The 64,965-nt window shown below is 35.4% G+C and overlaps 1 protein-coding gene and 1 pseudogene across 6 annotated transcripts; one reads left to right on the forward strand and one right to left on the reverse strand.

Moving 5' to 3' along the window:
- Window positions 1–9,931: 9,931 nt before the first annotated feature.
- LOC145819175 (NADH dehydrogenase [ubiquinone] iron-sulfur protein 1, mitochondrial pseudogene) lies at window positions 9,932–11,257 on the reverse strand (annotated as a pseudogene).
- A 3,526-nt stretch (window positions 11,258–14,783) lies between these two features.
- LOC114319652 (putative disease resistance protein RGA3) lies at window positions 14,784–52,438 on the forward strand. 6 transcript variants are annotated; one of them, XR_014361868.1, is made up of 6 exons: window positions 14,784–19,415; window positions 20,024–20,225; window positions 20,330–20,497; window positions 20,609–21,006; window positions 21,446–22,070; window positions 22,269–22,745. XR_014361868.1 is itself a non-coding variant. In XM_082915856.1 (3 exons), exons 1-2 carry the CDS (start codon window positions 15,093–15,095, stop codon window positions 37,377–37,379), a joined length of 4,314 nt encoding a protein of 1,437 aa, XP_082771982.1. In that variant the 5' UTR covers window positions 14,784–15,092; the 3' UTR covers window positions 37,380–37,394; window positions 51,871–52,438. The 6 variants fall into 6 exon arrangements, 1 of the variants encoding a protein (XP_082771982.1); XR_014361867.1 differs by having other exon boundaries at window positions 21,446–22,745; XR_014361869.1 differs by having other exon boundaries at window positions 20,609–20,970; window positions 21,446–22,745.
- The last annotated feature ends 12,527 nt before the right edge of the window (window positions 52,439–64,965 follow it).

The raw sequence follows: 64,965 nt of genomic DNA on the forward strand, positions 1-64,965 counted from the left end.
TTATTGGAGACAGTGTGGAGGAGATTAATATAATTTGCAACAGCTTGAATCCTTTATGGTGTTCTTGGAAGAGAAGAGAAGCAAACTGTTGGGTTAATGCTTTATCATTTGAGGCTGACAACATAGTGGATGAATCTTTTGGATGGACTCTGCCTGCTAAACTTCCTATCCTTCTAGAACATTCCTATTATTAGCTGTCTCTGTTTTATCCAAATAAAAAAAGAAGTAACTCATGCAAGGGGTCCAACACCATCCAACTTGCTCACACTTCAGCAGTTAACATCCCATGCACTGTTGGCATTCACAGTTTTATTACAATTTCTTGGGCACTCCAAGTTACGGAATGTAATCAGATAGTTGATTTTCTCTAATGGAAACCATGATGCTTCTACTGTATTTTATTGCTTACTGCCTTAATAAACAATTGGAGTTGTAGCTATTTGATCGTATTATAGCCAAATCAGCCCAATTTCTGTTTTATCCAATTCTCTAGTCCATTAGACGTCTCACCAATCAATTATTTCAGCTATTAACTTGTACATTAAGGGCAAATTAGTGCTGTTTTTTTTGGCAGTGTAGCAGTTTCGTTAATGAAACAACATGAATACATATGAAAGAAGAAGTCCTGAGCCTTGTTTTAATTCCCTGGATACACATCTTCATTTATAGGTGGTTACGTTGTTGATTTATTAGAATTTAACTTTCTTCTACTCAGGCCCGGTCCTGAGATTTTCGGGGCCCAAAGTCGATAATCAGCTAATAAATTTTTGGGCCCTTTACATTTTTTTTTTCATTGAATGAAAAAAAAATGAAAGTAAAGGACGAAGGATTTGTGTCAAAATCACAAAAATACTTAGAATTACATTACAATAACTAATAAGCCTCTGTTTGGCAAGTTAGTTTTCAGGCTTTTTTGGCTATTTTAGCCACAAAAAACAAAATAGGCTATTTTAGCCATAACAAACAAAACATCACATCCAACCTATAATCATTACATTCTTCTCTCACAAAAAAAGTCAAAAAAGCCAAAAAGCCAAAAAGCTCTTCCCAAACCAAGCTTTTTAGCCCAGGCTAAAATAGCCAAAAAAGCCAAAAAGTCAAAAAGCCAACCTACTTCCCAAACCAAGCCTAAGTATCGCTTGATTTTCACTATTCTTATATTTTTAGAAGCAAATAAATCAATTATACTTGCATAATCTAATTTTTTTGCAAAATTATTTTCAATAAATAACAATGCTAATTATTTTAAATGGGCCTTTTAATTTTTTAATGGATTAATTTATTTTAAGTTAATTTGGGTCTTCCTTAATTTTTTTTGGACTTAAAATATACTTAACATATTAGACTAAACTATAATAAGAGAGACTCCCTTTTCTGGGTCTATTTTCCAATGGATAACAATGCTAATTTTTTTTAATGGACTTTCAATTTTTTAATGGGTTAATTTATTTTAAGTTAGTTTGGACCTTTTTAAATTTTTTTAGACTTAAAACATACTTAATATATTATTATAAATTATAATAAGAGAGGGCCCCCTTTTTTGAGTCTATTTTGAGGGGCTCTAGGCCATGGCCTTCTGGCCTATGCCCCAGGGCCGGCCCTGCTTCTACTCTGTGCCACATGGCCTAATTGGGTGTTCACATGGTATTCACTTTTCAAGAGCATTCTTGAGAGAGAGTATGTTTTGTTATGTGATCGTATAAATGATGTAGAAGCACAATTACTTGAACAAAGTTCAGATTCTGTATTCAGTTTGGTAGATGTTCCTAGGGCAAAATGCTAGTTTGGACCTTGGAACATAATACCTGCCAAAATAAAAATTAAAAAAAAAAAAAAAAAAAACTATGGAGTCAAGTATAAAATTGTCAAGGGAAAAAGACATAAATACATATATGTGGACATAAATAATATATCTGCACCATATATATATATATACAAAGCTGTCATCTTATTCTGGACTTACTTGTGGAATGATTCTTCTGAAACATGGAGATTGATATAACACTGAAGGGCATCCTGCTCATTATGGTTATATGGTGAGTTAAAGCACTCTCAAGCTGAAGTTAGAGCAGTTTGTTCAACTCTCTAAGAACAGACTCAGTCTTAAATTTTAGGACTTATTTCTCAACACTTGAGAACATGTTACTATTCAAATTTGCAAAAGTTTGAAGAATCTGCTTGATATTCCCAGGTCTCATCCAATAATTAAAGAATTTGAAAAGTTTTCGCAATTCAATTTCAGGCATCAAAGTAACAACAGGAGTACAATGATCTGAACCTATAGGAGCCAAGAACTCATCTTCTACTTCTTTGAGAGTATCTTCATCCCGGGGGAGATGCAAAACAAGACTTCATATTATTATCCAGAAATTCAACTCTGAGAGTAGTAATTGTTTAGAGGTTTGCAACTTTGAAACTTTTAAGTTGTGTTTGGATAACAGATTTAAGGGGGTATTTGTGGAGGGAAAGGGGGGGAAAAAAAAAAAAAAACAAAACTGCGTAAGATTATCTTCAACTCTCCAAATTCTCCCAATGGTATTTTCATTAGCATTATGAAATACATTGTAATGGTTAGAGGCTAACAATTCTGAGCATTATTGATGCTGTTTCCGAACCGTATTTTGTTCTCCACTAATTTTAGTAGGGTCATTTTATTCTCATTTATGAATTTCCTAACATCTCTAAGTTTATTGTTTTCAAATCAGGTAGGGGTATTATTGACAGGTCTTTTAGTTGTAATCTTGGTTCATTAATTAGCATCAGGTAATTATACTACTTCCTAAGCACTTCTCTAATGTGTTCTCAATTTGGAAAGCATTTATTAGTATGCATCATTCCCCTTCTAATCTGCCTTCAAGCTGCTTATTTCTTCACACTATTTATCATTGACCAATAGGTCCTAAGAAATGTCATCAATGTAACAAAAATGAAAGGCCTACCCAATAGCACCTGTATTTGACAATCCATTTTCTTTGAAATTTCTTCGAAAACAGTGTCTGAGTTTTCCCCAATGTCTGTCTTTTCCTCGATCTCAAATTTTTTTTGTCCATCTTAATTTTCTAAGTAATAACGACCCACTCTTCCTTTTTAGGATTGTCATTTGTTGATTTCATTTTCCACTGCTTTTCATTATATTTCCCACAAAGCATTTCACTTCATTATGCCCAAACAATCCAATGGGTTTCCAAGGATATTTGATTGGTTTAATCCAACTATCAACACTAGAGAACTGCAACTTTATTTTCTCTGGAAACATAAAATAAAAGCCCACCTCAATTGTAGATTCTTAGAAAGATAAATCTTTTGCAAGATTTGGTACGTCAGCCAGAACACAAAGGGTTGCAAGTGGCACTAGCAATGTCACTAGTCCTTTCTCAGTCCAAAATTCTAAGCAGATATTACAAAACCGTGCCTGTACTGGCACCTTCTTCAAAATTTTCTTTTAACAAATACATATTAGGCTTCCATTTTCTTGCAAAATGCCGAGTACCACTATCCAAGACTTGGTCTAATATCTCCTTCCTAATTGAATTGAATCTGAAAGAAGAAAAATCCATTTCATTTGACAAAATATTTTAACAATCCAAATCTACCCCCAATTTTTCATGGAAATATTCTTTACAAGTAACATGGAATGGCAGTCCTTCAATTTCTCATCTTTGATTATATAACTGCTGATGCTTTTCTTCATTGAATATATCATTTTAGGACATACATTTGTTGTTAGGATTGTTTGAAAACTTTTTTTCTGTATTAGGACATAGATGTCGTCATAGAAGTAAGAAGTATGAAATTAGTATGGTTCATTATCTTTGTGCTCTTTTTAGTTGAGTTGCAGCTGCAAAGGTTCACTGTTGATTTATAAAATAAATCCCATATGTAATGTGGCTATTAGCCATTGGACATCTAGAGCTCATTAGAAGAGGAAGCTCAAAGACAATGAACCACACCCGTGCCTAAAAACACTCCCAACAAAACAGAATTTTGAACTATCCAATGTCTCCATGTGATGTTATCATTAGAATACCAACCAAGTCTAAAATAGAGGCAACAACTTGAGACAAAGCCTCAAGATACCTAGAATCACGACAACAAATTAAGCTATTAGAGAGAAAAAATTTAGAGACGAATTATTTTAGTTGCCAAAAGTGTCATTGTTGTATTTTTATTGACGAAATTGAAAATTTAGAAATGAATTACTATCTTTGGAACCAAAATTTTCGTCACAAAACTAAACTTGTTGGTACAAAATTGTTTTTGTCCCTAAATATACTTTTATAAAGGACATTTTCAAAATTTTATCGCTAAATGTTTTTTTTTTTTTTTTTGGTTGAACTTTTCAAGAGAGTGTTTTCAAAAAATTTATGATCATATATACCATTACAGTTTGACCAGCAAAGTTCACCACTTCCACGAGAGATCTCTGTAAATACTATTACTACTCATTTGAAATTAATGCATTCAATTGCTAAAGTCAAGTGTGAAGAAGGAGACACTTTGTTTGGCTTTGCATGTCATTGAATGCTAAATGAAGCTAAAAAATGTATATGTTGTTGCCGCCCCAAAGGCTGCAGCAGAGTATTTTTGTAAAGTTGGTTTGCATAGCTTTCGTACTGAAAAAAGTTGACAATTTCAGATGTATTTCTTGAAACCAAATGGCAAAACTGTTAATTAAATTTTTAATAAGCCAATAGGTGAGGTGACTAATAAATTATTGGAACAGAACACAAGGACCACACAGCTCGAATCTAGGGAAGTTGCTAACTTAAAAATTCTTTGCATACAATCAGTTTGAGTGTAAAACCAGTTAATAAAACCACCTAACAAATGAAATGACACCCAAAATGTACACTACTACCTGCCAAAATTAACTATTGCTTGTGTTTGAAGAATTAATAAGCAAAGATCAAGGATTGGTTTAGCGTATGAAGTGTGAAAAATTTAAAAATCCCCGAGATTGTGATTTGTGATTATGATTCAATTTTAAACAATGAATAGCAATCCCAATCAAACAATCAACAACAAATCATCACAACAATTTATCGTGGAAAAAATCACAATTGGACTCCTTCAATTGTGATAAAAAACCACAGGCCAAAGACACAAAACAATCCACTAAGAAGACAAAAAGGAATTACACTTGAGAACCTTCAATTATCTAGTGAATCCACGCCCGAATTGGACCGAACCTGATGTGCCTCTTTTACCACCATTTTCACCTCGGAATTGCTTTGCCCAACGTTAAATCCACAATGCCGATGTCGAATCCATGATGATAGCAACTTCAGAATCCACCAAAGTTTCAGGCCCAAGTTCCTCGGAACCCACCAATGAACACCTCTCTCTTTTGTGAATGAAAGAACAAAAACAACCCTTGATATTTGTCAATATGTAGTTCGTTGATCAATTGATCACCTTCTATACATCAAGGAAACTCATATATAACCACTGTCCAATATAGAACACTTTGTTTTTTTACTTCTCTTTGAGAATCTAGACGGGATGAACCCTAAAACGAGCAAACGAGCAAATGATGCACTTTATACGAAAAAGGGAAGCTAAGGCCGCTCGAGCGGTGTGACTAAAGGCGGTGCTCACGTACAGGCCAACCGCTTGAGCGTAACATCTACCACTTGAGCAGTAAAACATGCTTCCCAGAAGTTCAGAATGCAGGCTGAGACACTGAATGAATTAAGTTCAGAATGCGGGCTGAGATACTGAATGAATTACTGAGCGGTAAAATATGCTTCCCAGCACTCAATCCCCATACTTAGTCAGAGAAGAAGCAAACAAGGACTGCTCAAGTCAAGATACGGAACGTCAATACAAACTCCTTTACTCAAGCACAACACGTGTTGAATTCGCATCTAAACTCGCACAACCTCATAGAACAAAAATACGAAAACAATTACAATTGAATGGTGTTTTTGTCAAACGGATTGCCAATTACCAAAACCTAACAAAGCGCTTTCTTGTCAGATATGATACTTTGGTACAAGTCTTACTGTTGTGCTATGCAAATTGCCAGGTTCCTCTTCTCTATTCCCTTCTTATAAAATAAAAATAAAAAAGAAAAAGAAAACTAGCATTTCTTCATGAGTAAGTAGTTGAAGGGTAATTCCTTATTAGAATAAATTGCATAGTATAGAATATGAGGCAGAAATCACAAAGGAGTCCAAATCAGCCCAACCTCTTGATACCACAAAATACTTGTATATATATAAACACTATTATAAGAGACTCGTGGCACACGCAATGCATGCTGCAAGTGTATATTGATATAGTTTTGAAGAAAATATATTATAATTGTCAATACATGACATTGGAGTTGTTTCAGTAACTAACTGAAAGATTAACAACCTCAAAACCGAAGCAATTCTACACACATGTAGTGTGAGGTTTTTTCCTTTTTTGCCCTTCCAATTAATGAAGTTAAAATTATCGCACTTGTTAAAATGTGTTTTTTTTCACCCCCTCTTTCTTATACAATTTTGGTTTTTAAAATTGCGTTACATATAGCTCCTTTTGTGTTCACACCAAAATGAGATGTTTGCTTAATATAATAATAATATAAAAATATAAGTTGTTTTAAAACTTTTTTCCCACAAAACAGTTTGGTTATGGTTGACATCCCATTTTCCCCCAATTTTAATAAGGGTGGTGAGGATTTTATTTTAATATCTTTATTTTTTATTATTTTATTCTATTTATTTTAATACTCACAAAAATATTCAGAATTTGTAGAAACAAAGCTCATCATTGAATCCGGAATGACCAAAGACCTTGCGAAAAATGTTCCCGTCGAATTTAATCACTTATAGAATGCGATTTTGGCTATGAAACATTTCAACCAATCACAGAGTGCCACATGGCCAAAGCATATGGAACATCCAACCAAAAGACGCCACGCAACAGGTGTATGGTACAGGTGCACATGATTGGAATGCCTATTAGCCTATGCAGCAGCAAAGCAGTGCATTGACTGATAGCGAATCACCATGGACAGGAGGTGGTCATGGTGGCTGATTGGGAAGGGGAAGAAGGAGCTCTGGTTGTTTATTTATTTTTGTATTTTTTCCACCAAGACAGCATCGTTTAATTTTTAATGAGTAGCGAAGGATCTGAAACACTACAGAATGAAACACTACAGAGGATCTGAACTCCTCAAAAATTCTCTAACGGCTCTTTTTATTTTTAATTAATTTTCATTAGTCCTGCAAGTTGTCATTGAAGTACACATATGAGTAAAAAATGAGTAGCAAACCTGATTGGAAAATGAGCCACTGAAGATGAGATGAGATGCCATTATTGACTTCTCTAACAGCTCTTTTAGTTTTATTTTTTCCATTGAAGTACAGATACAGATATGAGTAAAAAAGTAGCAAAACCTGGTTGGAAAATGGACCACCGAGTAAAATGAGATGCCACTATTGACTTCTTTCACTATAATTATGCTGATACCCTTATTTCATGGTTTTGATTTTGATTTTGATTTTTGATTTTGATTTTTATTTTTAAAAAAAGAGTCAAGTCCCACGACACACATCTTCATTTGCAGCTAGGTAGGTGGCTGATTTATTGGAATTTACTTTTCAAGAGCATTCTTTAGAGAGAGTATGTTTTGTTACTTGATCATATAAATGATGTAGAAGTGCAATTACTTGAACAAAGTTCCCATCCATTTTTCAGATAAGTTGATGTTCTGAGGCATAGTGCTAGTTAGGCCCTTCGACATAATACCTTCCAAAATAAAAAAACTATGGAGTCAAGTCTAAAATGTTCTTTTAGACAAGGGATTTTCAAAAGGAAAAAGACGGAAATACATATATGTGGACATACATAATATATCCATACCATAGATATATCCAAAGCCTTAATCTCATTTATCTCTTCTAATTTCTTCCCACTATTGTGTGCAGTGATCCGAACTTGTGGCCTTTGTTTGCACATCTAATTGTGGCACTAAAGCCATTGCAGCGTCTGAAGATACCTTTACAGTTTGACTAGAATTGAGATCTCAGTGAATACTACTACTCCTTGAATTGAAATTAATGCATCAGTGTGAATAAGGAGACATTTTGTTTCGGTAGGGTGAGTGTGTTGTATTAGAGGGTATTGAAAAACACTGCACCTGCTCATTTTTGTAAAGTTGGTTTGCATAGTTTTGGTACTGAAAAAGATTGACAATTTGAGATGTATATACGTGTGAATATGTACCTTTCTTGAAACAAAATGGTAAAACTGTTAATTAAGTTTTTAATAAGCTACTAGGTGAGGTGACTAACAAATTATTGGATCAAAAGTTGCTAACTTTTAAATGTCTAATTTTTCAGAAATTTGATTATTATAGAGGCACTTGTGATGGAATATAAATGGTTAGTGAACCTATGCTTTATCATACTCTTACATTTGTACCTAATCCATAAAAGAACTAGAAAATGATTTTTAAAATTAAAAAAAAAAAAAAAGGCTAGAAACCAAGAAGTCCAACAAGAATGAAAATTCAGCAATATTAAACATTATTCATAAAAGGCCGGCCTCTCTGTATTCACATCTCTTCCTGATCACATCCACCAATTATACAGAGAAATTAATAAAAAAGTAGGTAGCAAACAAACTGGAAAAATGGCCAATGAGATGACACTCCATTATTGTTGACTTCTAATTTCTTCATACCCCTTCTTTCACCACTTCCTCATTTGCTTTTGGTCACTGTTAGTGTATATTAGTATAATAGTGTTAGCTTTATGTTAGTGCTTTAGGCTCTTTCCATCATGAGCCATCATTCCGTTGTCTGAATTGTCCAAATCCTCTCCTATATAAGGAACCTGTAACCATTGTAATTCAACGGTATGAATAATATACAATTTATTTCTCTCTTTCTCTATACATTGAATTCAACATGATATCAGAGTTAGGTTAAGAACTTAGTAATTCCGCTTCACCGGCGGGCGGCAGCCTCGCCTTGGCCGCCTGCCGGACAAACCCAATTTTCCTAATTTCTTCTTCCATGACCCAAATACTCACCCAAAGCCCTCAGGCTAGAAAGCACGGATACGGATACGAGATACGGATACGATACAATACGGATATGGCGATACGACAAAACTTAAAAAAGTAGGATACGGGTACGACTAGGATACGTTTGTAAAAAAATAAAAAGTAAATAAATTATTAGCAATGAGTTACACATAAGCTCAAGAATGTTAAGAAACCACAGTAACTTTATAATGCAAAATACTAATATTTAAGAATTAGATATTAATTTAATCCAGTAGCTAGTTTAGGTTTTAAATTTTCAATAGGTCTTGCAAATATTTCATTTCATTATCAAGTCTAATATGTTGATATTATAATATCAAAACAATCCAAAACTTGACCCTATGCTTTTTCCTTTTGCACTAGTCAAAAATATTCTATGCAAGTTTATTTGCTTATTTATTTATTGATATTTAATTTTACTATTGTTATATTATCTTGTTAATCCTTATTTCTATGTAGTTATAGGAGACATGCATGATACAATGAAGATATGTCAATTTGATGAATTCTATTACTTTAGCTTACTATGTTATTTTTATAAAAAAAAAGAAGCAAATTATTGTAAAAATATTCTATTTATCCTTGTAATTATATTATATTATGATGTTATGCAAGAAATGATACAATTCTAATTTCGTAAAAGGAGTAATTCGTGACTTGGAGCATTTGATACTTCAAAATTGATTAAGAAGTATCCGATAATATGTGACTTGGAGTATCCGATACTTCAAAACTAAGTATCCAATACTTCAAAATTAATGAAAAATTAATTAAGAAGTATCTGATACTTTTAATAAATATCTGATACATACCCGTAAGTATCCAAGGAGTATCAGTATCCGATACAGATACGATACGGATACGTCTTTCTATTTGAAGTATCCGTGCTTCATAGCCAACACTGAAAAAAAGTAGCTGGTTGTCTCTCATCTATCTGCAAGAGATTGGGTGCCACATTCCTTATCCGAGACCGGATAGCGCCAAGACTATCATAAGGCAGGCGAACTCCTGCCACCTCAGACAAAGCTCTAATTATTTTCCAATCATCCCTCGCATCCCCAACAGTGGGAACTGCAGGTAGAGTTTGTTGAGCACACCCTTCTGTATTTTCATATATCCCCTCCTCTGTGAATGCCGATGCTGGGAAAATGACATTAGCATGATACACACCCCGGTCACCGTGGTGGCACTGATAAACCACAAATGCATCTTTAGGAAGTTTCTCCAAGCTCGCATCATCAGCACCCATCAAATACAAGAACTTTGCAGTTTCAATGCTATTTTCAGATTCTGGCACGAGTCCAAGGTCAAGTGCAGCTGCCTGCACGGCATTTAGAAGCAATACGTTGAGACCATTCCAGTCCGGTCTGATGATATTACCGTGTTTTGCTATAGTTTCAACAGCAGAAAAAATTGCATCTTTGTCCTCCCTCTCAAAGATCCCAGCACCAACAATAGCCACATCAAGTACATCAAGCACTGCCCATTTTGTTGAAGTGGGAGACAAATATATTTGTTTAAAACTCCTCCACCACGGCCCATTTTGTTGAAGTGAGAGACAGATATATTTGTTTAAAACTCCTCCACAACACACACAACGCATCACGCAGAGATCTCTCAGCTTCATCAAGCACGTGGTTGCTTGCACCTCTCAATACTATTGTGCAAGCCTGACCCATTTCAACGCCAGAAAAGTGGATCAGCACATGGGAAGTGGATCGCGTCCCACTCCCTCCTTTATTTTATTTTATATACTCCCTCCGTTTCAAAATATTAGTCCCTTATTCTATTTTTTATTGTCCCAAAATATTAGTCCCTCTTCAGAAATCAAGTACAAAAATAATATAAATTTCCTATTTTGCCCTTCTTTTAAATTAATAAACAATATAAAAAGTACAATTATGACATTGATATTCCCAAAAAATGTACTATCAAAAGGATAATTTTAGAAAATCAACTTTTTTCAAATGTAATAATTGTACTACCAAAAAAAATTAAATTCCCCAAAAAGGACCATTATTTTGGGACGGAGGGAGTATATATATTCTCTCCTCACTCTCCTCCCTCAGGCTCTATCCACCCACAAAACATTATCATCATCATTCCACCTCCCTCTTTTTCTAAACAATTTTTTGAACAAACAAACCAACAAACCATGTGCTGGTTTTACCCACATCAATGGGCCAACTGTCACCCACGTTGCTCCACTTCCCATGTCAGTAACTCATCATCAATAGTTCAACTTTCAATTAAAAAAAAAAAAAAACGCATTCACCATTCACAATCAACTAGTTTTATTCATGACAAGATTCAACCCCGATCAACATACCTCTTTCTTTTCAAAAAAAAAAAAACCACAAACCAACACCACACAAAACCACCCTGGCGGCGAAGATTACACCCCAACTTCATTTGCCACCAGCTTCGTTCCTCGCCTTCGCAGCTCTTGACGACTCTGCCTGGGTCTTGGCCGCACTTCCAAATGTAATTACTCCCCGCTGGCCGTCAAATGCGGAGTATGAGGGCACTCCGAATCGGGCCTTGGAGGTGACTTGCCGTTTCAGCTCTTTATTCTCCTTCTTCAATGAGCTGATCTCTCATCGAGCATCTTTATACATACATTGCAGCAGGGAGAGTTATGCTAACAGTTGATAAACTTCAACCGTCCTGTTCTGTAGTCGATGGGACAAGTTCGTGACCGCAGTCATGGTCTCCACACATGACTTTAGTGTATATGAGTTAGCCTCGATGTCTGATTGTGTTGCCATTATTTGCTCCACTGACATTTCTGGATAGCTGAGCACAAGGGACAATAGAAAGTCGCTTGGTTGAGGTTCAAGGACAACAGTACCGGTTATCTCTCTTGTGGACTCGTTGAGATCTGGAAAGAGGGTGAGCGAACCAAGGGAAGAGGCCATGTTAGCGGATGCAGAGGATGCAAGCGAAAGGGGTTGCAGAGTGGTTTGTAATCTTTGTGCTCTGTCTCTCTCAACAGTCTCGGTTTGAAAAGAAAATGAAGAGAAAAAGACGACAGAGAGAGAGCGAAAACCGAGGCAGACACGACGCTCTGTTGGTCACGTGAATCGCCGTGTGTCCGGCGCGACGTTTGATGGCTCGCCGCGTGTCAAGGCACGACTTTTGACAGCGAGGCACTCCTTTTTAAGGCGAGACTGACATATATATATATACATATTTGTATATATATAGACACGACCACACAATGTCTTTTACAACGGTACAACACGACCACACAGTATCTTCTACAACAGTTCGACACGATCATACAGTGTTTTCTCCAACGGTCCGACACGACCACATAGTGTCTTCTACAGCGGTTCGACACAACCTCACAGTGTCTTCTACACCGGTCCGACACGAGCCATACAGTGTCTTCTACACCAGTTTGCCACAACCATACAATGTCTTCTATAGTGGTTCGACACGACTACGCAGTGTCTTCTCCATCTGTCCGACACGACCACATAGTGTCTTCTACAACGGTCTACCACAACCATACAGTGTCTTCAACCTTGCTCTGACACGACCATACAATGTCCTCTACACTGGTCTGACACGACCATACAGTGTCTCCTATCCTATTTTATTTCTTAGTTTATTTTTACGTTTTGTTACTCTCTTCAAACTGAAGTTGGTTGGTTCCTATCCTCCTTGAGTTTGAGGGGGGCTGTTAGTGTATATTAGTATAATAGTGTTAGCTTTATGTTAGTGCTTTAGGCTCTTTCCATCATGAGCCATCATTCCGTTGTCTGAATTGTTCAAAATCCTCTCCTATATAAGGAACCTGTAACCATTGTAATTCAACAATATGAATAATACACAATTTATTTCTCTCTTTCTCTATACATTGAATTTAATAGTCACAACTTACACTCTTCAGCTACTACACATTTGCAGAGCTTCTTTGAACTGGTTGTTTCTTTTATCTCTGTATTGCTTTGCTTTTGAGGAGTTTATGACTTTTCATATCCTTTACAATTCCAAAGTTGTTTGAAGTTTGCAGAGTTTCAGTCAGTTTTTATTCATAAATGAGAGGGATGTGCTTGACGTGATGAGACTTTTCAAATTGTTGGAACGACTCACCATCATCAGTGGGTATGGCAGTACAAAATTTTCAACTGGGTTGGAGATGTTTCGTTCTCCAAAGTGGTGTTCATGCAATTAATCCTAGTAGGGTCATTTTATACTCATTTATGAATTTCCAAACATCTCCATGTTTGTTATTTTCAAATCAGGTATGGATATTATTGACAGGTCTTTTAGTTGTAAGCTTGGTTCATTAATTAGCATCGGGTAATTATACTACTTCCTAAGCACTTCTCTAATGTTTTCTCAATTTGGAAGGAATTTATTAATATGCATCATTCCCCTTCTAATCTGCCTTAAAGCTGATTATTTTCTTCACATTATTTATCATTAACCAACAGGTCCTAAGAAATATCATCATTGTGACAAAATGAAAGGCCTACCAAATAGCACCTTGTATTTGACAATCCCTTTTCTTTGAAATTTCTTCGAAAACAGTGTCTGAGTTTTCCCCAATGTCCATCTTTTCCTCGATTTCAATTTTTTATTTTTTATTTTAATTTTCTAAGTAATAATGACCCACAAAATTATGTCCGAACAATTTGCAATTTTAGTGTATCCTAGGCTTCCAAGGATATTTGATTGATTTGACCCAAGTATCAACACTGGAGAACTGCCACTTTATTTTCTTTGGAAACATAAAATAAAACCCACCTCAATTGCAGATTCTCGAAAGATAAATCTTTCACAAGGTTTGGTACATCAGCCAGCATACAAAAGTTTGCAAATGGCAATAGCAATGTTACTGAGTCTTTTTTTAATCCAAAATTTTAAGCATATATTACAAAACAGTGCCTGTACTGGCACCTTCTTCAAATTTTCTTTTAACAATTCTGTATTACGCTTCCATTTTCTTGCAAAATGCTGAGTACCGTATCCAAGACTTGGTCTAATAGCTCCTTCCTTGTTGAATTGAATTGAATATGAAAGAAGAAAAAATCCATTTTCATTTGACAAAATATTTTAACAATCCAAATCTACCCCTAGTTTTTTGTGGAAATATTATTTACAAGTAACATGGAATGGAAGCCTTTTGTTCAAGTGTGAAAAAGGAGACAATTTGTTTGGCTGGGCGAGCAATCGAATACTAAATGAAAAAAGTTGACAATTTCATACGTATTTCTTGAAACAAAATGGTAAAACTGTTAATTAAATTTTACTAAACCACTTGGTGAAGTGACTAATAAATTATTGGAACAGAACACTAGGATCATATAGCTCAAATTTAGAGAAGTTGCTAACTTTTAAATGTTTAATTTTTCAGAAATATGATTATTATAGAGGCATTTATGATGGAATATATATAATTAGTGAGCCTATGCTTCATCATACTCTTACATTTGTACCTAATCCATAAAAGAACTAGAAAAATGATTTACAAAAAAAAAAAAAAAACAAAAAAAACAAAAAAAAAAAGACTAGAAACCAAGAAGTCCAAGGAGAATGAAATTCAGCAATATTAAACATTATTCATAAAAAAAAAAAAAAAGGCTGGCCCCTCTCTCTCGCTCTCTCTCTCTCTCTCTATCTCTCTCTATTTTCCTAATCACATCTACCAGTCAAAATGTGGTGTTGACCATCTAGCACGACTAAACAAAATTGAGAAAAGTAGGAAGCAATGAGATGAGACTCCATTATTATTATTGACTTATTTTTTCTTCATATCCCTTCTTTCACCAATTCCTCATTTGCTTTTGATCACAACTTACAACCTTCAACTACTACTCATTTGCAGAGCTTCTTCAAACTGTTTGTTTTTGATGAGTTTCTGACTTTTCAGATCCTTTACAATTCCAAAGTTGTTTGAAGTTTGCAGAGTTTGATTCTGTTTTTGATCTCTGTATTGCTTCGTTTCTTACCTTTCAAGTTTGTAGAGGTTCTTCAGTCTGTTCTTGATATCTGTGTTGCTTGGTTTCATTACCTTTCCTTCTTTCAAAACAAACACCATGGATGTATTTGGGATCTTTATCTCCCCATTCGTACAAGCTATGGTTGATAAATTGTCCTCTTATTTTAGCAACTTAGTGAGCACAGCCGACGTTGGCACTGGCATCCAGAATCTGAAGAAGGCATTAGAGGATTTAGAGACTTTGTTGGCTGATGCAGAGAACAAACAAATGTACGACAAGGATATCAAAAAGTGGCTAGAAGAGGTTCAACCTTTGGCTTATGATGCAGATGACTTATTGGATGATTTTGCCACTGAAGCTCTCGAAAGGAAGCTAATGGCGGAGGAGACGACGATGGGAAGAAGACCAGCTAAGTTTCCACGTCTCTCTTCTATAGTTCCATTCAATTTAAAAACTGGGTCAAAGCTAAATGAGATTACTAGTCAATTACAAGAAGTTGCTACAAAAGGAAAAGATCTTGGTTTAGATAAAAGACTTGTTGGGAGGATGTCTACAGATTTACGGCAGAGATCACAAACTACATGTTTGAGGGAGCCTCACATTCATGGCAGAGATGAAGCCATCAAGCAAATTATGGAATTGCTACTTGGGGATGCACCTACTGGAAATTTTTTTGATGTAATTCCTATTGTAGGAATGGGTGGGATCGGCAAGACTACACTAGCTCAGCACATTTACAATGACGACAGAGTGGAAAAACATTTCAATCTAAAAGCATGGGCATGTGTATCTGATGACTTCGAAGTTATGAGAATAACAAAGGCAATTCTCGAGTCGTTCACTCACGGTTCATGTAATTTCAGTACCTTAAATGAGGTGCAAGTTCAACTTAGCAAAAAGTTGGCAGGGAAAAAGTTTTTGCTTGTCCTAGATGATGTGTGGGACTATGGACGTGACGGGTGGAATTTGTTACGATCCCCATTTGGAGCTGGAGCACCTGGAAGTAAAGTCATTGTGACAACACGAGACAGAGGTGTTGCAAAGCAGATGGGAATGGATAAATATCACAATTTGCACAACTTATCACATGACGATTGTTGGTTAATCTTTGCCCAACATGCATTTGAGAATAGAAATATCATGGAATGCCCAAAATTGGTATCGATTGGTAAGAAAATTGTTAAGACCAGGTGCAGAGGCTTACCCTTGGCAGCGAGGGCCCTTGGCAGCTTATTATGCTGTAAACAAGAACATGAATGGAAAGAGATACTAAACAGCAATATATGGAATGAGGAAAGTGGCGTTCTCACAGCATTGAAATTGAGCTACCTTCATCTCCCTGTCCATTTGAAGAGGTGCTTTTCCTACTGTGCAATTATCCCAAAGGACTACGAATTCATGGAGGAGGAATTAGTCTTGCTATGGATGGCTGAAGGTTTAATTGAGCAACCAAACGGTGGAGACCAAATGGAAGATTTAGGCCTCAAGTATTTTCACGAATTGGTGTCAAGATCATTTTTTCAACCGTCAAGTGGTAACCAATCGCAGTTCATAATGCATGACCTCATCAATGATTTGGCTCAAGATGTTGCAGGGAACAAATGTTTTAGATTGGAAAATAATTTAGGGGGTGGCCGGCAGAACAAGATTTCGGACAAAGCACGCCATGCATCTTATGTTGCTAGCTATTATGATGGAATCAAAAAATTTAAAGCTTTCGATGATGCCAAATGCTTACGAACATTCTTAGAATTTTTGCCAAAACATTTTCACTTTGTAACGAAGTACTTGATGCATGATTTGTTGCCAAAGTTAAAATGCTTGCATGAGTTGCGTTTGTGTAGTACTGGGATAAATGAGCTACCAGATTCCATTGGAGATCTAAAGCATTTGCGGTACCTTAATTTATCCAATTCTGGGATTAAAAGGTTACCTGACACAGTGGTAACTCTCTACAATTTACAAGTCTTGCTTTTGAAATATTGTCGTAAACTTGAGAAGTTGCCTCTAAATGTGGAGAGGCTGGTGAACTTGCGCCATTTTGACATGACTGGCGTGCATATTCCATCATCAGAAGAGATGCCACTACATATAGGTAAATTAACTAATCTCCAAACATTGTCAAATTTTATAGTGGGTAAAGATTGTGGGCGTAAAATAGGAGAGTTGAAAAACCTATCACACATTCGAGGGGCAATACATATATCAAGACTAGAGAATGTCAATGGTGTTAGGGATGCAAGGGATGCCAATTTAACGTCTAAGGAGTTAAAAGAGTTATCACTAGAATGGGATGAATCTTGTAGTTCACAGAATGGCATAGTTGAGAGGGATGTGCTTGATGTGATGAGACCTTTCATATTTTTGGAACAACTCACCATCTGTGGGTATGGCAGTACAAAATTTCCAAACTGGGTTGGAGATGTTTCGTTCTCCAAAATGGTGTTCATGCGATTAAAAGGTAGCAAATATTGCACATCTTTGCCACCACTTGGACAACTACCCTTGCTTAAAGACCTTTACATTGAAGAAATGAGTGCAATAAAGCACTTGGGTTGTGAGTTCTTTGGGCAGCAGTGTGGTGCCAAACCTTTCCCCTCTCTAGAGAGACTACGCTTTGAGTTTATGCCAGAATGGGAGGATTGGTCTGCTTTTGAAACAGAGGGAGTTCAGTCGTTTGGTCATCTCAGTGAGCTTTCCATCATAAATTGTCCCAAACTTGTTGGAAGATTACCAAATGATCTTCCTTGTCTCAATTCTCTCAAAATTGATGGTTGTCCGCAGTTGTTGATTGATGTTTCGACCCTCGTTCAGCCATCACTTGCATCCTTGTCGATGAATAATGTTATGCTCCCAAGCCTTCCAGCACTCTTAGGGACGAAGAACACGATTGAACTTGGTTCCCTCACCTTGGATATTAGCCATGTTACAGCTCTTGACTCCCTCTGCAATCCAAGCACAACTGATGAAAAGTTACTGGCTAATGAAATGTCTAAGCATCTGACTTCAATAACTGCTTTGAGCATTTCTCATGTTGAAAAACTGGCGTTCCTACCAACATGGTTTACTCAAGATTTGATGGGACTCGAGAAATTGAACATTAGTAACTGCCAAGAACTCATAACATTGTGGCGGAATAAGGTGAGAATGCAAGTATGTCTCCCTTCCCTCTGCCATTTGAAGATTTCTAATTGCCCCAAACTGGTTTGCTTGTTTGAAGAAGAGCAAGAAAAAGAAGGAGAAGGTTCGACAAAGCAGCAACATGAGGGGCTGCCTTGCATGATGATACTCGAGTATTTAACAATTGAAAAGTGTGGAATGCTGAAGAAATTGCCACAAGATCTGCACACATACACATCTCTTGGGGTGCTTAGAATCGACGGTTGTGCAAGTCTGATCTCTTTTCCAATGAAAGGTTTGCCATCTATGCTGAGAGAACTGAGCGTTTCAACGTGTAATGCTTTGGAGTCCCTACCCGAGTTGACGACACTCAATAATCTGCTACATTTGCAGGTTTCTTGCTGTAAATCACTCACATATTTATTGTCAATAGGTGGGCTACCATCCACACTAAAACAACTTTGGATTCATTCGTGTGCAAAGCTGGAGTCATTTTTTGCAGAGGAAGGGATCAAAATTGATTGTCCATCTCTTGAAACTATTCATATCGATTTTTGTGGGAGACTCAAATCTTTACCTGAAGCCAATAATCTCAGGAATCTCAGTGAATTACGGATGATAGGTTGTCCTAATCTGGAGCCCCGGTCACTTGGTGGTCGTGATGAGAACAACAACATCAACCAACTCACTTCGCTTCAAAAGCTGTGTTTAGTTGATTGCAGAGCAGGAATGGTCTCCTACTTTGTCAAGGAAGGGAGTTGCCCCACCAACATCACTTCACTTGAAATCAGGAATTTGACAAGGGACGACGTCGGTCAACTTCCACTTCCGCCTCCATCCCCATTAGAGTGGGGTTTGCACAAACTCTCTTCTCTTACAAAACTCGAACTTGAAGGCCCAGATTGTCCGTGGGGAGATACGGTGTCCTTTCCAGAAGAAGGGATGTTCCTGCCCACCTCTCTCATCAATTTGACCATCAAACGCTTCCGAAATCTGGAAAGACTCTCTTATGAGGAGTTTCAAAACCTCACCTCTCTCCAACAACTTTATATCTGGTTTTGCCCTAGGCTCGCGTCCTTTCCAAAGGAAGGGTTGCCTCCCTCTCTTTTGCATCTATGGATCTGTGACTGCCCTAAGCTTGCGACCTTTCCAGAACAAGGCTTCCCTCCCTCGCTTTTGTCACTGGACATCAGGGGACGTATTCCAATACTGAAACAGAAGTGTGTAAAGGGGAAAGAATATTGGCCCATCATCCGATACATTCCTCGAGTGGATATACGTTAAACTGCCAACTGCAAGGTACAAACATACAAACACAAAATCTGTTGTACCATTTTTATTTATTTATTTGTTTTCTCATTACCAATATGACAAGTGTAAGTTTACTATCTATTTCTTTTGGATTGTAAGAGCGTTCTAGTTTATTGTGAATGTTGAAATTATCAATACATTACTGATTAATTAACACACTACTCTGTTTTACAATTCATTCTTGTCTTTTCCTTTCAATTCATTCTCTTAATTTTCCCTTAATAATGAATGGATAATTTTCATTCTCATTTGTTATTTTATCTTGCATTATTCATAGGTGTTGATGGAAAAATTGCCCTATTCGTACTTTTGAAAAAAGTTTTGAATTGTGCGTTTGGTTATGAGTTTTAAAAATAATTTTTGAGTTGACTTTTGAGTTATGTGTTTGGTTATGAGTTTTGAAATTTGTTTATTATAATTAATTGTTGTACAGTTAAATTCACTACAAGAAAAAATGGATATGGCATTGCTTTTGTATGCTTTATTCTAATTTATGATTGCTTGTTTTGTACAAAGATAAGATGAGATTAATTTATATCAAACAAAATATTGATAACATAAATAATTTTATTTATTTATTTTTAAATTTTTGATAGTTTGATGGGTTACTCAGACACTATCGGTTACTATGTGGAGTTGCCACTAAACAAGATACATCTCCACTACTTAGTGGTGGACATTGATCACATCGACGACTACAATTGGGGTGGCGCTGCTCTAGTTACCCTCTATAGATACGCTAGTGTTGTCATGCACAGTTGAGAGATGACCATCGAAGGGCATTAGAAACGATGGAAGGTACAATTTACTGTTTTATGTCATTTCTACATTGCACATGTCATTTATGCATTTATTCTGAAATTTTTGCCTCATCTTGTACTAATCAACTCTTTGAATTGTAGATCTAGAGCTTTGAGTATTTTAGGGCAAATATTCCTGACGCTCAAGAGATGGACTAGCACGTCGTCTCTTGGTCCCGACAATACTTCTGTTAGCATCACCGCTAGGCCCCACGGTTGTCGAGCTTTTACAAGTTTAGATAGTATTTCGACATAGTGACCCCTAATCAGGCAATTGGCTTAATCCCTCTTCAATCATGTACTATGTTGCTTTCATTCATTATGCTATGAGATTTCTAAACTTCATGCTTGTCTTGTTTGTGACTTGGACGTTGTGGATAGGTGTGGCATCGAATACTGTGATGTGCTTCATTGCGGTGCTCGACATCACTCTGGTGAGTTGGAGAGGATTTTGCTAGAGGGCCCTTTCTTTTGAGTTTGGTATTTCGACAAGCGGAGATGCTGCTAGTCTATGGGGATGGTTGCCCCTAGAGTGCCTGCCATGGTACCAGATTGCATACGGACTACTGACACCTTCACTCCAAAGGACATCATACCAGCTATAGAGGGCACCAATGTAAAGATCTTCTCTGGTGTGGCATCTAATTCCTTCATGACCACTACTTCCATACAAAGTGAAGGCAGAGAAGCATATATGGCACAGTACAATCCATCTGTCCCCAATATTGTGATCAATTCATTGCGTATGCACCTTGTGTGAGATAGGCGCGTGTGTTTGTGTATGACTACTTCTCTTTTTTTTATGAAAAATGCTAGGAACCCACCCTTACGAATCCTGAATTTACCTTGAACGTGTTTCTGTAGTGGAAATTGAATTGATGAAGTGTGGGGTCTACATATGAAATGAATCTAAGCCATTGATTTCTTTTTTTAGTAAATTCTAGGTAGATAAGGGTGAGTTTGTAGTATTGTTGCTTTTTTATAGGAGGCAGAGTTATTATTTCATTCGACTAGTTATTTTATTTTATTTTTTATTTTTTTGCCATAATTTCATTTTTACAAGTTTTTATTTTCAAAACCATAACGTTAAAAATTTTAACCAATTGAGATTTTACTATGTTAAGGGTGAGCATGGAAAGGAAGGATCAAAACTGCTTGGTATTTGCAAAGAATTGGAGTACTCAGTGCTAATTCAGATGTTAACTGTATCTTCTGCAGGAATGGAGTGGAAACTGTCATTCATGTGCTGCTGTGCTGCCCTTTTAGTTGGAGAGTTTGGTCCAATATTATTGGGTGGTGGGGAGTATCTTAGGTGCAGCCGGGGTCAGTTTCTGGACTTTTTCAGTGGTGGACTGGTTATAGATGTAACAACAAACTGAAGGTGCTTTGGAAGATCATTCCAATGGCAGTGCTATGGTCTATATGGAAGCAGAGGAATGAAAGCCTTTTTAATGACACACAGGTGGACTTGGAAAAGTTGTGTGAACTTATCAAAACACGGATTGCATTGTGGTTCAGAGCTTCTAGTCTTTCTTGTTGCTATTCAGTCAACTTGTGAACTAGTAGTCTGTTGGTGCTTCACTGGTTTGCTGCTGCACTGATGGGGTGAATCTGTGAACTAGTAGTTTGTTGGTGATTCACTGGTTTGCTGCTGCACTGACAGGGTTTGCTGCTGCTAATGAGTTGCTGTTGTGTTGCTATGCTTTATTGTGAGGTGTTGATGCTGATGCTGCTCATGCCTTGCTGATGTTCTGCTGCTCATGGTTTTCCTCTGGTTTTATTGTTTTGCTCTGGTTTTGTTTTGGTTTTTGTTTCTCTTTGTTGGCTTCTCACCAACTAGGAGGTTGGAGCTCAGTTTTAGCTCCAAGCTCCACTTTATTGATGTAACTTTTCATACTTTGTATGGGCTTATCATTAATAAAGTCTTTTGTTTTGCCGATCAAAAAAAAAAAAGAAAAAATTAGCTTAGACAATAAAATCCAACCAACCACCATCACTAACCATCACAATAATCATAACACATTTTAATTATTTTGATTAGGTCATATTAAAGCCCTACGCTTTGGGGTATACAGTTTTGCATTGAAGATTCTGCTTCAAAATTGTTCAGGAGATATTTCAGTTATTGGAGACATTGTGGAGGAGATTAATATAATTTGCAACAGCTTGAATCCTTTACGGTGTTCTTGGAAGAGAAGAGAAGCAAACGGTTGGGTTAATGCTTTAGCATTTGAGGCTGACAACATAGTGGATGAATCTTTTGGATGGACTCTGCCTGCTAAACTTCCCATCCTTCTAGAACATTCCAATTATTAGTTGTCTCTGTTTTATCCAAATAAAAAAAGAAGTAACTCATGCAAGGGGTCCAACACCATCCAACTTGCTCACACTTCAGCAGTTAACATCCCATGCACTGTCGGCATTCATAGCTTTATTACAATTTCTTGGGCACTCCAAGTTACGGAATGTAATCATATAGTTGATTTTTTCTAATAGAAACCATGATGCTTCTACTGTATTTTATTGCTTACTACCTTAATAAACAATTGGAGTTGTAGCTATTTGATTGTATTATAGCTAAATCAGCACAATTTCTGTTTTATCCAATTTGCTAGTCCATTAGACGTCCCACCAATCAATTATTTCAGCTATTAACTTGTACATTAAGGGCAAATTAGTGCTGTTTTTTTGGCAGTGTAGCAGTTTCTTTAATGAAACAACATGAATACATATGAAAGAAGAAGTCCTGAGCCTTGTTTTAAGTCCCTGGATACACATCTTCATTTATAGGTGGTTAGATTTCTGATTTATTAGAATTTAACTTTCTTCTACTCTGTGCCACATGGCCTAACCGAGTGTTCACATGGTATTCACTTTTCAAGAGCATTCTTGATGTTAGTATATTATTATATGTCAGTGTTTAGCTTTAATAATTAGTGTCCCCTTACTTTATGCTTTCGGTGCCTCAATTGGCATCATATGTTGTCTTCTCCTCTCTATAAAGAGAGTGTACATCTCTTTGTAAATATACACAGAAATACATAGAAATACAGAATTATTCATTTGCTCTCTCTCCCTCTCTTTATCAAACTATTGTTTCATGGTATCAGAGTTAGGTTAACAACTTAGTAATTCCGCTTCACCGGCGGGCGGCAGCCTCGCCTTGGCCGCCCGCCGGACCTCTACACATACCTTCACTCCGCTACCACAAATTCTGCTCATAGTCCACCTTCTATGGTTTCAGGGTTAAGCCCAACACAGGCCAGACAAGCTCTAGATCTTACCACCATGTCTTCGAGCTCAGGCTCCATCATGGACCGGGCCGATCCGGTTAACCCGTCTAGGCAAGTAACATGGTTGGTGAGAACACTACTGAGCCATGAATGGGCATACTCGGCTGTCCTTTTCTTAATTGCCACCACAGAGTCCATCACTCTATCCATTGACAGTTCCATCAACTCCAGGCAATCTGCTAGAGCCCCTTGCTCTCTCTTGTCGTTGATCCGATGGCTGATACCGCCTGCTATCTCGATAGTCTTTCGTATGCCCGATGCGGATTTCTTCAAGAAGGCCTGCAGCAAATCAGGGCCCTTCATTTGCATCAAAATTTCAGGGGGAGCAATGTTTACTTTGCTTACACTCTATTGGGTGTTCATGGCTCCGGCCATCTCTCCTATAATGGAGCTCTTGCAGCCGTGTTCACCGAAGGGTTGTGTTCACTGAAGGGTTGATCTTCTTCTTCATTTCATCATTTGGGTTGCGCACAACACTTGCTCAACTTATTTCAAAACCAGTCCGAATCTCCTCCATCACTGGAATCGGACTCTTCCTTACTTTCATTGGTTTACAAAACAACCAAGGCATTGGACTCATCGCCGCTTACAGCTCCTCCACAAACCCATTCTTCTTCTTTTTTATTTTATTTTATTTCTTTCTTTATCATCTGTGGGTCTTTTAATCTCTCCTTCACGCATACCCTTTTCCCGAAGACAAAGCTACCAATCAAAGAATAAATGTAACATAACAAAAAAAAAAAAAAAACAAAAAAAAAAAACAAAATCCTTACAAGTTTTAAAGCCATGGATACTTTCTGCATTCTCTTCTCTTTCTTTCTTTTTGCTTTTCTTATCATGACACCCACATGGGCATGTCCCTTTGCTTTTGACAAACAATTTTTCTTTTCCTTCCTCTTATTCCCGTATTTATCCTTTTCCTTTTTCATATATATATATATATATATTTTTATTCCAACAAACAACAACACTTTTTTTTTCATTACTTAATTTATTCTATACTTTAATACCATGAGTTGTCTCACTTTTCACCATCCTTTTTTTTCAAAAACTCTTGCTGATTCACATTACTCCCACTTTACTTTTATTTATTTTATTTTATCTTCCTTTTTTCGTAATCAAAAAAAAACAAAAACAAAAACAAAAACAAAAACAAAAACAAAAAAAAAAACAAAAAAAAACCTTTCTCTCATTTTTTTTTAACATCTTCACTTTGTGTTGAGCTATTTTGCTCCACTTTATCAATCCCTTTATTTCAACCTCAAATAGGTTTCTATCTTCACACCTCTTTGAGTTTGAGGGGGGGTTATACATATATCATGGTGAGCATGGTTACACACTATGTGAACCACCCAAGCTGATGAGCATGGTTCTACAACGGTCCGGCATGACCCCGTAAGCTGATGAGCATGGTTCTACAACGGTCCGGCATAACCCCGTAAACTATCCCGACATTGATTCCGGTTAGCATCTACATCGGTCCGGCATGACCCCGTAAACTGTCCCGACATTGATTCCGGTTAGCTTCTACATCGGTCCGGCATGACCTCATAAACTGTCCCGACATTGATTCCGGTTAGCTCCTACAACGGTCCGACATGACCCCGTAAACTGTCCCGACATTGATTCCGGTTAGCTTCTACAACGGTCCGGCATGACCCCGTAAACTGTCCCGACATTGATTCCGGTTAGCTCCTACAACGATCCGACATGACCCCGTAAACTGTCTCGACATTGATTCCGGTTAGCTTCTACATCGGTCCGGCATGACCTCGTAAACTGTCCAGACATTATCTGCTACAACGGTCCGACACGACTATACAGTGTCTTCTCCAACGGTGTGACACGACCATACCGTGTCTTCAACAATGATTGACACAACCATACAGTGTCTCCTCTCCTATTTTATTTTATTTATCAGTTTACTTTCCTGTTTTGTTACTCTCTCCAAACTCAAGTTGGTTAGCACCTATCCTCCTTGAGTTTGAGGGGGGCTGTTAGTATATTATTATATGTTAGTGTTTAGCTTTAATAATTAGTGTCCCCTAGCTTTATGCTTTCGGTGCCTCAATTGGCATCATATGTTGTCTTCTCCTCTCTATAAAGAGAGTGTACATCTCTTTGTAAATATACACAGAAATACAGAATTATTCATTTGCTCTCTCTCCCTCTCTTTATCAAACTATTGTTACACTTGAGAGAGAGTATGTTTTGTTATGTGATCATATAAATTATGTAGAAGCACAATTACCTGAACAAAGTTCGGATTCTGTATTCAGTTTAGTAGATGTTCCCAGGGCAAAATGCTAGTTTGGACCTTGGAACATAATACCTGCCAAAATAAAAAATTAAAAAAAAAAAAAAAACACTATGGAGTCAAGTATAAAATTGTCAAGGGAAAAAGACATAAATACATATATGTGGACATACATAATATATCTGCACCATATATATATATATATATATATTCAAAGCTGTCATCTTATTCTGAACTTACTTGTGGAATGATTCTTCTGAAACATAGAGATTGATATAATGCTGAAGGGCCTCCTGTTCATTATGGTTATATGGTGAGTTAAAGCACTCTCAAGCTGAAGTTAGAGCCGTTTGTTCAACTCTCTAAGAACATACTCAGTCTTTTAATTTTAGGACTCATTTCTCAACACTTGAGAACATGTTACTATTCAAATTTTCAAAAGTTCGAAGAATTTGCTTGATATTCCTAGGTCTCATCCAATAATTAAAGAATTTGAAAAGTTTTCGCAATTCAATTTCAGGCATCAAAGTAACAACAGGAGCACAATGATCTGAACCTATAGGAGCCAAGAACTCATCTTCGACTTCTTTGAGAGTATCTTCATCCCAGGGGGGGATACAAAACAAGACTTCATGTTATTATCCAGAAATTCAACTCTGCAAGTAGTAATTGTTTAGAGGTGTACGGGGAGCAAATATTCCGGCGTGCCCGTATTCCTTTCTTCCAAGCTCCGTCGATATCCGATCACCTGCGAGCCAATAAGGGTGAACTACCTGGCGGTGTGGCCGGAAAAACCCTCCGACGATCAAGTTAGCACACACCTTAGGATAGATAGAGAGAAGGGAGAGTGTTTGAGTGTAAGAATTCCTTACAGGGATGTTCGTGTGTCGCGTATGGGGGGCGCAGACATGCTTATATACCCTCTGCGCCCCATATCCACTCCCGGTCATCTCCTGACACGTGGCTCCGCTATCCCATCTGTCAGCATAAACCATGCCAATCATCACCTAATCTCAACTGCCTGTCATCACAGCTGGAGCTCGACAGCCGAGCTGCTCTACCACGGCCATGCCATGCTTCATACCCAAGCGCCTAACCGGATAAACATATGGAGGACCGGGCGAGGCGGCATCCCGGCAGTGCCTAGCCCGGGTACCTCCTTTGGTCGGCCTTTCTGCCGGTCAAACAGTCTCCTCGGTTGACCACGCCTTTCCGGGCGCTGGTCACTCAGCTTGTCTGGCTTCAGCCATCCCCTGATCAGGCAGCTCGGTCCAACCAGGCGCTATCTAGCCGAGCTCCATCTTGGGCCGGGGTGACTCACACTTGGCCCAAGTTCTTCCCGGCTCAAGTTCTGGCAGCCCACCTCTTGGCGGATGGCCAATCATCTCGGCCCCATGCACCGTTGGGCTCTCAATCTGCTCGGCCGTTACTTCGGCCCAACTCCTGATCATAAATCACCCTCTCAAGAGGTTTGCAACTTTAAAACTTTTAAGTTGTGTTTGGTTAACAGATTTAAGGGGGTAATTGTGGAGGGAAAGTGAAAAAAAAAAAAAAAAAAAACTGCGTATGACTATCTTCAACCCACTAAATTCTCCCAATGGTATTTTCATTAGCATTATGAAATATATCGCAATGGTTAGAGGCTAACAATTCTGAGCAACATTGATGCTGTTTCCGAGCCGTATTTTGTTCTCCACTAATTCTAGTAGGGTCATTTTATTCTCATTTATGAATTTCCTAACACCTCTAAGTTTATTGTTTTCAAATCAGGTATGGGTATTATTGACAGGTCTTTTAGTTGTAATCTTGGTTCATTAATTAGCATCAGGTAATTATACTACTTCCTAAGCACTTCTCTATTGTGTTCTCAATTTGGAAAGCATTTATTAGTATGCATCATTCCCCTTCTAATTTGCCTTCAAGCTGCTTATTTTCTTCACACTATTTATCATTGACCAATAGGTCCTAAGAAATATCATCAATGTAACAAAATGAAAGGCCTACCTAATAGCACCTTGTAGTTGACAATTCATTTCTTTGAAATCTCTTCGAAAACAGTGTCTAAGCTTTCTGCAATGTCCATCTTTTCCTCGATCTCCTTTTTTTTTCATTTTAATTTTCTAAGTAATAATGACCCACTCTTCCTTTTTAGGATTGTCATTTGTTGATTTCATTTTCCACTGCTTTTCATTATGTTTCCCACAAAGCATTTCACTTCATTACGCCCAAACAATTTGCATTTTGTGTCTCCAATGGGTTTCCAAGGATATTTGATTGGTTTAATCCAACTATCAACACTAGAGAACTGCAACTTTATTTTCTCTGGAAACATAAAATTAAAGCCACCTCAATTGTAGATTCTCAGAAAGATAAATCTTTTGCAAGATTTGATACGTCAGCCAGAACACAAAGGGTTGCAAGTGGCACTAGCAATGTCACTAGTCCTTTCTCAGTCCAAAATTCTAAGCAGATATTACAAAACCGTGCCTGTACTGGCACCTTCTTCAAAATTTTCTTTTAACAAATACATATTAGGCTTCCATTTTCTTGCAAAATGCCGAGTACCACTATCCAAGACTTGGTCTAATATCTCCTTCCTAATTGAATTGAATCTGAAAGAAGAAAAATCCATTTCATTTGACAAAATATTTTAACAATCCAAATCTACCCCGAATTTTTCATGGAAATATTCTTTACAAGTAACATGGAATGGCAGTCCTTCAATTTCTCATCTTTGATTATATAACTGCTGATGCTTTTCTTCATTGAATAAATCTTTTTAGGACATACATTTGTTGTTAGGATTGTCTGAAAGTTCTTTTTCTGTATTAGGACATAGATGTCGTCATAGAGGTAAGAAGTATGAAATTAGTATGGTTCATTATCTTTGTGCACTTTTTAGTTGCGTTGCAGCTGCAAAGGTTCACTGTTGATTGATAAAATAAATCCCATGTGTAATGTGGCTATTAGCCATTGGACATCTAGAGCTCATTAGCAGAGGAAGCTCAAAGATAATGAACCACATCAGTGCCTAAAAACACTCCCAACAAAACAGAATTTTGAACTATCCAATGTCTCCATGTGATGTTATCATTAGAATACCAACCAAGTCTAAAATAGAGGCAACAACTTGAGACAAAGCCTCAAGATACCTACCTAGATTACACAAATTAATCTGGAATGGACGAACTTGCCCATATCTGGTCATGACAACAAATTAAGGTACAAAATTGTCAAAAGTGTCATTGTTGTATATTTAGCAACGAAATTGAAAATTTAGGAATGAATTACTATCTTTTGGAACCAAAATTTTCGTCACAAAAATAAACTTATTGGTACAAAATTGTTTTTGTCCCTAAATATACTTTTATAAAGGACATTTTCAAAATTTTATAGCTAATTTATTTATTTATTTTTTTGGTACTTTTCAAGACATTATTTTCTAAAAATTTATGGTCATATATACCTTTACAGTTTGACCAGCAAAGTTCACCACTTCCATGAGAGATCTCAGTAAATACTATTACTACTCCTTGACTTGAAATTAATGCATTCAATTGCTAAAGTCAAGTGTGAAGAAGGAGACATTTCGTTTGGCTTTGTGTGTAATTGAATACTAAATCAAGCTAAAAATTGTATATGTTGTTGCCGCCCCTAAAGGCTGCAGCAACGTATTTTTGTAAAGTTGGTTTGCATAGCTTTCGTACTGAAAAAAGTTGACAATTTCAGATGTATTTCTTGAAACCAAATGGTAAAACTAATAATTAAATTTTTAATAAACCAAGGACCACACAGCTTGAATCCAGGGAAGTTGCTAACTTAATTTTTTTTGCATACAGTCAGTTTGAGTGTAAAACCAGTTAATAAAACCACCTAACAAATGAAATGACACCCCAAATGTACTCTACTACCTACCAAAATTAACTATTGCTTGTGTTTGAAGAATCAATAAGAAAAGATCAAGGATTGGTTTAGCGTATGAAGCGTGAAAAATCTAAAAATCTCCAAGATTGTGATTTGTGATTATGATTCAATTTTAAACAATGAATAGCAATCCCAATCAAACAATTAACAACAAATCAGCACAACAATTTAACGTGGAAAAAATCACAATTGGACTCCTCCAATTGTGCTAAAAAACCACAGGCCGAAGACACAAAACAATCTACTAAGAAGACAAAAAGGAATTACACACGAGAACCTTCAATTATCTAGTGAATCTGACGCAGCGGAATACACAAGGACTAAATATCGTTCTAGTAAACGAAAGGGGCTCTCGAACCCACGAGAGAAATAGAACTTTGAATCCACAAGGAATAGAAAATATCTTAATATTGAATGAATAAAAGTTGTCTTTGCCATGAGGCTTACATAGCTATTTATAATAAATCAAACCTAATACTTGTAGGAAAAGTAATTCTAAAATAAATTAGGAAACTTAAATCAATACAAATTAGGAAACCTAAGAGTATAGGAAACTAGAATTCTAAACTATTTAAAATCCTAGTCAAAATCTAATTCCAAAGTAATAAAATTAAGAAACCTAATAATTCTAAAATATTTATACTAAATTACAAGAATCCTAATAATATATCAAAAATATTAAAACTAAAAAATATAAAAATTCTTAAAATCTTGTCCTGAAAATCTTGTCCTACATCAGAATTCACGCCCGAATTGGACCGAACCTGATGTGCCTCTTTCACCACCATTTTCACCTCGGAATTACTTTGCAAAACATTAAATCCACACATGCCGATGTCAAATCCATGATGATCAGCAACTCCGGAATTCACCAAAGTTTCAGGCCCAAGTTCCTCGGAACCCACCAATGAACACCTCTCTCTTTTGTGAATGAAAGAACAAAAACAACTCTTGATATTTGTCAATATGTAGTTCGTTGATCAATTGATCACCTTCTATACATCAAGGAAACTCATATATAACCACTGTCTAATATAGAACACTTTGTTTTTTTACTCATCTTTGAGAATCTAGACAGGATCAACCCTACAATGAGCAAACGATACACTTTATACGAAAAAGGGAAGCGAAGACAGCTCTAGCGGTGTGACTAAAGGCGGTGCTCACATATGGGCCAACCGCTTGAGCGTAACATCTACCGCTTGAGCAATAAAACATGCTTCCCAGAAGTTCAGAATGCAGGTTGAGATATTGAATGAATTATTGAGCGGTAAAACATGCTTCTCAGCGCTCAATCCCCATACTTAGTCAGAGAAGAAGCAAACAAGGACTACTCAAGTCAAGATACGGAACGTCAGCACAAACTCTTCTACTCAGGCACAACACGTGTTGGATTCGCATCTAAACTCTCATAACCTCATAGAACAAAAAAACAAAAACAATTACAATTGAATGGTGTTTTTGTCAAACGGATTGCCAATTACCAAAACCTAACAAAGCACTTTCTTATCAGATATGATACTTTGGTACAAGTCTTACTGCTGTTCTATGCAAATTTCCAGGTTCCGCTTCTCTATTCCCTCCCTAAAAAAAATAGAAAAAGAAAAAGAAAAAGAAAACTAGCATTTCTTCATGAGTAAGCAGTTGAAGGGTAATTCCTTATTAGAATAAATTGCATAGTATAGAATATGAGGCAGAAATCATAAATGAATCCAAATCAGCCCAACCTCTTGATACCACAAAATACATATATATATATATATATACACACACTATTATAAGAGACTCGTGGCACACGCAATGCATGCTGCAAGTGTATATTGATACAGTTTTGAAGAAAATATATTATAATTGTCAATACATGACATCGGAGTTGTTTCAGTAACTGAATGAAAGACTAACAACCTCAAAACCGAAGCAATTCTACACACATGTAGTGTGGGATTTTTTCCTCTTTTGCCCTTCCAATTAATGAAAGTTAAAATTATCGCACTTGTTAAAATGTGTTTTTTTCACCCCCTCTTTCTTATACAATTTTGGTTTTAAAATTGCGTTACATATAGCTTCCTTTTGTGTTCACACAAAAATGAGATGTTAGCTTAATATAATAATAATATAAAAATATAAGTTGGTTTAAAACTTTTTTCCCACAGAACAGTTTGGTTATGGTTGACATCCAATTTTCCCCCAATTTTAATAAGGGTGGTAAGGATTTTATTTTAATAGCTTTATTTTTTATTATTTTATTCTATTTATTTTAATACTCACAAAAATACCTTTTACAGTTTGACTAGAAATACCATTGCAGCGTCTGAAGATACCTTTTACAGTTTGACTAGAAATGAGATCTCAGTGAATGCTACTACTCCTTGAATTGAAATTAATGCATCAGTGTGAATAAGGAGACATTTTGTTTCGGTAGGGTGAGTGTGTTGTATTAGAGGGTATTGAAAAACACTGCAGCTGCTCATTTTTGTCAAGTTGGTTTGCATAGTTTTGGTACTGAAAAAGATTGACAATTTGAGATGTATATACGTGTGAATATGTACCTTTCTTGAAACAAAATGGTAAAACTGTTAATTAAGTTTTTAATAAGCTACTAGGTGCGGTGACTAATAAATTATTGGATCAAAACACCGGGACCACACAGCTCAAATCTAGTGAAGTTGCTAACTTTTAAATGTCTAATTTTTTAGAAATTTGATTATTATAGAGGCACTTGTGATGGAATATAAATGGCTAGTGAACCTATGCTTTATCATACTCTTACATTTGCACCTAATCCATAAAAGAACTAGAAAATGATTTTTAAAATAAAAATTAAAAAAAAAAAGGCTAGAAACCAAGAAGTCCAACGAGAATGAAAATTCAGCAATATTAAACATTATTCATAAAGGCCGGCCTCTCTCTCTATTCATATCTCTTCCTGATCACATCCACCAATTATACAGAGAAATTAATAAAAAAGTAGGTAGCAAACAAACTGGAAAAATGGCCAATGAGATGAGACCCCATTATTGTTGACTTCTAATTTCTTCATACCCCTTCTTTCACCACTTCCTCATTTGCTTTTGCTCACAACTTACACTCTTCAGCTACTACACATTTGCAGAGCTTCTTCGAACTGGTTGTTTCTTTTATCTCTGTATTGCTTTGTTTTTTATGAGTTTCTGACTTTTCAGATCCTTTACAATTCCAAAGTTGTTTGAAGTTTGCAGAGTTTAATTCTGTTTTTGATCTCTGTATTGCTTCGTTTCTTACCTTTCATATATTTTACCTGCCAAAGTTGTTCCAAGTTTGTAGAGGCTCTGCCTGTTCTAGATCCGTGTATTGCTTCATTCACTCAATTTCTGACCTTTCCCACCAAAGTCCGTTCCAAGTTTGTAGAGGTTCGTCAGTCTGTTCTTGATATCTGTGTTGCTTGGTTTCATTACCTTTCCTTCTTTCAGAACAAACACCATGGATGTATTTGGGATCTTTATCTCTCCATTTGTACAAGCTATGGTTGATAAATTGTCCTCTTATTTTGGCAACTTAGTGAGCACAGCCGACGTTGGCACTGGCATCCAGAATCTGAAGAAGGCATTAGAGGATTTAGAGACTTTGTTGGCTGATGCAGAGAACAAACAAATGTACGACAAGGATATCAAAAAGTGGCTAGAAGAGGTTCAACCTTTGGCTTATGATGCAGATGACTTATTGGATGATTTTGCCACTGAAGCTCTCGAAAGGAAGCTAATGGCGGAGGAGACGACGATGGGAAGAAGACCAGCTAAGTTTCCACGTCTCTCTTCTATAGTTCCATTCAATTTAAAAACTGGGTCAAAGCTAAATGAGATTACTAGTCAATTACAAGAAGTTGCTACAAAAGGAAAAGATCTTGGTTTAGATAAAAGACTTGTTGGGAGGATGTCTACAGATTTACGGCAGAGATCACAAACTACATGTTTGAGGGAGCCTCACATTCATGGCAGAGATGAAGCCATCAAGCAAATTATGGAATTGCTACTTGGGGATGCACCTACTGGAAAATTTTTTGATGTAATTCCTATTGTAGGAATGGGTGGGATCGGCAAGACTACACTAGCTCAGCACATTTACAATGACGACAGAGTGGAAAAGCATTTCAATCTAAAAGCATGGGCATGTGTATCTGATGACTTCGAAGTTATGAGAATAACAAAGGCAATTCTCGAGTCGTTCACTCATGGTTCATGTAATTTTAGTAACTTAAATGAGGTGCAAGTTCAACTTAGCAAAACGTTGGCAGGGAGCACCTGGAAGTAAAATCATTGTGACAACACGAGACAGAGGTGTTGCAAAGCAGATGGGAATGGATAAATATCACAATTTGCACAACCTATCACATGACGATTGTTGGTTAATCTTTGCCCAACATGCATTTGAGAATAGAAATATCATGGAATGCCCAAAATTGGTATCGATTGGTAAGAAAATTGTTGAGAACAGGTGCAGAGGCTTACCCTTGGCAGCGAGGGCCCTTGGCAGCTTATTATGCTGTAAACAAGAAGAACATGAATGGAAAGAGATACTAAACAGCAATATATGGAATGAGGAAAGTGGCATTCTCACAGCATTGAAATTGAGCTACCTTCATCTCCCTGTCCATTTGAAGAGGTGCTTTTCCTACTGTGCAATTATCCCAAAGGACTACGAATTCATGGAGGAGGAATTAGTCTTGCTATGGATGGCTGAAGGTTTAATTGAGAAACCAAACGGTGGAGACCAAATGGAAGATTTAGGCCGCAAGTATTTTCAGGAATTGGTGTCAAGATCATTTTTTCAACCGTCAAGTGGTAACAAATCGCAATTCATAATGCATGACCTCATCAATGATTTGGCTCAAGATGTAGCAGGGAACAAATGTTTTAGGTTGGAAAATAATTTAGAGGGTGGTAGGCAGAACAAGATTTCGGACAAAGCACGCCACGCTTCTTATGTTGCTAGCTATTGTGATGGAATCAAAAAATTTAAAGCTTTCGATGATGCCAAATTCTTACGAACATTCTTAGAATTTTTGCCACAACAACGTCACTTTGTAACGAAGTACTTGATGCATGATTTGTTGCCAAAGTTAAAATGCTTGCATGAGTTGCGTTTGTGTAGTATTGGGATAAATGAGCTACCAGATTCCATTGGAGATCTAAAGCATTTGCGGTACCTTGATTTATCCAATTCTGGGATTACAAGGTTACCGGACACAGTGGTAACTCTCTACAATTTACAAGTCTTGCTTTTGAAATATTGTCGTAAACTTCAAAAGTTGCCTCTAAACGTGGACAGTCTGGTGAACTTGCGCTATTTTGACATGACTGGCGTGCATATTCCATCATCAGAAGAGATGCCACTACATATAGGTAAATTAACTAATCTCCAAACATTGTCAAATTTTATAGTGGGTAAAGATTGTGGGCGTAAAATAGGAGAGTTGAAAAACCTATCACACATTCGAGGGGCAATACACATATCAAGACTAGAGAATGTCAATGGTGTTAAGGATGCAAGGGATGCCAATTTAACGTCTAAGGAGTTAAAAGAGTTATCACTAGAATGGGATGAATCTTGTAGTTCACATAATGACATAGTTGAGAGGGATGTGCTTGATGTGATGAGACCTTTCATATTTTTGGAACGACTCACCATCAGTGGGTATGGCAGTACAAAATTTCCAAACTGGGTTGGAGATGTTTCGTTTTCCAAAATGGTGTTCATGCGATTAAAAGGTAGCAAATGTTGCACATCTTTGCCACCACTTGGACAACTACCCTTGCTTAGAGACCTTTACATTGAAGGAATGAGTGCAATAAAGCGCTTGGGTTCTGAGTTCTCTGGGCAGCAGTGTGGTGCCAAACCTTTCCCCTCTCTAGAGAGACTGAGCTTTAAGTTTATGCCAGAATGGGAGGATTGGTCTGCTTTTGAAACAGAGGGAGTTCAGCCGTTCGGTCATCTCAGTGAGCTTTCCATCATAAATTGTCCCAAACTTGTTGGAAGATTGCCAAATGATCTTCCTTGTCTCAATTCTCTCAAAATTGATGGTTGTCCGCAGTTGTTGATTGATGTTTCGAGCCTCGTTCAGCCATCACTTGCATCCTTGTCAATGAATAATGTTATGCTCCCAAGCCTTCCAGCGGTCTTAGGGACGAAGAACACAATTGAACTTGGTTCCCTCACCTTGGATATTAGCCATGTTACAGTTCTTGACTCCCTCTGCGATCTAAGCACAACTGATGAAAAGTTACTGGCTAATGAAATGTCTAAGCATCTAACTTCAGTAACTGCTTTGAGCATTTCTCATGTTGAAAACCTGGCATTCCTACCGACATGGTTTACTCGAGATTTGATGGGACTTGAGAAATTGAACATTAGTAACTGCCAAGAACTCATAACATTGTGGCGAAATAAGGTGAGAATGCAAGTATGTCTCCTTTCCCTCTGCCATTTGAAGATTTCTGATTGCCCCAAACTGGTTTGCTTGTTTGAAGAAGAGCAAGAAAAAGAAGCAGAAGGTTCGAAAAAGCAGCAACATGAGGGGCTGCCTTGCATGACGAGACTCGAGTATTTAACAATTCAAGAGTGTGGAATGCTGAAGAAACTGCCACAAGATCTGCACACATACACATCTCTTGGGGTGCTTAGAATCGATGGTTGTGCAAGTCTGATCTCTTTTCCAATGAAAGGTTTGCCATCTAGACTGAGAGAACTTAGCGTTTCAAGGTGTGATGCCTTGGAGTCCCTACCCGAGTTGATGACACTCAATAATCTGCTAGAGTTGCAGGTTTCTAGCTGTGAATCACTCACGTATTTATTGTCAAGAGGGGGGCTACCATCCACACTAAAAAAACTTTGTATTCATTCTTGTGCAAAGCTGGAGTCACTTTTTGCAGAGGAAGGGATCAAAATTGATTGTCTATCTCTTGAAACTATTTATATCGGAGAATGTGGGAGACTCGAATCTTTACCTGAAGCCAATAATCTTAGGAATCTCAGTGAATTGTGGATAACAGGTTGTCCTAATGTGGAGCCCCGGTCACTTGGTGGTCGTGATGAGAACAACAACATCAACCAACTCACTTCACTTCAAAAGCTGCGGTTAGTTGATTGCAGAGCAGGAATGGTGTCCTACTTTGTCAAGGAAGGGAGTTTCCCCACCAACATCACTTCACTTGAAATCAGGAATTTGAGAGGGGACGACGTCGGTCAACTTATACTTCCGCCTCCATCCCCATTAGAGTGGGGTTTGCACAAACTCTCTTCTCTTACAACACTCGTACTTGGAGGCCAAGATTGGCCGTGGGGAGATACGGTGTCCTTTCCAGAAGAAGAGATGTTCCTGCCCACCTCTCTCATCAATTTGACCATCATCCGCTTCCCAAATCTGGAAAGACTCTCTTGTGAGGAGTTTCAAAACCTCACCTCTCTCCAAAAACTTGATATCTTGTTTTGCCCTAGGTTCGCGTCCCTTCCAAAGGAAGGGTTGCCTCCCTCTCTTTTGCATCTATGTATCTGGGGTTGCCCTGAGCTTGCGACCTTTCCAGAACAAGGCTTCCCTCCCTCGCTTTTGTCGCTGGAGATCTTGGGACGTAAACTTGATCCAATACTGAAACAATATTGGCCCATCATCCAATACATTCCTAAAGTAGATATCATCTCAGCTTAAGCAGCCAACTGCAAGGTACAAACACACCAACACAAAATCTGTCGTACCATTTTTATTTATTTATTTATTTTCTCATTACCAATATTATCTCAGATTTTATCACAAGTGGGAGTTTACTATCTATTTCTTTTGGATTGTAAGAGAGTTCCAGTTTATTGTGAATGTTGAAATTATCAATACGTTACTGATTAATTAAACACTACAATTCATTCTGTCTTTTCCTTTCAATTCATTCTCTTAATTTTCCCTTAATAATGAATGGATAATTTTCAGGGACTTTTCCCAATATAAGCCTTTTTTACATTGTATTTCCAAAACTAGGCCAACTTCTGACGGAATTCCAAAACTAAGCTAAAGCGCCATTACTATTCGCGCTTTTACTGTTAGGAGCGCAAAAGTAGATGAACAGGAAAATCGCTATTACAAATAGCGACTTTGATTAAGAAGTCGCTGTTACAAATAGCGCTTCTAGGGTTAATTTTTTTCCCAAGGAAAACGCTGTTAAGAACAACGCTTTTTACACAAAATTGTTTTGCCAGAAAAACGCTATTGCTAATAGCGATTTTACACAAAAAATTTTTGCCAGAAAAACGCTATTGCTAATAGCGAGTTCACTTAAATGAAAACGCTTTTTCAATCAGCGTTTTTAACGTCCCTCATATATACGAAGCCCCCCCCATTTGCATACGTTTTTCAGACTTAGGTTTTTCGGGTCTTGCTCTCCATCTCGCTCTCAGCTCACTCTCCATCTCTCACCCTCCTCCATCTCAGCTCATCTCAGCTCGCTCTCGCTCTCTGCTCTCACTCTCGGTCTCTGCTCTCTCTCTCTCTCCGTGGTATGACATTAACCCTAATTTTATGTATTTAGTTTTTGTGTTTGTAAATGTGTTGTATTTTTCTGTCAATGTTAGGGTTTTACATGTGAATTATTAAATGTGTTAGGGTTTTTATCATTGTGGTTATGAAATTAGGGTTTGGAATTTTTTGAAATCAGAAATCAGGGTTTGGAAATCAGAAATACGAATGGTTTTGAATTTGTGGAATTTTTTTGCTTTTGAATTTTTGGATGTTGCTTGTGAATTGAATATGGTTATGAATGTTTATGCTTTGTCAGTGTGGTTGTGGTGATGAAATTAGGGTTCGATATCAGATTGTTCACATTATTAGGATTGTTCAAATTAGGATGTCATTTTAGGGTTCACATTATTAAGGGTTCTAATGCTTTTGAATTTTTATGCTTTTGAATCGTAAATCGGGTTTGGAATTTTTTTAATTTTTTGAATTTTTTAAATAAATCATAAATATGAGAATTGAGAATTGAGAATTGAAATTTGGAATGATGAAATTCGTAAATCATCAATTCATATAATTGATAATTGTTAATGTCATATTATGAAATTCATATAATTGAGAATTGAGAATTGAGAATTGAGAATTGAGAATTGAAATGACGAAATGTTTATATTTTTAAATTTGAAATAAGGAATTGGAATTTTGAAATTATGCTTGTGAATCAAAATGTCTATATTTTGAATATTGAATAAACCAACGTACATTTGTTGAATTGGAAATTATTATTTTTTGCTTGTGAAGAGGAATTAAAAGGAAATTAGGGTTTTAAAAGTAATTTTTTTTAATTAAGAATTGCGATTAAAAAATCCGAAATTCATATAGTTGATAATTGTTAATGTCATATTATGAAATTCATGTATTTGAGAATTGTTGATTTGAAATTATGAAATGTCTATATTTTGAAATTTGAAATCAGAAAATGAAATTATTTAACAGGAATTATTTGAAATTATGGAATTATTTTTTTTTGCTTGTTAATAGGAATTAAAAGGAAATTAGGGTTTCAAATTATGGTTTTAAAAGTAATTTTGTTTAATTAAGAATAAAATTAGTAAAAATTGTAATTCATATAATTCGTAATTGTTAATGTCATATTACGAAATTCATGTAATTGAGAATTGTTGAATTGGAATTATGAAATGTCTATATTTTGAAATTTGAAATCAGAAATTGGAATTTTGAAATTATGCTTGTGAATCAAAATGTCTACATTTTTTGAATCAAATTATGGTTCAGAAATTGTTAATGTCTAATTTCTACAAAATATAATTATTAAACAAAAAATATTTAATTTTGAATGTATTTGATTAAAAAAATATTTAATTTTCTCTCCATGAAAAGATCATGTTCTCTCAAATAAAAGATCATGCTCTCTGAAATATTTAATTTTGACTCTATTTTATTAAAAAGAAATATTTTTATTGGTTTCTCAAAATATTTAATTTTGACTCTATTTTATTGAAAAGAAATATTTTTATTGGTTTCTCAAAATATTTAAATTTGACTCTATTTGATTTTTAAAAAAAAATTTTCGTTTAACACTACAACAAAAATATACTTTAGTGGCACTACGCTAGTGGCATATTTTTAGAAAATGCCACAAAAAATGATATTTAGTGGCACGTTTTTGAAAAATGCCACAAAACGACAAACATAAAAGACTCTAGTGACATTTCAATGAACAAGTGTCACAAAACTACAACAAAAACATACTTTAGTGGCACTACACTAGTGGCATATTTTTAGAAAATGCCACAAAAATGATATCTAGTGGCACGTTTTTGAAAAATGCCACAAAACGACAAACATAAAAGGCTCTAGTGACATTTCAATGAACAAGTGTCACAACACTACAACAAAAACATATTTTAGTGACACTATACTAGTGGCATGTTCTTAAAAAATGTCACAAAAAGAATATTTGGTGGCATTTTTTAGAAAAATGTCATAGAGCCACAAACATACAAGGCTCTAGTGGCATTTCAATTAAAAAAAGTGTCACTTCACCACAACAAAAATGTTACTACAATAAATTTACACTTTAGTGACACTACACTAGTAGCATGTTTTTAGAAATGTCACAAAAATAAAAATTGGCATTAAATGTTTTAGAAAAATGCCACAGAACCACAAAACATATAAGGCTCTAGTGGCATTTCAATAAAGAAATGTCACATCAATTATATGACATTTTATAAAATAATGACACAAAAAATTATGTTCGTGATATTTACCAACAGATGCCACTAAACTTTAGTTGCTATGGCATTTTTTAAAAAATGTCAGGGCACTAGGTAGGTACAAATTACTTTTTATGGCACTTAGGTGAAAAGTGTCATAAACAAATATTTTATAGCATTTTAAGAAATGCCACTAAGCCAAAAACTTTCCAAGCTTATAATGACATTTTTGAAAAAATAAAAAATGCCAATATATTTTCTAAATTTTTAAAATGCAGTAAATGATTAAAAATAAATGAATTAAACTCAATATACACTACAGGAAAAAGCATATTCGGCGACTAAATTTCCTGACCAAAAAAATTTGGTCGCTGAAAGTATAGCTTCCAGCGACCAAAACAGCATTAGTTGCCAAAAGTAAAGCTTTTTGGCGACTAAACAATTTTAGTAGCCAAAAGTCTACAATTGGCGACTAAAACTAAGTTTGGTCGTTGATTATATGGGTTTTAGTGACTAAAAAATTTTTAGTAGCCCAAAGTAAAGTTTTTTGGCAACTAAAAAAATTTAGTAGCCAAAAGTCTACAATTGGCAACTAAAAATAAGTTTGATCGCTGATTATATGGGTTTTACCGACTAAAAAAATTTTAGTAGTCAAAAGTAAAGCTTTTTGGTGCCAAAAAAAATTTTAGTAGCCAAAAGTCTGCAATTGGTGACTAAAAAATAAGTTTAGTCGACAAAAGTGGTCATTTTTAGCGCGGGAGAACTAAAATCCTAAGGCGGGGATAAAATTTTTTGGTGACCAAAATTTTGGTAGCTGAAAGTGCATCTTCGGCGACCAAATCAGAGTTTGGTCGGCAAAAGTCAAGTTTTTTAGCAACTAAAAAATAATTAGTAGCCAAAAGTATAGAATTGGCGACTAAAAATATTTTTTAGTCGCCAAAAGTGGTCTTTTTTTATTTTGGTAGTAAATAGTTTATTTTAAATAAATTATGTTCAATAAAATAATTATGTTTATACATATACTTTTATATTAATATGGATTAATGTACTATATAAATAATATATGTTGCATATATAATCATGTGGTGCTATAGAGGTGTAATGGGAAGAGTGTGGTGTATAAGGTTTATGGTGTGGAAGGTTGGCGGTTCGAGTCTCCGCAATAGCAGATCAAATTGTTCTACAACGAATTATCGTCATGAATGGCACTTGATAGCGTCACGAATAGTGCCTACCATGACATTAAAGTGTCACTGAAAGGTTTTAGTCTTGATGGTGTAATGACACTTACAAGTGTCACTAACTCTTTTTTTAATGGCGTTTGATAGTGCCACAAATAATATCTACCATGACATTAAAATGTTATTGAAAGTTTTCAGCCATGATGGTGCAGTGGCACTTACAAGTATCTACCGTGGCACCGATAGAAGTGGCACTTGTTCAAAATGCCACAAGACCAAAAAATGTCATTAGAAGAATAGTTTTGTGGCACTTTCAAATGTCACTAAACTAAGAAAATGTTGTAGTGTAATTTCGTTTGGTTTATTTCACTATATTTGGGGTCAGGCAGCCAAAATATGATTAAAAAATTTAATGAGCTGAATTTGTAATGCATATAATAGTATTCTAGTACAAATTAAAATTTTCTCAGAAAACTAAAGAAAATTTGAAAAAGTTTTTGAAATGGGTATTGAACGAACTGACTTATCGCCTTTTTCACTTTGTGATTGTCCACTACCATTGAAAAGGAAAATCTAAACATTATGTTTTAATAATGTTTATTCATGTTTGTATAATTAGAAGTCATTATTAGAGTAGTTACAATATATGCATGAAAAGAGTAATAAATTATTTTAATTAATAGTCCATAGCAATTTCGTACGTAAGAAGGGAAAAAAAAATTGGCACTTTGATGGGTAAGCATGTGTTTTGTAATACCAAATAATTGGTACGGATGGCCCGATAGATTCACATGGATAACTATCCAAAATGTAGTCCATACATTTAACCACCAACTTCAATTTAATTATCTCTAATTTTTTGTCATTATAAATTATCTCTGTAATTATTTTTTTGTTTTTGTATGTGTAAGAAAAAAAAGGAGTAAATAAATTTAATTTTTTTCTTACTTTTCAGAACGATCCAAAATGATCCAAAATCAGTTTTTTGTTTTAATTTTATAAGAAAGCCTCTATGCCCTCTACAAAATGGACGAGGGTTACTAGTTCACATAGGAAATGACTTCGTCATTAAGGTCCGTAATGGCACAAGTTGGAGCAAATCAAATTAACTTATATTTTCCATAAATCTGAACAATTACATCACCAGGTTAAAAAAATCTCTCTCAATGTTTGCACCCTGTATTTTATATTGTCCAAATCAATCGCGTCACCCTCTACTAAATATCTCTCAACCTATTTTATTTTTCGCCACTAATTCGAAAGAATTAAGACAACAAGTATACTTCTTGTTATGTGTTTTTTAGATTAAGACAATAGAGCAATGACAACAAAGAACATTCACGTTGAAAAGATAAGAGTCTTCACATAGGAAGTAAATGAGACACAATCTATAACTCCACGTATAGATGAAATCTCAGCTGTTCTGTTATACGAATAAAAATAAGTGAAAAAAATGAGAAAATAAACAGTAATAATCAAGTTCAGACACAAATATATAGTTGACAAAATACAAATTGAATTAATGTTTCACCTTTACAGTTCCTTCAACCCTGGAAAATATAAATTGATAAAAAATTAGAGGGTTGCTTTTATTTGTGGCTTCTGCAAATTTTAATATTTATTTTACAAGTACAATTCGATATATGTATATTGTTGATATTTTAATATTTATTGTTTCATTGAAGCAAGTATATGGCAACTGTTCCAATTATCTTTTACTGGGGGGGGAAACATAATTCGGGATCCCGATGAAGGTGTGTCATATGATGCTGAGCCGAAAGGGATATATAGGGTGCAACTTGGCACCACACTTGGCAATTTGGAGGAGATGTTTATGTCCAAGGTCGCAAGTTACGGGGAAACAGTCCGATTGATCTTCAAATGTAGATATCCTTATCGCCAGTGGCAAGCAACCAGCAAATACAAAATATTACCGATAAATGACGATGAGGCGTTGAACACCGTTTTAAGTACCGGTGGAAATTTCGAACAACCAAATTGTTTGGAAGTGTACATTCAGAAAGAGGTTGTACAGAATCTTCCGAATATAACACAGATGGATTCGCATCCGTTCACTACATTGCTGACACATGGGGTTGACACGACAGCATTTCAGTCTCCTATGTATGAATCAAATGAATGTTATGCAGCTGGCTACACACAACAGACATTTCATGGCCATGGTGGAGAATCAAGTTCACATGGTGGATACGAGACCGAATTTCACAATAACACCCAAGATGTGCCCACCTATAGCCATCATACGACTCCAGTTGAAGTTGCTGGTAATATGGCTGAAACGGTTAATTCTGTGCAGTTTGCTGACAGTGACATGTACGGTCCTGATGTCGCCCTAGACAATGATGAGAATGAAATGTGTGATGAAGAAAATTTATTGGGCGGATCAGATGATGATGATGATGAAGAAGATGATGTCGACGCTCCCGTTGATATTCAGAATGCCCCCATTCTATAGCGATCCCGGGTTTACCCTTGTTGTACAGTGATCCGGACATGTGTCCGTGGATGTTGGTAGTTGTTTATTATCTTGTTTGCATCCTCTTTACTGGTATATTGAGTTATAGGATGTGTTGGGCAGGTTTGTTTCAGGTTGGTTGTGTTTGGGAGCCTAGTGTTGCTGCCCAGATTTTTGGACCTTCGCTCGAGCGAGGAGTTGGTCGCTCGAGCGAGAGTTGAGTTCGTGTCTGGTGGGTCGAGCCAGAGTGGCTTCGCTCGAGCGAGCGATGGCGTCTGGGTCTGGACCTGAGAGTTGTATTTCTTGGCTCGAGCGAGCTTTTCTTGGCTCGAGCGGTCTGGTTTGTTCTTCGCTCGAGCGAGAGGTCTGTCGCTCGAGCGTGCTTCTGGTTGCATACCTGAGGGTTTGAATTGTTGGCTCGAGCGAGCATTCTTTCGCTCGAGCGCACTTTTGAGTTTTTGGCTCGAGCGAGAACTTCTTGGCTCGAGCGAGAGTTTTCTGTGTCTGGTCGCTCAAGCGACAAAGGCTTCGCTCGAGCGAGCTTGTTTTATATCAACGGGCAGTAGCGTTTTTGAACATCACTTTTTCACTTTCTTTTTTGATCAAACCCTAGATCCGAGACTCTCTCTCTCTAAACTTACACTCTCTCTAAGATTTGATCTCCCTAGAGCGTGAATCTAGCCTAGGGTCTTTGTTAAAAAGATAGAGGGCGTTGAGAGCTTTGATTTAATCTGAAAAAGTTTGGATTTGGAGCACGTTGATCTTCGAGTCTTCATCTCCTTTTTAGCTTAAACTTCGAGGTAGGGATATCCTACTCCTCTCTATGGATTTTGTCTTTAAATTTTGGTATTTTGAGATGTTGGGGTTGGTTTGGTAATTTTGTGGAAGTTTGGGGCTTTTGTGTAATTTTACAAAAGTTGGGGTTTTATTCATAATAAACCTAGATGCATGTTTGGCATAGAGAAATGAAATAAATGTTAAATCATTGATGAAAATGGGACCTAAGGGTTGAAATGTTAATTATGGGAATTGACCTAATTACATTGTTTAATTAATTGGGAAAATTAATTGTGAGGAATGAGGAAATGAAATGTTGATTGAATATCCATTGTGCATTTATTTTCTGTTTAGAAATAACTGCTTTGGGCTATCGGTGGAGGATAGTCGTGATTGTTGTAGACAATGCATGATGATTAGGCAAACGAAAACTAATCAATGGAATGTGTCATGGAACTTGACGGTTGATAGAATACATTAACTGTATGTATTGAGTGATTGTATATAGGACCAATGTGTTTGTATACGTTATGTGTAGAGGAGGAGATGAGGGATGTACTCCGCGGTTTAGGGGAAGATGGGGGATGCACCTCTAAACCGGATAGTGTTGGGAGAAGATAGGGGATAAACTCCGTAGATACAGCTCATATGCTTGTCTAGAGAAGTGAAGATAGAGCTCATATGCTTATCTTTGTGAAGTGTGGATATAGCTTATATGCTTATCTGTGGATATTGTGGTTATACATATCTGTTGTAGAATGTGGATATAGCTTATTTGCTTATCTGAGAATGTGGATATTGTTGTTATACATATCTGTTGAGAATGTGGGTAGTGCTTATATGCCTATCCGTTGAAAAAGGGAAAATGAAAGGTAACTTGGACTCATAAGTCGTATGACATAAATATGTGATTTATGTGAATGTATCAGTGTTGGCCATCTATCAATTGCTAATATTTTAGTCATTGTTCATGGTTGGTTTAGTGTATTTCTACTGGGCTGTGGCTCACCCTATATGGGAATATCATTTTCAGGTACAGGTAGCATGCCACCTCCAAGGACATAGCTTGGGAGGCTAGAGGCGGACATACTTTTGTCGTTTTCTTTTTGATGTATTACATGTAATTTCAAGCCAAGGGCTTAATGTGTAATGAGTTAGTACTCTTTTGTTGTAACCAAGTGTTAACTTGGAAAGCTGTAAGCCCATAGGGCATTTGCTTTTGTTGCTAACATGTAATACTTATGTAATGGAATTCTGATAAATGGAAGAATGTGGAACTTTTACATATCAATGCATGTCTTATTTGTTGGGTTTAATGTTATTATTTTGAGGGCGTTACACATTCCACCTAGACCTGAAATCCCTTTCTATGAAAACATTCACATGGGTGGTGATTTTGACATTAGTAACCGCGATGTCGTTCCCCGTAACCGAATCTGGAATGCTGAAAATCCAGAGTTGGACAAAGGGATGGTTTTCGTTGATAAGAAGCAACTCGTACATGCTGTGAAATTGTACCATGCAACAAATAATCGAGAGTATAAAGTTGTAACCTCCAAGCGAGACGTTTGGGTGTGTGCTTGCAAGCACGACTGTAGATGGTGGTTGCGTGCATCTCTTAGTAGGAGACATGGGCTTTTTGAAATAAAGCAGTATAGGGGTCCTCACCATTGTTTATACCCACGAATTAACAGGGACCACACAAATATTAGCTCCAGTTACATTGCTTCTCATTTTTTCACACATTGAGTAGTCAAATCGTGGAGAGACTTGTCAGTATATGCAGATAGATTGTGAAGTCATGTGACCTGGTGCACAGTCTTTGGTTTTATTGATTTGTTTATTACAGTGACAACTCATCTCTTATTTACATATGTGGGATTCTCAACTCAGAAAGTCACATGGCAACAGTGAATTCACTGATTTACCTTACTGTCAGCATGCCTTTATTTTGTCTGTATATGCAGATGGATTGTGAAGTCATGTGACTTGGTGCAGAGGCTTTGGTTTTCTCGATTTTTTGCTCGATTTTTTTTATTACAGTGACAACTCATCTGTTATTGATATATGTGGGATTCTCAACTTAGAAAGTCACATGGAAACAGTGAATTCACTGATTTACCTTACAGTCAGCATGCCTTTATTTTGTCCTTATATGCAGATAGATTGTGAAGTCATGTGACCTGGTGCACAGTCTTTGGTTTTATTGATTTGTTTATTACAGTGACAACTCATCTCTTATTTACATATGTGGGATTCTCAACTCAGAAATTCACATGGCTACAGTGAATTCACTGATTTACCTTACTGTCAGCATGCCTTTATTTTGTCTGTATATGCAGATGGATTGTGAAGTCATGTGACTTGGTGCAGAGGCTTTGGTTTTCTCAATTTTTTGCTCGATTTTTTTTATTACAGTGACAACTCATCTGTTATTGATATATGTGGGATTCTCAACTTAGAAAGTCACATGGCAACAGTGAATTCACTGAATTACCTTACAGTCAGCATGCCCTTATTTTGTTCGTATATGCAGATGGATTGTGAAGTCATGTGACTTTGTGCACATGCTTTGGTTTTCTCCATTTTTTGCTCGACTTTTTTATTACAGTGACAACTCATCTCGTATTGATATATGTGGGATTCTCAATTCAGAAAGTCACACGGCAACAGTGAATCCACTGATTTACCTTACAGTCAGCATGCATTTACCTTACAGTCAGCATGCATATATGTGGGATTCTCATTTATCCGTTCATAATCAACTATATAAACGAGTAAAGGTGAAGACACAACCTTACAACTCATTTCGCCCTACGAAATTATCATTCATTTGTTTTAAAAAATTAGCATGGCTACATGGTTCATAGGAGGGAGTGGGAGTCGCAGAGGTGGTAGGAACTTGCAAAGGGGTGAAAGTTCACGACGAGGAGGGGGAAGGGGAAGTGGCGATGCTGAAGATGAAACACCATTTCCTTTCTTGGATGCCTCTTCTGCTTATCATGATAGGTTTGGGAAGCGACATTTTGTCATGCCCAAGTACTATCGAGATCCATGTGGTTTGGTGGAGGATCCATCAGAAAATCAAACAGGATATGGTTATGCAAAGGCTAGACTTCTTAAGTGGCCCGCACTATTTATAGAGCGAGTGCAAAACGAAAGATTATGTCAGGAAAGACGACTGAAGGTGCCAAAAGCACGTTCTGTTGAGATCCAAAAGGAAGATCCTGATAATGTTGATCGACTATGTCAAACACTACAACGTGAGATTTCTCAAATGGGTCGTAGATTGGCCCGCGATATGCAGCTACTCATACTTAAGAAGGATGCCCAGAAGAACAAAACAGAACCAAATGTTGTGGCTATCAAGGCTATCATGGAGGATCCTGAACTTGTCTCTGACGCTGAGCTTTCGGATTGTTCAGACTCTGAGCCACCTGCCGATTTAAGCGCGAATTAGGTGTTAATGTCTACACTTCGGCAATATAACAACTTGCATTAATATGTAATGTCTGTGTTAGAGTAAGTATAACTGTTATGTTATGTTATGTTTATGTTTAAGTTTATGTTTATGTATTGTGTCTGTCAAATGTTACGGCTATTAATATGCAATATTAGGTCATGAATTAGGTGTTTGTCTATCTAACTGTTATGTTTATGTATTGTGTGTTCAGTTAAGAGTGTCCAGGATGTATGTAATGTGTGTTCAGTTCATGGTGTCCATAATGTATTTTTGTGGGAGAATTATGTCTGTACTACCTATGTAACTGAAAACTATTACATTTGCAACTTCAGTTATGTTGTTTTCATGCCCGTATGAGTATTTTGTAAAGTACTGACTTCGTATATTATGTATTAAGTATTATTACAAAAATGTTGAGAAAATTTATTTTAGGAGCTCTCGTTGTGGCCTTTGTCTTCTTGGCCTACTCCGCGGTGGTCATCGCGTCTCACCCTTCGTCGTTGCTCGTCGAGTTGCACAGTGTGTGGGTGTGCTTCGAACTGTAGAGCATGCATATCACATTCTAACCCATAACAAAGACGATACAAAAAAATAAATTTTATAAATGAAAACGGGTACAAAATGGTTTTACTAAACTGGTTTACTAAATTGATTTTCTGAATTACATTCTCACCTTCTAACCCAAAACAAAAGAATAAATATATATGTATGTTTAAATGAAAACGGCTTTCGTAAAGCCAAAATAATTTTCTAAATAACACCTTCCAACCCAAAACAAAGACAAAAGAAAAAAAAAAAATTACATGAAAACGACTTTAGTAAAGCGAAAAAAACAATTATTAATTACATTATCACCTTCTAACCCAAAACAAACACAAAACAATAAGCAAAAAAAAAATTTACATGAAAACAACTTTAGTGAAGACGAAAAAAATTTTTGAATTACATTTTCTAAATCAAAACAAAGACAAAAGAAAAAATGAAAAATGTAACATGACAACGGCTTCAGTAAAGCCAAATAAATGAACATGATTGGCTTAATAATATCTACATGAATATGATTTTGAAATTATATATATGAAAAATAGTATGTAAAATTAATATATGAAAAGAGGTTTTTTTTCATATTATGTAAAATTTATAAATTACACATTCTAAACAAAAACAAAAACAAAAACAAAAGAAAAAGAAAACATATTTTAACATGATAATGGCTTTAGTAAAGCCAAGTACTAAAATATACAGTGTAAATATATTTTTTAAAATATGTTTTATGTTTTTTTCTTTTGTTTTATCTTGAAAATAGTGTTTTATTCCAACAAAGTTTATGTTAAAAACGCTGGGCGAAAAAAAAAAAATTCTGTTAAAATCGCTATTTGTAATAGCGTTTATTCATGTTAAAATCACTATTAGCAATAGCGTTTTTCTGGCATGTTAAAATCGCTATTAGCAATAGCGTTTTTCTGGCAAAACAATTTTGTGTAAAAAGCGCTGTTCTTAACAGCGTTTTCCTTGGGAAAAAAATTAACCCTTGAAGCGCTATTTGTAACAGTGACTTCTTAATCAAAGTCGCTATTTGTAATAGCGATTTTCCTGTTCATCTACTTTTGCGCTCCTAACAGTAAAAGCGCGAATAGTAATGGCGCTTTAGCTTAGTTTTGGAATTCCGTCAGAAGTTGGCCTAGTTTTGGAAATACAATGTAAAAAAGGCTTATATTGGGAAAAGCCCCTAATTTTCATCCTCATTTGTTATTTAACTTGTATTATTCATAGGTGGTGATAGAAAAATTGCCCTCCTCGTACTTTTAAAAAAAGTTTTGAATTGTGTGTTTGGTTATGATTTTGAATTAAGTTTTAAGTTTTGAGTTATGTGTTTGGTTATGAGTTTGAAATTTTTTTATTATAATTAATTGTTTTACGGTTAAATTCACTCCAAGAAAAAAGGGATGTGGCAATGCTTTTGTATGCTTTATTCTGATTTATGATTGCTTGTTTTGTACAAAGATAAGATGATATATTTTGAATTTACCATCCTTTGCTTTTATGTTGTGACTTTCTTGTTTCAGTATAATTTGAAAACCAAACCAAACCAAACATGAAATTTGAAAATCAAATTTGAACACCAGAGGTAAGCAGTGTTCTGTTAAAATTTTGTTGGTTTCACTGAAATCGCAAGTGCAATCTTTCTCTACTTTCAGGATTTTTGTATGTTAATTATTGACTTCATTTTCATATCAGATAGTGCTTATGTTAGAGAACATATTCTTCTCATTTGGAAATTGGATTGGTTGCTTAATTATTATTGACAAAAAAAAAAAAAAAAAACTTTTTTGGGTGGTTAAAATTAGTTGGATTTTTGTTTGTTAGGTAAGTAGTCATTTTTGTATTATTGATGAAATTTTTTGGGCGGTTAATATGTATATGTATATGTTTGTGATTAATTAGTCGCTATTATTTGTATAGTGTAGGCACCTACATTTTCTATTAGTTGCAAAATCAAACTTCAAATTATAGTCGTGTTTTTTGGCTTCCATTGCTGGTAAGTGTTATACTTTTTCATCATAGTAGTGTTTATGTTTATTTGTACTATCTTCAAGGCCTGCTTGCTCACTTTGATCTTCTCTCTCTTCACTCAAAATTTTGCATGAAATTTTTTATTTGAATATATATATATATATGCAGTGATGAAGTTAATATTTCAGATCTTAGTATATATTGTAGATATGAAAGGGTATGAGTTTTGGAGTGGCCCCTTGAATGAGTTTTGGCTCAACGAGATGTGTATATTTTGCAGTGTATAATTGATTTATTTATACACTTACCAGCAATTGAAAAAGAAAATTGAGAAAGAAGTCATTTCCACACACTATAATTGAAAAAGCCTCCCTACTATACACTCTTCAAACGCAAGAATTTTGATCATTGAAACTTCAATAAATTTGTTTAATATCACAAGTTTTAAAACCTTTCTCCTTGCATGCTAGACTACATTTGAGAATCTAAATCCAAGGCACACTCTAGCATTCTTTCATTTATTAACCATGTTAGTTATTACACAATATTGTCAAATTGGTTCTCATCAAAAAATTCGAAAAGTTGGAAAAATTGACATATAACACCAATCTTGCATCTCATAGGAACATGAAATTTTGTAATATTTTTACTACAAGAAGGTCCTATTTGTTCCAATAATTTGAGAAAAGGGGAAATTTGTCTAATTGTAAAAAAATGGCCTTATGGCAGAACTTGCACTAATCAATTCCTAGTTGTCTTTTTAGACCATTTAAGAAGTCATTTAATATGAGATGAAATAGCTTAATTAAGCTGGAAAAAAAAAATGAAATGACTTCCAAGTAATGATAGTTAATGAAATGATATAGTTTGGTCCTTTACTTGTGTTTTCCTTCAAAAGAGCTTGAGCTTGGTTGCTAACTTCAATTTTATTTATTAATGAAATTTTCCCTTCTAAGTTCTAGGGTAAAAAATTAAAAATTATCTCCACCAAATTTAGGGTAAAAAATTAAAAATTGCCTTCTAACCTTTTGTATTGGATGTTGATTAGGTCATATATTGAAGCCCTATGCTTTGTGGTATACAGTTTTGCATTGAAGATTCTGCTTCAGAATTGTTCAGGAGATATTTCAGTTATTGGAGACATTGTGGAGGTGATTAATATAATTTGCAACAGCTTGAATCCTTTACGGTGTTCTTGGAAGAGAAGAGAAGCAAACTGTTGGGTTAATGCTTTAGCATTTGAGGCTGACAACATAGTGGATGAATCTTTTGGATGGACTCTGCCTGCTAAACTTCCTATCCTTCTAGAACATTCCTATTATTAGCTGTCTCTGTTTTATCCAAATAAAAAAAGAAGTAACTCATGCAAGGGGTCCAACACCATCCAACTTGCTCACACTTCAGCAGTTAACATCCAATGCACTGTCGGCATTCACAGCTTTATTACAATTTCTTGGGCACTCCAAGTTACGGAATGTAAACAGATAGTTGATTTTCTCTAATAGAAACCATGATGCTTCTACTGTATTTTATTGCTTACTGCCTTGATAAACAATTGGAGTTGTAGCTATTTGATCGTATTATAGCTAAATCAGCACAATTTCTGTTTTATCCAATTATCTAGTCCATTAGATGTCCCACCAATCAATTAGTTCAGCTATTAATTTGTACATTATGGGCAAATTAGTGCTGTTTTTTTGGCAGTGTAGCAGTTTCTTTAATGAAACAACATGAATACATATGAAAGAAGTCCTGAGCCTTGTTTTAAGTCCCTGGATACACATCTTCATTTATAGGTGGTTAGGTTGCTGATTTATTAGAATTTAACTTTCTTCTACTCTGTGCCACATGGCCTAATTGAGTGTTCATATGGTATTCACTTTTCAAGAGCATTCTTGAGAGAGAGAGAGTATGTTTTGTTATGTGATCGTATAAATGATGTAGAAGCACAATTACTTGAACAAAGTTTAGATTCTGTATTCAGTTTAGTAGATGTTCCCAGGGCAAAATGCTAGTTTGGACCTTGGAATATAATACCTGCCAAAATTAAAATTAAAAAAGAAAAAACTATGGAGTCAAGTATAAAATTGTCATGGGAAAAAGACATAAATACATATATGTGGACATACATAATATATCTGCACCATATATATATATATTCAAAGCTGTCATCTTATTCTGGACTTGTGGAATGATTCTTCTGAAACATAGAGATTGATATGACGCTGAACGGCCTCCTGTTCATTATGGTTATATGGTGAGTTAAAGCACTCTCAAGCTGAAGTTAGAGCAGTTTGTTCAACTCTCTAAGAACAGACTCAGTCTTTTTATTTTAGGACTCATTTCTCAATACTTGAGAACATGTTACTATTCAAATTTTCAAAAGTTAGAAGAATCTGCTTGATATTCCCAGGTCTCATCCAATAATTAAAAAATTTGAAAAGTTTTCGCAATTCAATTTCAGGCATCAAAGTAACAACAGGAGCACAATGATCTGAACCTATAGGAGCCAAGAACTCATCTTCGGCTTCTTTGAGAGTATCTTCATCCTAGGGGGGTATACAAAACAAGACTTCATATTATTATCTAGAAATTCAACTCTGCAAGTAGTAATTGTTTAGAGGTTTGCAACTTTAAAACTTTTAAGTTGTGTTTGGATAACAGATTTAAGGGGGTATTTGTGGAGGGAAAAAAGAAAAAAAACTGTGTAAGATTATCTTCAACCCACTAAAAGATTATCTTCAACCCACCAAATTCTCCCAATGGTATTTTCATTAGCATTATGAAATATATTGTAATGGTTAGAGGCTAACAATTCTGAGCAATATTGATGCTGTGTCCGAACCGTATTTTGTTCTCCACTAATTCTAGTAGGGTCATTTTATTCTCATTTATGAATTTCCTAACATCTCTAAGTTTATTGTTTTCAAATCAGGTATGGGTATTATTGACAGGTCTTTTAGTTGTAATCTTGGTTCATTAATTAGCATCAGGTAATTATACTACTTCCTAAGCACTTCTTTAATGTGTTCTCAATTTGGAAAGCATTTATTAGTATGCATCATTCCCCTTCTAATCTGCTTTCAAGCTGCTTATTTTCTTCACACTATTTATCATTGACCAATAGGTCCTAAGAAATATCATCAATGTAGCAAAATGAAAGGCCTACCTAATAGCACCTTGTATTTGACAATCCATTTTCTTTAAAATTTCTTCGAAAACAGTGTCTGAGCTTTCCCCAATGTCCACCGTTTCCTTGATCTCAATTTTTTTTTTTTCATTTTAATTTTCTAAGTAATAATGACCCACTCTTCCTTTTTAGGATTGTCATTTGTTGATTTCATTTTCCATTGATTTTCATTATATTTCCCACAAAGCATTTCACTTCATCATGCCCAAACAATTTGCATTTAGTGTCTCCAATGGTTTTCCAAGGATATTTGATTGGTTTAATCCAACTATCAACACTGGAGAACTGCAACTTTATTTTCTCTGGAAACATAAAATAAAAACCCACCTCAATTGCAGATTCTCAGAAAGATAAATCTTTTGCAAGATTTGGTATGTCAGCCAGAACACAAAGGCTTGCAAGTGGCACTAGCAATGTTAGTAGTCCTTTCTCAGCCCAAAATTCTAAGCAGATATTACAAAACAGTGCTTGTACTGGCACCTTCTTCAAAATTTTCTTTTAACAAATACATATTATATTAGGCTTCCATTTTCTTGCAAAATGCCGAGTACCACTATCCAAGACTTGATCTAATATCTCCTTCCTTATTGAACTGAATCTGAAAGAAGAAAAATCCATTTTCATTTGACAAAATATTTTAACAATCCAAATCTAGCCCCAATTTTTCATTTGACAAAATATTTTAACAATCCAAATCTAGCCCCAATTTTTCATGGAAATATTCTTTACAAGTAACACGGAAGGGCAGTCCTTCAATTTCTCATCTTTGATTATATAACTGCTGAGGCTTTTCTTCAGTGAATAAATCTTTTTAGGACATACATTTGTTGTTAGGATTGTCTGAAAGTTCCTTTTCTGTATTAGGACATAGATGTCGTCATAGAAGAAAGAAGTATGAAATTAGTATGATTCATTATCTTTGTGCTCTTTTTAGTTGAGTTACAGCTACAAGGTTCACTGTTGATTGATAAAATAAATCCCATATGTAATGTGGCTATTAGCCATTGGACATCTAGCTCATTAGAAGAGGAAGCTCAAAGACAATGAACCACACCCGTGCCTAAAAACACTCCCAACAAAACAGAATTTTGAACCAACCAAGTCTAAAATAGAGGCAACAACTTGAGACAAAGCCTCAAGATACCTACCTAGATTACACAAATTAATCTAAAATGGACGAACTTGCCCATATCTGGTCACGACAACAAATTAAGGTATTAGAGAGAAAAATTTAGAGACGAATTATCTAAGTTGCCGAAAGTGTCGTTGTATTTTTAGCGACAAAATTGAAAATTTAGGAATGAATTACTATATTTTGGAACCAAACTTTTTGTCACAAAAATAAACTTAATGGTACAAAATTGTTTTTGTTCCAAAATATACTTTTATATAGGACATTTTCAAAATTTTATCGCTAAATGTTTTTTTTTTTTTTTTGGTACTTTTCAAGACAGTATTTTCAAAAAATTTATGATCATATATACCTTTACAATTTGACCAGCAAAGTTCACCACTTCCATGAGAGATCAGTAAATACTATTACTACTCCTTGATTTGAAATTAACACATTCAATTGCTAAAGTCAAGTGTGAAGAAGGAGACATTTTGTTTGGCTTTGCGTGTAATTGAATACTAAATGAAGCTAAAAAATGTATATGTTGTTGCCGCCCCCAAAGGCTGTAGCAGCGTATTTTTGTAAAGTTGGTTTGCATAGCTTTCGTACTGAAAAAGGTTGACAATTTCAGATTTATTTCTTGAAACCAAATGGTAAAACTGTTAATTAAATTTTCAATAAGCCAATAGGTGAGGTGACTAATAAATTATTGGAACAAAGCACAAGGACCACACAGCTCAAATCCAGGAAAGTTGCTAACTTAAAAATTCTTTGTATACAGTCGTTTGAGTGGAAAACCTGTTAATAAAACCACCTAACAAATGAAATGACACCCCAAATGTACACTACTACCTACCAAAATTAACTATTGCTTGTGTTTGAAGAATCAATAAGCGAAGATCGACGATTGGTTTAGCGTATGAAGTGTGAAAAATCTAAAAATCCTCGAGATTGTGATTTGTGATTATGATTCTGATTCAATTTAAACAATGAATAGCCATTCCAATCAAACAATCAACAACAAATCGGCACAACAATTTAACGTAGAAAAAATCACTATTGGACTCCTCCAATTGTGATAAAAAACCACAGGCCAAACACACAAAATAATCCACTAAGAAGACAAAAAGGAATTATACACGAGAACCTTCAATTATCTAGTGAATCCACGCCCAAATTGGACCGAACCTAATGTGCCTCTTCTACCACCATTTTCACCTCAGAATTGCTTTGCCCAACGTTAAATCCACAATGCCAATGTCGAATCCACGATGATCAACAACTTTGGAATCCACCAAAGTTTTAGGCCCAGTTCCTCGGAACCCACCGATTAACACCTCTTTCTTTTGTGAATGAAAGAACAAAAACAACCCTTGATATTTGTCAATATGTAGTTCGTTGATCAATTGATCACCTTCTATACATCAAGGAAACTCATATATAACCACTGTCTAATATAGAACACTTTGTTTTTTTACTCCTCTTTGAGAATCTAGACGAGATCAACCCTAAAACGAGCAAACGATGCACTTTATAGGAAAAAGGGAAGCAAAGACCGCTCAAGCAGTGTGACTAAAGGCGGTGCTCACATATAGGCCAACCGCTTGAGCGCAACATCTACCACTTGAGCAGTAAAACATGCTTTCTAAAAGTTCAGAATGCAGGCTGAGATACTGAATAAATTACTGAGCGGTAAAACATGCTTCCCAGCACTCAATCCCCATACTTAGTCAGAGAAGAAGCAAACAAGGACTGCTCAAGTCAAGATACAAAACGTCAGCACAAACTCCTCTACTCAGGCACAACACATGTTGGATTCGCATCTAAACTCTCATAACCTCATAGAACAAAAAAACGAAAACAATTACAATTGAATGGTGTTTTTGTCAAACAGATTGCCAATTACCAAAACCTAACAAAGCGCTTTCTTATCAGTTATGCTATTTTGGTACAAGTCTTACTGCTGTGCTATGCATTGCCAGGTTCCTCTTCTCTATTCCCTCCTTAAAAAATAAAAAAGAAAAAAAAAACTAGCATTTCTTCATGAGTAAGTAGTTGAAGGGTAATTCCTTATTAGAATAAATTGCATAGTATAGAATATGAGGCAGAAATCATAAATGAATCCAAATCAGCCCAACCTCCTGACCCCACAAAATACATACTCCATCCGTCCCAAAATAATGGTCCCTTTTGGGGAATCCAACTTTTTTTGGTAGTACAATTATTGCATTTGAAAAAAGTTGGTTTTCCAAAATTATCCTTTTGATAGTACATTTTTTGAGAATATCAATGTCATAATTGTACTTTTTATACTGTTTATTAATTTAAAAGAAGGGCAAAATAGGAAATTTATATTATTTTTGTATTTGATTTTTGAAGAGGGACTAATATTTTGAGACAATGAAAAATGGAATAAGAGACTAATATTTTGGGACGGAGGAAGTATATATATACACACACTATTATACGAGACTCGTGGCACACGCAATGCATGCTGCAAGTGTATATTGATATAGTTTTGAAGAAAATATATTATAATTGTCAATACATGACATTGGAGTTGTTTCAGTAACTGAATGAAAGATTAACAATCTCAAAACCGAAGTAATTCTACACACATGTAGTGTGAGGTTTTTTCCTTTTTTGCCCTTCCAATTAATGAAAGTTAAAATTATCGCACTTGCTAAAATGTGTTTTTTTTCACCCCCTCTTTCTTATACAATTTTGGTTTTTAAAATTGTGTTACATATAGCGTCCTTTTGTGTTCACACAAAAATGAGATGTTAGCTTAATATAATAATAATATAAAAATATAAGTTGGTTTAAAACTTTTTTCCCACAAAACAGTTTGGTTATGGTTGACATCCCATTTTCTCCCAATTTTAATGAGGGTGGTAAGGATTTTATTTTAATATCTTTATTTTTTATTATTTTATTCTATTTATTTTAGTACTCAAAAATATTCATAATTTGTAGAAATGGAACTCATCATTGAATCCAGAATGACCAAAGACCTTGAGAAACATGTTCCCGTCGAATTTAATCACTCATAGAATGAGATTTTGGCTATGAAACATTTCAACTAATCATAAAGTGCCACATGGCCAAAGCATATGGAACATCCAACCAAAAGACGCCACGCAACAGGTGTATGGTACTGGTGCACATGATTGGAACGCCTATTAGCCTATGCAGCAGCAAAGCAGTGCATTGATTGATAGTCAATCACCATGGACAGGAGGTGGTCATGGTGGCTGATTGGGAAGGGGAAGAAGGAGCTCTGGTTGTTTTTTTATTTTTTTATTTTTTCCACCAAAACAGCATCGTTTTGGTACACTACACAAGCACTACAGAATGAAACACTACAGAGGATCTGAACTCCTCAAAGATTCTCTAACAGCTCTTTTTATTTTTAATTAATTTTTTTATTTCTAATTTATTTTTAATTAAATTTTACTAAATCACTTGGTGAAGTGACTAATAAATTATTAGAACACAACACTGGGATCACACAACTCAAATGATTTACCTAATCCATACTCTTACATTTGTACCTGATCCATGAAAGAACTAGAAAAATGATTTACAAAAAAAGAAAAAAAAAAAATTCTCCCAGGAGAATGAAATTCAGCAATATTAAACATTATTCATAAAAAGGGTGGCCCCTCTCTCTCTCTCTATTCCTATCTTTTCGTCACAGCCACCAATCAAAATGTAGTGTTGACCTTCTAGCACGATGAGATGAGATGAGACTCCATTATTATTATTTATTCACTTCTTTTTTCTTCGGAGAAAGTCTATAGTACATTTTGTACAAAAAAAAAATATACGGTACATACAAAATTAATGATTAGAATTAAGCCACATCATTAAAAGTGACCTGCTAAACAGGTCACTTTTTATAGTTATGAGCTAAAATCATATTTCTTCATAACTATAATCAAATTGATCATAACTTAGCTATAACTACATCTCATAACCAACACCATTTTGTTCATAATTAATATCACATATTTCATAATCATAATCACATATCCCATAACCAACACCACTTTGATCATAACAAATATCACATATCTCATAACTATTGATCACATATCCCATAACTACTACCCACATACATCATAACCACATCTCATAACCAATTCCTTTGAGTCATAACCAACATCACATATCTCATAACCACTAGTCACATATCTCGTAACCAACACCTTTTTGTCATAACCAATATCACATATCTCATAACCACTAATCGCACATCTCATAACTACTACCCACATACATCATAACCACATCTCATAACTAATCCGTTTGAGTCATAACCAATATCACATATCTCATAACCACTAGTCACATGTCTTGTAACCAACACCTTTTTGTCATAACCAATATCACATATCTCATAACCACTAATCACATATCTTATAATTAACACCTTTTTGCTCATAACCACATCACTTTGATCATAACCAACATCATATATCTCATAACTACTAGTCACATATCTAATAACCAACATCACATATCTCACAACCACTAGTCACATAACCAATATCTCATAACTCATAACCATTAATACATATAGCATAACCAGGCCCTTTGACACCACTTTGCTCATAACCATTACCCACATATCTCATAACCACTAACACATATAGCATAACCAAATACCCTTTGACACCACTTTGCTCATAACCATTACTCACATATCTCATAACCACTCATAACCATTACCCACAAATCTCATAACCATTAACACATGTAGCATAACCAAATACCCTTTGACACCACTTTGCTCATAACCATTACCCACATATCTCATAACCACTCATAACCATTACCCACATATCTCATAACCACTAACACATATAGTATAACCAACCACCCTTTGACACCACTTTGCTCATAACCATTACCCACATATTTCATAACCACTCATAACCATTACCCACATATCTCATAACCACTAACACATATAGCATAACCAAACACCCTTTGACACCACTTTGCTCATAACCATTACCCACATATCTCATAACCACTCATAACCATCATCCACATATCTTATAACCACTAACACATATAGTATAACCAAACACCCTTTGACACCACTTTACTCATAACCATTACCCACATATCTCATAACCACTAACACATATAGCATAACCAAACACCCTTTGACACCACTTTGCTCATAACTATTACCCACATATCTCATAACCACTAACACATATAGCATAACCAAATACCCTTTGACACCACTTTGCTCATAACCATTACCCACATATCTCATAACCACTAACACATATAGCATAACCAAACACCCACACCACTTTGCTCATAACAATTACCCACATATCTCATAACCACTAACACATGTAGCATAACCAAGCACCATTTGACACCACTTTGCTCATAACCATTACCCACATATCTCATAACCACTAACACATATAGCATAACCAAACACCTTTCGACACCACTTTACTCATAACCATTACCCACATATCTCATAACCAACATCACATATATCATAACTACTAATCACATATCTCATAACCAAACACCCTTTGACTTATAACTATACCACTCTACTCATAACCAAAATCACATATCTCATAATCACTAATCATATATCTCATTACCTTTACCCACATATATTATAACCACATCTCATAACCAGCACCCTTTGTTTCATAATCAATATCATATATATCATAACCACTAATCATATATCTCATAACCACTACCCACATATAGGGGTGTAAATTTAGCCCATGAGCTCGCCGCACAACCCAAGTCCGCTCGTGCCCTGGGTAGGCCTAACTAGGCTTGAGCCTAAACCCAACCTAAGACCCTGAGCTATGTGTTCTAGAGGCCGACCCGATCCTGGTGTGTTATGGAGTGTGACCCATCCCGTGAGATCGCCCCGAAATTTTCTTTCCCATCTGGCTCGACCTGACCCCAATGGCTCCCTGCCCCCATTGTCAGTGCAATGGTCAAAAATTTAAATCAAAACAATTTGAAAGAGTCATATAACCGTTAATTCCACCAACAATCAATTTTATTTTATTTATTTATATATATATAAATTAACTCCTCCCTCCCAAGTCCTATAAATACCATCCCTCTCACATTTTATTCCTCACAACAAATTTGTCTCTCAAACTCTCATTCTCTCTAAACTCTCATACATATACAAATCTTTGGCCGTAGTTATGATTTTATCAATTTGTACATATGTTTTTATCAATTTGTACATATGTTATAGAACTGTTGAAAATGAATATTACGATTTTGTTGTATTGTTTTGCTATCTCAGCTCTCTTCATCTATCAAACATCTCTCTCATTCCTTACTATCACTGTAGATATCTCCGATGTTCCTTATCGGAAACAACACCATCTTTGACATTATTTTCACAGACGACAAGTCCGTTCAGTCTCTCTTACTCATATTCCCTTTCCTTTCGCTCTATTGGTTAATTTTCTCTAACTCTCATTTCCTGTTCCATGGCTATAAGTCGTGGATTAAATTATTTAATTATTGTCATTACATTATGTGTTTATCTGTATCATTAAAGATCCCGATTGGGGATTAAATTATTTAAAAATTTTAGATGTTTTTGTTACACCAATTAGTGGATAGCTACATAATTTTTGGTTAATGTTATGAAATTTTGGAAATTAGTTACGACATTTGTGATTTTCTATAATTTTAAACAATTTCGTTACGCCAATTAGTGATGCAGTTATGTATTTTCTATTTTATATCACAAAACTCTGTGACTTGATTACAATATTATGGTCTGTTTGGTAATTATTCCGTTTTTAGTTTTCAGTTTATATTTATAAAAATTTTAAAAACTGTCATAAAAACTTATTTGATAATTTTTTTTGGTTTATAAATGATTGTCTCAGTTTATAAATATGAGGAAAAAACGTAAACTCAAAAAATGAGTTTACGTTTTCAGTTTTCAATTTTTTTTTCAATTAATTTATTTTCAATTATTTTTTTCAAATGATTTTTTTTGAAATAATTTTTTTTTCCAAATAAATATTTTTTTAATTATTATTTTTCAATTAATTTTTTTTTCAATTAACTTTTTTTTTCAAATAAATTTTTTTTCAATTATTTTTTCAATTAATTATTTTTTTCAATCAATCTTTTTTTTTCAATTAATTTTTTTCCCAATTAAATTTTTTTTCAATTATTTTTTTTCAAATATTTTTTTTCAATTAATTTTTTTTCAATTATTTTTTTAATTAACTTTTTTCAATTATAATGTGTGTGATCCCATTGTTATAAATAATAAAAATAAATATAAATATTTTAGGCCTGAACAAACATATTTTTTAGTTTATATTTTTAAAATTTTGTAAACATTTGTTCAAACCAAACGCGTTTGTAATTTATGTTTTTCTAAAAAAAAACAAAAACCAATTTATAAAATTTTTGTAAACATAAACAAAAAACGTAAACATTACCAAACACTGCCTTATAGTTTCTAAAATTTTGTCTATTATGTTTACGCCAATTTTTGGTGTGATTATACATTTTGTAATTGATGAGTAAAATATTTTTTTTATTAATTTTACTTAATAAAAATATATGAGAATTTATATTAAAAATAAATAAAAAAAATTTGAGTATAAATTGATAAAATTATAAATTAATAATTTATTTTATTATAAGACTCTAATTATTTTAATTTTTTTATTATGATTATTACATAATTTCCCCCAAATAATTTCGTCCAAAAATTTGGAACAAACATCCAAATTTCCAAATTTTGTAAAAATCAAAATTCCCTCCTCTCATGACAAATCCCTCAGACCCTTTCTTCATCCCAAACGTCTTCAAAAATTACTCTCTCTCTCTCTCTCTTTGCCCTTGCCACGGCCGAGACCTATTTTGTTTTCGCCGCCGCATCCTCTACCACGGAGAAAAGCTCCCAAAGCTGTTGACAAAGATCTCTATAGGATCTCGCCGGAGCTCCTTCTCGCCGAGCACCGAAGAGTGAGTTTATTCTGCCCTTTTCTTTTCCTCCTCGTTTTAGCAAGCTACATGCCTCAATGCATGTCTCTCTTTCTCGCTCTGCTACTTGTTTCTCTCCCTTTCTCCATCTCCATTCTATGAAACCCTAGACCGAAATCCCCTTCTTCGAAACTGCCCCTTTCACCTTTGTGAACTCACTGGGTTGGTTTATAAAATTAGGAAAATATGATTTGAATAGGTTTAGGTTTTTTATGTTTGTTAGTTGTGTTGATTCCATATATATATATACACTTGAAATTTGGCTTGTGTCAAATCTGATGTGTGGGTAATTGAATTTTGTAACCATGTAACTGATATGAGACTAATTTTTTATTTGCTTATTGAAATCTGTTTATTTTTCTAACAATTACTCGCGGTGGCTTGATTTTCCTAGGAGAAACAAAATTTAAGTGGTTTGGATGTATTACCTTTAGCAATTTTCTTGGAATTGTATAAACTGAGAAACGAATGGATATTTTGATGTTACTGTGTAAACCCATTAAGGTTTTATAGTTCACGAGCTCACAGACAAACAATTGGATATTGTAAGTTCATGAAGATGCATTGATAATTCTTTGTCACATTTCCGTTTACAAGTTATTGACCATAAGTTTTCTGAGTTTCTATAGCTTGAATAGGGACATTTGTTTCTGCTTCTCATTTTTTCATTTGTTCCTCTGTTATTGCATGATGTAGTCCTTCTGGTCATTGGTGCTTTTGACTCACTATAATATTTCGTTTTCGCAGTTACACTAAATTTGAGGATTTTGATTTGGTTGTTTATACATATTACTTGGCTATAATTCTGACATATTTTTGCCATATTGCAGGTTGAATCTGAGTACCTCCCTCTGTACACTAACTATGGTCTAGGTCTTACCACTTGGAGTCCACTTGCATCAGAAGTTTTGACTGGAAAATATAACTCTGGAACCATCCCACTTGATAGTCTGTTTGCATTGGAAAATTACGAGGTAAACCTATTTGGAAGTTACAATTTTGTTTGCTGAAGTACAGATTTATTATCATAATTTATATTTGGCTTAGTTAAATTTGCACTTGAGTCTCCTGTAATTTTTGGTGAATGTGCTCTCTGCATAATTCATCTTTTATCTTTGTTATCTTGCTTTATTAAAATAAAAACTTGAAGACATTCATCTATGGGTGGCTAAGTATTTTTTATGTGAAATATATGGATGCATAGATTCTTTTGTGAAGATATATTGGCATATGCAATGCTACATTAATTTTTGTAACATGGGATAGTAATCCCAGTTTTCATTGAGTAGATAAACTAGGTTGCGAGAGAACGGACAGCACTCTCTTTCCTCCCCTCTTTTTTCTGTTGAGCACTGCTTTTTTTTTTTTCTTTTTTTTTTCTCGTTCTTCGTTTGTATCACCCTTTACATGGTAGAATCTCATTCTTTTTGGTTTTCTCCTTAATTTTCTCTTCAATGCAATGTTCCAATCACAAGCATCCTTTTAGGATGTGACACAAAAAAGGTGAAACTAACCATTTAAAAATAACATTTTGATTTAGTTTTCTTTTCCTTCTAAATCTTCAAATTTCAGAATTTATCACCAACTTGGTTTGGGAAATGAAATCAAAGCCAGAAAATCAGAGAAGTTGGGGGACTTGGTGACTTACATCCACCATTTGGGGACATTGATTGTCAGCATCTATACAAAAGTCCTAGTCTAGTTTTCATATCTCTTTTCTGCTCCAACCAGAGCATTTTTTATGCAAAGTTGATCTTACAACCCATGCATTTTTTCAGATTATTGAACATGCAAGTTGAATT

The sequence above is a fragment of the Camellia sinensis genome, chromosome 2 (genome assembly GCF_055761805.1).
Source record: "Camellia sinensis isolate YWXY chromosome 2, ASM5576180v1, whole genome shotgun sequence".
Classification (NCBI taxonomy): domain Eukaryota; kingdom Viridiplantae; phylum Streptophyta; class Magnoliopsida; order Ericales; family Theaceae; genus Camellia; species Camellia sinensis.

Excerpts from the sequence above, each read along its gene's own strand:
- LOC114319652 (XM_082915856.1), top strand. The coding sequence starts at position 15,093 with ATGGATGTATTTGGGATCTTTATCTCCCCATTCGTACAAGCTATGGTT. Across the intron at positions 19,354-37,326 it reads GAAGTGTGTAAAGGGGAAAG|AATATTGGCCCATCATCCAA; the intron begins AATATTGGCCCA and ends CAATACTGAAAC.